Source organism: Mirounga leonina, unplaced genomic scaffold (assembly GCF_011800145.1).
Source record: "Mirounga leonina isolate KUSES-001 unplaced genomic scaffold, KU_Mleo_1.0 Mir_115, whole genome shotgun sequence".
NCBI lineage: Eukaryota > Metazoa > Chordata > Mammalia > Carnivora > Phocidae > Mirounga > Mirounga leonina.
This window is the reverse complement of record NW_023270268.1, coordinates 1,840,194-1,911,861: the sequence shown is the minus strand read 5'-3', so window position 1 is coordinate 1,911,861 and position 71,668 is coordinate 1,840,194. Positions and strand designations below refer to the sequence as shown.

The 71,668-nt window shown below is 43.1% G+C and overlaps 2 protein-coding genes across 11 annotated transcripts in view; one reads left to right on the top strand and one right to left on the bottom strand.

Moving 5' to 3' along the window:
• Nucleotides 1-10,522, top strand: part of FBXL2 (F-box and leucine rich repeat protein 2) — a 142,188-nt gene extending 131,666 nt beyond the window's left edge. For all 5 annotated transcript variants that reach the window (XM_034991547.1, XM_034991553.1, XM_034991565.1 and 2 more), the window contains 2 exons: nt 8,709-8,921; nt 9,781-10,522. In XM_034991547.1, coding sequence (XP_034847438.1) covers nt 8,709-8,921; nt 9,781-9,888 — 321 coding nt within the window. In that variant the 3' untranslated portion in view covers nt 9,889-10,522. The remainder of the gene's footprint in view (nt 1-8,708; nt 8,922-9,780) is intronic.
• Nucleotides 10,523-11,857: 1,335 nt separating this feature from the next.
• On the bottom strand, nt 11,858-66,186 carry UBP1 (upstream binding protein 1). Of its 6 annotated transcripts, none has more exons than XM_034991503.1 (16): nt 65,677-66,186; nt 50,166-50,317; nt 40,098-40,174; nt 34,799-34,904; nt 34,240-34,346; nt 32,336-32,488; nt 32,124-32,234; nt 31,582-31,689; nt 25,884-25,987; nt 23,750-23,804; nt 22,994-23,087; nt 20,052-20,142; nt 19,176-19,291; nt 16,911-17,053; nt 15,920-15,971; nt 11,858-13,874 (listed from the first exon to the last, which is right to left on the bottom strand). In XM_034991503.1, the coding sequence occupies exons 1-16, from the start codon at nt 65,787-65,789 to the stop codon at nt 13,804-13,806; spliced, it is 1,653 nt and encodes a 550-aa protein (XP_034847394.1). In that variant the 5' UTR covers nt 65,790-66,186; the 3' UTR covers nt 11,858-13,803. The 6 variants fall into 6 exon arrangements, with proteins under 6 accessions (XP_034847394.1, XP_034847404.1, XP_034847409.1 ...); XM_034991513.1 differs by having other exon boundaries at nt 11,858-13,830; nt 65,677-66,180; XM_034991518.1 differs by lacking the exon at nt 65,677-66,186 and adding an exon at nt 54,250-54,745.
• Nucleotides 66,187-71,668: the final 5,482 nt, after the last annotated feature.

The window sequence follows — 71,668 nt, the reverse complement described above, 5'->3', positions numbered from 1 at the left end:
AAATTAGGGAAGTTCTCTGCTATAATTTGCTCCAATATACTTTCTGCCCCTCTCTCTTTTTCTTCTTCTTCTGGGATCCCAATTATTCTAATGTTGTTTCGTCTTATGGTATCGTTTCTCTCTCGAATTCTGCCCTCGTGATCCAGTAGTTGTTTATCTCTCCTTTTCTCAGTTTATTTTCCATCATTTGGTCTTCTGTATTACTGATTCTCTCTTCTGCCTCATTTATCCTAGCAGTTTTGATTGCATATTTGATTGCACCTCATTAATAGCCTTTTTGATTTCGACTTGGTTAGATTTTAGTTCTTTTATTTCTCCAGAAAGGGTTTCTCTAATAACTTCCATGCTTTTTTCAAGCCCAGCTAGTATCTTTAAAGTGATGATTCTGAACTCTAGATCTGACATCGTACTAATGTCCGTATTGAGTAGGTCCCTGGCAGTCGGTACTACCTCTTGTTCTTTTTGTTGAGGTGATTTTTTCCGTCTTGTCATTTTGTGCAGAGGAGAAGAGATTAATGAGAGAACAAAATGCTACCAGGGTAATAACGTCCCCAGAAAATATACTCTAAACAAATCAGAAAAGACCTGAAGCCGGGGGAAAAGAAAGGGAAAGAGAGAAAAAAGAAAAGAAAAAGATAAAGATAAAAACAAACAAAAACAGAACGAAACAAAAAAACCCAGAATATGACCAAATATGATCAGGCTGGTGCATAAATCAGTGCCACACACTAGATTTTGGGTGTATTTTGGTCTGTTAGAAGAAAGTGCCTCCCAAAATTTTAAAGAAAGAAAAACGTATATATGTATAAAAATAAGAGTTGATATGATGAAGGGATGGAATATGAGTGTAAAGATGGAAATTATAAAAAATTTTATAAAAGGAATTGATAAGTTGTTTGAAAAAAGAAGAGGATTTAAAAAAAAAAAAAAAAAGGAGAGAATGTGATCCAGCAGGGGAGTAGGAAAAAACCATACACTAGAGATTTAGGGTATATTTTGATCTGTTAGAAGAAACTATCTCAAAATTTTAAAGAGAGAACAACTTATATATATATGCCAAAAATACGGGTAACTACTATGAAGGGATAGAATATGACTAAAAATGAAAAATAAAAATGTTTTTTAAAAAACGGATTGATAAGATGTTGGTTGAAAAAGGGAAAAAGAAAAATTAAAAAAAAAATTAACTTTGAAAGACTACAGAATCATGGTAAAAAAGCCATTAATTCTACGTGCATTAGTCCCCTAGCGCTGGAGTTCTGCCATTCTCATTGATCGGTAAACTTGGTCTTGGCTGGCAGTTCTTGCTGATCTTCTGGGGGAGGGGCCTGTTGCCGTGGTTTCCAAATGTCTTTGCCGGAGGCGGAATTGCCCCGCCCTTGCCTGGTCCGGGCTAAGTAATCTGCTCGGGTTGCTCTCTGGAGCTTTTGTTCCCTGTGAGCTTTCCGTACAGCTTTGGAGGCAGAGAGTGAAAATGGCGGCCTCCCAATCTCCGCCCCAGAGGAGCCGAGAACTCGGGGCCCTGCTCCTCAGTGAGCCCCCAGAGAAAAGCCGTCAGTCACTCCCGTCTCCTCGGTCTCTGGCCACACTCCGTGCTCACCCGTCCTGTGACCACACGTTTCTGTCTCTGGCACCCGACCCCACGTGGAGTCTCCAAACCCAGCAGATCCCTGCAGCGCGCTCCCGCGCCACTTCTCCCAGGGGAGGAAGGGGAATCTCCCCATTTCTGCCACTTATTGGGTCCCTGCTGGAGGAGCAGGGGTCCGACTGTGCCACGGATCACGGTTTATGGCAACCCCGAGCTGAGAGCCCGCTCCTCGGCTCTATCTCTGCAGCCGGCTTCCCCGCTCTGATACCTGGGAGCTCTGCCGCACTCAGGAACCCCCGGTCTTTCTGTGACCCTGAGGGTCCTGAGACCACACTGTCCCAGCGAGGGTTCCACCCCCCACTTAGCCACTGGAGTGACGTCCCTCAGCAGAGCCAACTTCTAAAAGTTCCGATTTTGTGCTCTGCAGCTCTATCACTTGCCAGAAGCGGCCGAGGGAGGCCCCCTCCCCCGCTGTCTATCCTCCCGAATATTGCTTCGGATTCACTTCTCTGCATGTCCTACCTTCCAGAAAGTGGTCGCTTTTCTCTTCAGAGAGTTGTTGCTATTCTTTTCTTCGATCTCCTATTGAGTTCGTAGGTGTTCAGAATGGTTTGATCCCATCCAGCTGAATTCCTGAGACCAGACGAAATCCAGGTCTCCTACTCCTCCGCCATCTTGCTCCGCCCCAATACTGTACTGTTTTGATTACTATAGCATTATTTGTAATATAGCTTGAAACCAGGGAGTGTGATGGCCTTCAGCTTTGTTCTTCTTTCTCAAGACTGCTTTGGCTAATAAGGGTCTTTTTTGGTTCCATACACATTTTAAGATGGTTCTATATTTCTTTTCCTTTCCTTTTTGTGTGTGTGTGTGGTTTTTTGTTTTGTTTTTGTTTTTGTTTTTGGTAGGCAGCAAAGCCAAGTTTATTGATCCATAGTTATTGTGCGATAGTACAAAGCTCCCCAAGAGGCAGGGGACCCAAGAGGGTTGCCCAGGATTTTTCTATATTTCTATGAAAAACGCAGCTGGAATTTTGATAAAGATTGCTTGAATCTGTAGATTGCTTTGAGTAGTATGGACATTCTAACAATTTGAAATTTTATGATCTCTGAACACAAAGTATCTTTCCATTTGTGTCATCTTAAATTTCTTTCATCAATGTCTTATATTTTTCAGAGTACAGGTCCTTTACACCTCCTTGGTTAAAGTTATATTAGGTTTTTTACTCTTTTTGATGCAATTGTAAGAGAGATTGTTTTCTTAATTTCTCTCTTTTTTTAGAGAGAGAGAGCAAATGTGAGTCGTGGGGCAGAGGGAGAGGGAGTGAGGGGATCTGAAGCAGACATGGGGTTCGATCAAATGACCATGACCTGAGCTGAAATCAAGAGTTGGATGCTTAACCAACTGAGCCACCCAGGTGGCCCTTAATTTGTCTTTCTGATAGCTCATTATTAATGTATAGCAATGAAACCAGTTTCTATATGTTAATTTTGTATCCTGAGACTTAACTGAATTTATTAGTTCTCTATTTTTGTGGAGTCTTTAGGGTTTTCTATATATAACATCGTGTCATCTGCAAATAGTAACAGTTTTTTACTTCTTTCCAATTTGGATGCCTTTCTTTTTCTTGCCTAATTCCTCTGGCTAGGATTTCATGTTGAATATCATGTTGAATAAACATGGCAAGAGTGGGCATCCTTATCTCGTTTCTCACCTTAAAGGAGAATCTTTCAACTTTTCACCATTGAGTATGATGTTAACTCTAAGCTTGTCGTATACCGTCATTATTATGTTGAGGTATGTCCCTTCTTTACCCACTGTTGAGGGTTTTTTTTTTTTTTTTTATCATCAATGGATGTTGAATTTTGTCAGATTCTATTACTGCATCTATTTAGATGATCATATGATTTCTATCCTTCATTTTGCTTATATGCTGTATCCTATTGATTGATTTGAAAATGTTGAAACATCTTCGCATCCCTGAAATAGAAATTCCACTTGATTGTGGTGTAATATTCTTTTAATGTACTGTTTGGTTTGGTAATATTTTGTTGAGGGTTATTGCATCTGTGTTTATCAGAGATGTTGGTCTGTAATTTTCATTTTTTGTAGTGTCTTTGTCTAGTTTTAGTATCAGGATAATGCTTGCCTTGCAAAATGAGTTTGGAAATGTTCCCTCCTCTTTTTTGGAAGAGTTTGAGAATGATTGGTATTAATTCTTTAAATATCTGGTAGAATTCACAAATGAAGCCATTTGGTCCTGGACTTTGTTGGGAGGTTGATTATTGATTCAATCTCCTTACTAGTAATCAGTATGTTCAGATTTTCTATTTCTTCATTATTGTTTTGGTTGGTCTTTGTTTTTAGAAACTTACCTGTTTCTTTTAGGTTGTCCAGTTTGTTGGCATATAATTTTTCTTAGGAGTCTCTTATGATCTATTGTATTTCTGTGGTATCAGTTGTAACATCTCTTCTTTTATTTCTGATTTTATTTATTTGAGCCCTCTCTTTTCTTGGTGAGTCTAAATAAAGATTTGTCAATTTTGCTTATCTTTACATAGAACCAGCTCTTAGTTTCATTGATCTTTTCTATTGTCTTTTTAGTCTCTTTCATTCATTCATGTCCTCTCTGATCTTTATTTACTTCCCTCTACTGATTTGGGGCTTTGTCATCTTTCCATAGTTTCTTAAGGTGTGAAGTTAGGTTGTTTGACTTTTTTCATTCCTTGAGGTAGGATTTTATTGCTATGAACTATTGCCTTAGAACTGCTTTTGCTGCATCCCATAAATTTTGGTTTTTGCATTTCTATTTTCATTTGTCTCAAGACATTTTTTAAATTTCTCTTTTGATTTCTTATTTGATCCATTCATTGGTGGTTCAGTAACATGTTAAATATCCACATATTTGTGAATTTTCCACATTTCTTCTTGTAATTATTTCTACTTTCATATTATTGTGCTTGGAAAAAATGCTTGATAATGATTTTTATCTTAAACTTACTACAATTTCTTATGTGTTCTAACATATGATCTGTTCTGGAGAACGTTCCATGTGCACTTGAGAAGAATGTGTATTCTGCTTTTGGATAGAATGTTCTGTATATATCTGTTAAGTCCATCTGTTCCAATATGTTGTGTACAGCTGATGTTTCCTTACTGATTTTGTCTGGATGATCTACCTGTTGATATAAGTGGGTATTAAAGCCCTCTACTATTACTGTTATTGCTATTACTTTAGGTCTGTTAATATATGCTTTATATATTTAGATGCTCCTATGTTCGGTGCATAAATATTTACCAATGTTTATGCTCTTGTTGGATTGACCCCTTGTATCATTATGTAATGTTCTTTGTTATAGTGTTTTAAAGTGTATTTTGTCTGATAAAAGTATGGCTACCTCCAGCTTTCTTTTGGTTTTTATTTGCATGGGCTATCTCTTTCCATCCCTTCACTTTCAGTCTGTGTGTGTCCTTGCACCTAAAGTGAGTCTCTTATAGGCAGCATATAAATCGGTCTTTTCTTTTTTTTTTAAATTCATTCAGGCACTCTATGTATTTTGTTTTTTGGGGTTCTTTTTTTAAGATTTTGTTTATTTGACGGGCGCCTGGGTGGCTCAGTCGTTAAGCATCTGCCTTCGGCTCGGGTCATGATCCCAGAGTCCTGGGATCGAGCCCCGCATCAGGCTCTCTGCTCGGTGGGAAGCCTGCTTCTCCCTCTCCCCCTCCCTCTGCTTGTGTTCCCTCTCTCGCTGTGTCTCTCTCTGTCAAATAAAATCTTTAAAAAAAAAAAAAAAGATTATTTATTTGAGAGAGAGCAGGAGAGATAGTGAAAGAGCACAAGTGGGGAGGAGAGGGAGAAGCAGGCTCCTGGCTGAGCAGAGAGCCTGATGCAGGGCACCATCCCAGGACTCTGGGATCATGACCTGGGGCTTAACCAACTGAGCCACCCAGGCGCCCCAACTCTATCTTTTGATTGGAGAATTTGGCCCATTTACATTTAAAGTAATTATTGATAGTTATGTACTTATTGCCATTATGTTAATTGTTTTCTGGCTGTTTTATAGTTCCTCTCTGTTCCTTTGTTCTCTTCCTTTATAGTTTAATGACTTTTGGTGGTACGCTTAGATTCTTTTATCTTTTGTGTATCTACCATAGATTTTTACTTTGTGGTTACCATGAGGCTTACATATAACAACTTATATTTGTAAGTCTATTTATGATAACAGCTTACATTCTTTTTTTTTTTTTTTTAAAGATTTTATTTATTTGACAGAGAGAGACACAGTGAGAGAGGAGCACAGGCAGGGGGAGTGGAGGGGGGAGAGGCAGGCTTCCCGCCGAGCGGGGAGCCCGATGCGGGGCTCGATCCCAGAATGCTGGGATCATGACCTGAGCCGAAGGCAGGCGCTTAACGACTGAGCCACCCAGGCGCCCCAGATAACAGCTTACATTCTAAAGTTCTACATTTACCCCTCCTCCCTCCTCCGTTTTGTTTTTGATGTTACATTTTACATCTTTTTATCTTGTGTATCACTTGTGTATCACTTGTTAGTACTTCGGGTTTTGTTGTTGTTTTTTTTTTGTCTTTTAGCCTTAGTAATAGCTCTATAGATGATTCATTCATTGCACCTTTACTATATATTTACCTTTACCAGTGAGATTTATACTTTCACATTTTATTAATTAGTGCCCTGTCTTTTCATCTCGACAAAGTCCCTTTAATATTTTTTGTAAAGCTGGGGTGCCTGGGTGGCTCAGTTGGCTAAGCGACTGCCTCCAGCTCAGGTCATGATCCTGGAGTCCCAGGATTGAGTCCCACATCGGGCTCCCCGCTCAGTGGGGAGTCTGCTTCTCCCTCTGACCCTCTCCCCTCTCATGCTCTCTCTCTCAAATAAATAAAATCTTTAAAAAAAAAAAAATAAACAGGGGCGCCTGGGTAGCTCAGTCGTTGGGCATCTGCCTTCGGCTCAGGACATGATCCCAGGTCCTGGGATCGAGCCCCGCATCGGGCTCCCTGCTCGGCGGGAAGCCTCCTTCTCCCTCTCCCACTCCCTCTGCTTGTGTTCCCTCTCTCGCTGTGTCTCTGTCAAATAAATAAATAAAATCTTTAAAAAAAAATCATATTTTTTGTAAAGCTGGTTTAGTAAGGTGATTAACTCCTTTAGCCTTAACTTGTCTGTAAGACTCTTTACTTCCAATTCTGAATAACTTTGCTAGTTAAGAGTATTCTTGGCTGGAGTATTTTTTTCTTTCAGTACTTTGAATGTTATCATGCCATTCCCTTCTGTCCTGCGGTTTCTGCAGAAAAATCTGACAGTCTTATGGGGGTTCCCTTGTACATAACAAGTTGTTTTTCTTTTGCTGATTTCAAGATTCTCTTTAACTTTTGACATTTTATTATAATCTGTCTTAGTGTGCATTTCTTGTGGTTCATATTTATAGAACTCTCTAGACTTCCTGGATCTGGATGTGTGTTTATTTCCCTAGGTTAGTTTTCAGCCATTATTTCTTGAAATAATTTTTCTGCTCCTTTCTCTCCTCCTTCCAAGAGCCCTATGATATGAATGTTAGTCCACTTGATGTTGTCCCATAAGTCCCTTATGCTACCTCCACTTTTTTTCATCTATTATAGCTGTAGAATCAGGGTGTTTATGGGAGGTGAGTTCAAAATCCTCTCAGAGCTAGGTGATCAAGGAGCATCCCTGAGTAGCATGTCCCAAAGACTGGGGCACCAGAAGTAAAACTGGGACACCAGATGCATATAAAAGCTCCCCTCCGAGAGATCCTGGTGCCCTCCAGAGGTCTCCAGTAGGTATAGTCAGCCCTTAGATGTGTTTAATTAGAAGCCTGCCCCTCAGGCTGCAGCTGTGATGATAAGCTGTTAGGCCTCTTTTAGACTGAACTCCTGGGCCTGTTGCCTCTTGCTGTGCCCTGGGGATACTGGCCATTTAAGAACTCTTTCTCTGTTGGTTACAGTCCTGTGAGGCCCACCAGCATAAACCCCACTGGCCCCCAGGGCCAGGAGATGTAGAAGTGCCCTCTAACAGCAGCTGCAAAAACCAAGGTACCAGATGTAAAACCAGGGCACTGGACACTTGTAAAAGTTCCTTCCTGAGAGATAATGGCATTCTGAAGCACAGTAGAGGGAGAGTGAGAAGTTGGCGCCCACTGGCTGGGGAGTGACAGAGGGAGAGCATAGAGATGGTGCCTACCAAGAAAGAAAAGTAGAAAAAGAAAAAAGCCTAAAAGGGTTTTTTGTTTTTTTTAAAGCATCCACCAGTTGGAGCAAGATAGAGGGAGTGCACAAAGATGGGTGCCCACCAGTCCCCACACAGAGTACCCCAGCATGCCCCCAAATGTGTCAAATCAGATGCCTGACCCTCAGGCCAGTGTTCCAAGACAAGTATTAACAAGCCTCTCCTGCACAAAGTCCAGGCACCCTTCAACGGGCCATGTCCATGCTGGGCCCTGAGGTGGGTGAGTCCAAGTGTGTGAGCCCTTTAAGAGCTGCTGGGATCACCAGTCTTGTGGGTCCTGTGGATATAATCCTGTGGGTTTTCAAAGCTAGGTATTTTAGGGGTTTATCTCTCAGGTACAGATCTTAAGAGCTGAGATGCCCAACGTGCGGTTCAACCCTTTGCTCCCCAGGCTGTTTTGTAGTTTTGAGTTCCCTCCCAGCTGTGAGTTGCTGCATTGGGGGTGGGACTTATGGCAAGATTGTGTCCCAGCTTCTCTGACCCCCTGTGACCTGGACCTTTTCTCATTCAATGTGTACGAGTCAGTCTTTAGAGTTTTTTTTCCAGAGTAGGCTGTCCTTTATGTAGCTGTGGAATCAGGGAATTTATGGGAGGTGAGTTCAGGATCCGCTCACATTGTCCTCTTCCAACTGTATCATCACCTACAATTTGATGTCCATCTTTACATAACTGGAAAGATGAGAAAGGCCACCAAGAGCTGCAGCGAACCCATGGCCACAGGACCCTAAGGTTTCGTGTTTAATCCTCCTGTGATAAGCGGTTACCGTAGGACTCTGCTCGGGCCAGCTTCTGTGCTTCTCACAGGCCTAGAGCCTTGGAAAGAGCAGGTCTCACAAACATCCGCGTGTGTCTTCTTGTTCCAGAGTCTGTCCCACTGTGAGCTCATCACAGATGACGGGATCCTGCACCTGAGCAACAGCACCTGCGGTCACGAGAGGCTGCGGGTTCTGGAATTGGACAACTGCCTCCTCATCACCGACGTGGCCCTGGAGCACCTGGAGAACTGCCGCGGCCTGGAGCGCCTCGAGCTGTACGACTGCCAGCAGGTTACCCGCGCGGGCATCAAGCGGATGCGGGTAAGGGCAGAGGCGGGGGGGGGGGTGCTGGCACACTTTCTAAGCAAACAATGAATATGTCAAGACTCCATCTTCTACATTTTATCCTAAGCTTATAGTGATGCAAACTGATGTATTCCTCAAGTGTCTTCTTATTCAAAATTTTATTAGATCTCACCCTGGCAGATTCAACTTCCAGAATGGGTGTGGGGCAGAGAGGTTCCAGAGTTCAGTGATCAGAACGTTTTAAGGAAAGAGACTTAAGGTCATTACCAGTGGGAAGGAGACCATGGTCTTGGTTAACTTCCAGAGAACAGGCTTAAGTAGAAAGTGGCTTTTCTCCCCCCAGGTAGTTCACCTAGTCTTTTTTTTTTTTTTTTTTAAGATTTTTATTTATTTGACAGAGAGAGACACAGCGACAGAGGGAACACAAGCAGGGGGAGTGGGAGAGGGAGAAGCAGGCTTCCCGCTGAGCAGGGAGCCCGATGCGGGGCTTGATCCCAGGACCCTGGGATCATGACCCGAGCCGAAGGCAGATGCTTAACAACTGAGCCACCCAGGCACCCCTCACCTAGTCTTCTTGAATAGGCTTTAAGTTGAGGCAGCTTTGCATTTACCTCCCAGAGCTGCCCCAGGTGCTGGAGCTGTGCGGACTCTGCTCGGTGTACATATAGGACTCGTGACCGCCCCGGGCAGATATTCGGGTCTCTTCGCTTCAGGTCCCCTGTAAACAGAAATAGCTCTAGCCTACACCAGAAATTCTGTTTCTGCTATTTGCCTGAGAATCAAGGAGAGCTGTGGGCTTGTCTAGGATTGTGCCTGTAGCCCTCCAAATATGCATGTAATGACTACTCCACGTCCGTCTGCTTTCTGCTTCCAGGCTCAACTCCCTCATGTCAAAGTCCATGCCTACTTTGCTCCTGTCACCCCCCCGACAGCAGTGGGAGGAAGTGGACAGCGACTGTGCAGGTGTTGTGTCATTCTCTGACGGCGGCTGCCTGAGCCCAAGGCACGATGAGGTGTCCCTTCCTCCAGAGAAGACCTGAGTCTTCCTGACCTGCTCCACCTTCACCCAAATCTCTTGGTTCTCCATCGGGAAAGACATTTACAGGTAAAAGAATGCAGTAGGGACTGCAGTAACTCTGGTGATAGTTTTCACCTTTAATCTGCTACGATGCAATTGAATCAAAGCCTTGTGTCTGCCAACACCCGGCAAGAGTGGTCTCAGCGCAGCCTGGACCATGCAGGAGACCTGGATCTCTTAAGAGGTGGGTGCCTTCTTAGGTACCAAAGTCCTGCTGTTGGCATTGTCAGCATTCCTCAAACAGCCCATCAGTGTTAGCACAAATCGAGCAGAAAGAGTAAGCTGTTGATTTTCTACCTGATTCTTAAGCCAGTGGCCTGCTTTAATTCACACTGATTTCATTTTGATTAGCAGGACTTTTCCACTTTGAAGATGAAATAGCAACTTTCTCAAAGTGACCTGTACTGCAAATTCGTGATGCCTGAGAGTTTTATACGTAGACACTTAGGTGGGAGGCAAGTTAGGTTTCCATGAGACACCAAAGAAATGAGGACTCTGAACTGGGTGGAGCAGGGTCTTCACCTTTCTGTTTCTGTCAACTTGTCATATACACTTCCGGGGACCAAAAGCTAAACAAACACAACTCAGAGTCTGTGTGGCCAGACTGCAAATAAGCTGTGGCAGGCGCTACAGCACAGAGTGCATTTTTGTTCTAGGAGAAAAGCTAATCATGTCATCTCTCACAAAATTTGGGGGACCTTAAACAGAATTAAGGCTTAAGTTATCTACAATATATATAATCAATTAAAAATAATGAATGGATGCATGTAGAATGGGTGTGATTTTTTCCAAGTTTATTTTAAAATCTTAGAAATCAAGTTACACCAGAACTATTCAAAAATTGTACACACTTAAAACTCAGATCAGTAAAGTGTTGGCACCTTTTAGACTCAATATAAAAATGAATAAACCATTGCAATGCTTAAGTCAGAGGGTTTTATTGCTATAACCTTAATGGCAGACAAATCTGAGCAAAACCATTGGATGGGAAACCATTTTCCAAATTCAGACCTTCCTCATATTATCTAAAATCAGATAAGCTCTAGTTTCCATCCTGTGCTGTCCACATGTGTGATATTTATGAAGATTAGGAACCCATCGCCACTCTCACATCGTCAGCTTCAGTGTTCATGGCAGCTGACCCTTCCTAGCAGCCATTCCCCACCACGAAGAGCACGGAGCTCACGGGAAGCTGGAGTGGAGCAGCAAGCCCTATACGGTGCTTTCCCACGACCAGCCGTGCTTGCATCAGACGGACCATTTAGGGGCACAGGGGAAGAGAAGGCAGGTGCATACATGATCCCTTAATTTAACAAGATCATCAGAATAAGCATTCAAGCCCTGAGGACCTCACCGCCTGACGAGATCCTCCAATATTCCCAGGTCTAGAATGTGTGTGTATATACCGCAGTGGTTATTTTCATACACATTTACACCACTACGTGTGGGGGCATGTCTGATGCAGGAAGCTATTTAAATAAAGAGCATAAGCTTCAGTAAATTATAGTCTCTGTTTTAAAATTTTCTATGACCAGGGCTTTCTATACTGTCTTCTTTGAGCCAGGACACAACCTATCAGTTACTGGACTCACTCCTCAATGACCTATGACCTCATTAGAAGACAGGAATAGCTCAGGTGAGGTTTCTCAGATGAGAAAATCAGGTTTGCTTCCTCTGTAGGAGTGGAACAGTGAATGGAATAATTTGTCCTCCGTTGCATCAGCTTTGAGAAAACTGAAAAGAACACAACACCTAGGCCTCACCTCTTACAATATGTGGGCTTAGGGGGGCTCAGAACACATGCACGGAACCCCCTCGATTCCAGGACTTGAGGGGATACTGTCAGGAACTGGTATTTTAAATGAGACACGCGTTTGCAAAACAATCGGAAAACATTTATTATACTGAAATGTATACATCCTACTATTAAAAAAACAAAGTAACAAATTTGCTGGTGCCATAATTTAACCTGCTTCACTGGGACAGACTAATGTTCAATGCTGCTTAGTATAATTTCAAGTTTGATGAGCTTTTAAGTGTTTTTAACCCCACTTCTAAAACCTGATGAGGAATTCAAAATAGCATACAGCCTTAAATGACATTTATTGTTCCATATACCTTGAGACTCAAAAAGGAATGCTAAACAGACAAGCAAAAATCTGAAACAAGAGATATGCTCACTTCTTTCCCAAGTGATTGGTAACAGAAAACGTGTTCATATGAAAGCAAAGGGAGATGACAGAAAGGAAATATTCCTCTGCTTTTAGGGCCTATAGGAGTTACAGATATTTTCAAACTGAAGATGAAAATATTTAGAGACTGGGCTTCTCTGTATCCAATAACCCTTTAAGAATAAAACACAGAAGGTCAAAGCTTTTACACACTGAACTAGTCTGTCTTCTGGGAGATTTCAAAGCCCAAATTACTCGTTCCTATTTCTGCCGGAACAAAGATAAGATTCAAATAACACATTCAGAACCAAGACAGCTGCGTAACTGGTCAGAGATGCTATAGTTAAAGGGGAACTGAAGTTTAAAGAACTGGTCTGCTACACCACAGGCCTCACAGATGCTTGCCGGTGCGTGTGGGGAAGGCTCTGGGCAGAGGGAATCGAAAAGACAGGAAAATTGCAAAAGCAGTGGACTCCCTCTGAGAAGTGTACTGGCAGACAAGCATTTGGTTTTGTGGAAGAGGCACCCTTTTTATAGAAGAAGCTATTATGTGGTGTTTAAGAAAGCCTCTCAATCACCAAAATATTTACCCATGATTATACTAAAGCTCCTTATATTTCAGAAGTGTGGAGAATTTTTACAGTACAATTTAGTGTTTCATTTATGACATCTCAATTGCCGTGAATAATTTCAACTTGTTGATAACAAAGACCCCTTAAAGCACATCAGAAATGACCCTACGTTTCCCCCTACCTAGGTCACCTGTTTCCATTGTCTGGGACAGGGCTTTAAAAATGTTTTAAGAATAGGATGGTGCTGGGTGGGGAGGGACAGAGAAAGGGAGGACCACCACATGAGTTTAAAAGGCAAGGGGGTTCAAAAATGAAAACCAGAAACAAAATGCTAAAAATGGAAGCAAAAGCAAAAGGTTTTTCAATAAATCTGGGACAAAGCAAAAACACAAAAGTCTTTGTACCTATTAGGATTTACACTGATCCTCTCACCAAGGTACTCTTGATAATGCAGTTTGTTTCAAGGCTGACTTCCTGGCTTGGGTCTTCCCCGATCTGGCACGAGCCCGTCACACATACCCTCAGACATGATTTCTTCCGAGAAGGCGCCAAGCCTCTTACCTGACCCACGATCACGGTCTCGGCACATCGCACCTGCAGACAGATTCCGTGCCGGCTCCACGACAGCACTGTCCCCCACCCCCGCTCTGGGGCAGCAGAAGGTTCAGGCCATAAAAGCCAAACTGGCACAGAAAGGTAAATGCCCACAGTATGTTTTACATTCATTTCCAAACCGCATACAGTGTAAAAAGACAGCAAAGGCTGCTTCTAGGAACTGTATCTACTGGCCTCTGCCAGAGAAGCAGGCAGCCCCGCCGGCACGTGGCCCCCAGAGCCGCACGCGCACTGTCCCGACGTGCTCACGCTCACGAGGATGCTTGGCTATGGCAGTGACAGTGAGGAGATTCACCTCTCATACAGCTCATTAGAAAGGTCATCTTGTGTTTTCAATATGAAACATTTCATACGCTAAAATCCAATCCCAGGACTTCTTGGATTCAGTCTTCACACACTTTTAAGCGTGACTTTATTTGGTACTGAATATAGTTCAGACTAAGTACGACGTCACTTCAAAACTATGTGGATACCATCACCGTTCTCAGCTGCAGGGAAAAAGAGATGTGACACACAGTTCTTTCAGGCAGGCCTAGGAAAACCAAGGCCGTTAAACTGAAAACTCCCAGAAAGCTGCAGTTTCCCATCCCACTTGCAGCTACCTTTAAATGATTCTAGAGAAAGAGCATGCACACAGTCCCTGGTGAGGTATTTCATGTTTTGATGTCGGGCCCATGCTGCCGGTCCGCTCTGGGGCATGCGGGGATGGAGACAAGCGGCCCAGGCGGCGTAAACAAAGGGGCACGGGAGCAGGTGTGGACGCCGCGGCAGGCCCCAGCACAGCCAACTCCCCACAACACACACACACACTGAGTGCATCCATCCAACCTTCCCTGGAAATCAGCTCTGAGCTCCTCAGAGGCAGATCTGAAACGTTTTGAAAATATCACTACTTTTGTCTGACGGCCTAGTGTTTCTCAGGAAATGGCTAGAAGCGGTACAGGCATCCACCAAGGAACAAAAGAAATATTTTCATGAGGACAGGACTCTGAAAGACAGCATCCTGAGATTGGAGGGGATGTCCTGTGGTGTCTGACGTTAGCAACGTCCCCTGCTGTCACGGAACACAACCATCCGATTACAGTATGAATTTCCTTTTTTAGACAATTTGAGTTTTGCAGAGTAAAAAGCTGTATTGCTTTGACAACAAAACGCTGAGCAGAAGAGCACTAAGCCAAAGGTGCTGTGACAGCGAACGAGGAAGTGAGCCAGCCCAGGTTGGAGCCACCACGCCGCCGACGGGGTGGCAAATGCAGGGCGCTGCTGTTCTGCACTCCGCCCTTCAAGAGCGCCTCCCGGGGAAGGGGGGTGCAGGACCTGCTCTTCGAGCTGCAGCTTTTGTGCTCGGACTGGATTTGGATCTTAACTCACTGGACTTTTAAGTCTCTTCTCCTCATCATAATTTTCATTTAAAAATCCCTCCATTAGCCCTCCAGTTGGAACTTCTCTGAGACCCATCTGGGCCCTCCTTCCATATATTCTTTCCCTAAATGACCACAGTGACTTCCACAGCTGAGGGTCACTGCTGATGTGCTAAAGGCTTCCCAGTTACATCTCAAGCCCAGGCCTTTCCTGCCAGCCCCAGACAGGGACAATTCACTGCCAACTTGACCTTTCCAAGCACATCTGAAATGGAACTCTTGCCGCCCCCCGCCCCCAACCGGTTCTGCCTCTCTACTAGGGACACTGTCTGCCCAGCTGCTCTTACAAGAGTCACCCGCCCTCCCCCGACCCCCGCTCAACTGTGGAGCACAGCAGGACCTGCCCATAAATGTGTCAGACCTAGGTGACCTCTCCTGCCTCCTGCCTCCAGCTTTCCCCCAATTCCCATCGGCCTCCACAGAGTTGCAAGAGTGGAAGAAAAACATAATCACATTCCTTCTTTGTTTAAACAATTTCACGGACTTCTCAACGCATTTCAAGTAAAATCTCAACTACCGTTATACCAGGTCCTGCACACCAGACTGCACCTCCCACCCTGACTCCATCTTGCTCCGTGTGCCCCTGACACAGCCTTCACTAGGCCCTGCACAGCAGCCCGGCTCTTTCCTTCGCACACAGCCTCATACCCCCTTGGGGTGTTCCTAGGGTGAGCAGCTCCCCTCACTCTTCAAGTCTCAGCATTATTGACACCTTCTCAGAGAGGCCTCGCTCATCTGCTCCATGTCCCCCTACCCGGCACCCCCTTAAACACAAGCACCCCCACTTTCCCACTCCTTCACAGCACTTAAAAGATTTTGTAATTGTATGCACTTGGTGGCTAATTCTGGTTTGCTTTCCCCGCTAGGAGTTCCACGGAATGTTCTGTTCAAGACCTTTCTAGCACCAAAAGCTGTCTGAAAGGTGTTCAGGAAAATGGTGGCTGAATTGAGTATTTTTTCCCAATAATCTAGGACTGACTCCTCTTATTTACTAGTTTATTAACCACTAGGAATATTCTCGATTCATTTTTCAAACTCTTAAAACTAGTAAAGCCAGCATTTTCAAAAGTAAACACACAAGATGACTACTGATTACAGGCACACATCATCTTTCATGATTTCAGCATTTCAAGACACATGCACTCATGCAAAGTACCTTTTACTGTGAAGAATAAAAAACAACTCTCATCTTGAAAGTTCTGAACCATCTAGAAGGATAAAGCAGATAACACAATTAAGATCCAACTGTTTTTTCTGAGCTGATCAGAAAAGAATAGAATTGGCAGCTCCAGGAAAATGTCATCATCTATATACTGTTGCACAAATACAGAACTCGGTGGTCGAAACGGTAACTGATGAAGGCAGCGTAAGGTAGTAAACGTTTCCACCTGCTGCACTGGCGGGGCCTCGTGCTGGCGAGGCCTGCCCGTGCCCGGTCCCTGAGACAGCCCTACAACCCACCTGACCCACTGGGAGCTTTCCCCGACAGGCCCTGTGAATAACAACTCTCAAAAGAGTCACGGTCTTAGCGGTCTTCTATTATTACCTGCTTGTCGCGGAACACTGGGGGAACAATAACCTTAATGTTTTTAAAAACCAGCCATCAGGAGCGCCTGCGTGGCTCAGTCGGTTAAGCGTCTGCCTTCGGCTCAGGTCATGATCCCAGGGTCTTGGGATTGAGTCCACATCAGGCTCCCTGCTCAGCGGGAAGCCCGCTTCTCCCTCTCCCTTTGCCCCCCCCACCCACCACTCGTGCTTTCTCTCTCTACTAAATAAAATCTTTAAAAACAAAAATTTTTTTAAATAAAGATCAGTCATCAAATAGGAAAGAAAACGAAAACACATCCAAAGACCCCCCTACATAAACCTGGCCAAAGCCCCACTAACCCCGGAGCCCCCAGTGAGTGTTTAAGGGAGGGTGGAGGGCAGAGGGGGCCAAGCCATAGGTCTGGGTTTATATCCCTTGTATCACCAGGATACCCGAAACTCCTGGTTTTAGATTCTTACAAATTTGACCCCAGCTCTTTAAAACTGATTCTCAGGAGTACTTGCACAAGAGATCACAGAATTTTTCCGGAGTTCTTCAGTGACAGAAAATAAAGGCCAGCGTGGAAGGGAGAAGCAATGGCACGGCCAGTTCACGTTACCTGATCACTAACAAGAATGTGAATACCAGTGGGCCCCTGTCTGTAGACCTGGTTAATCTGGTGGAAAGGAATATTAAACACCAATGCAAGTTTTCGAGCAACTTCTGAAGCAACCATTTCTTCCAAGTAGATTGCATGATACACTGAAATAAAAAATAAGAGTATTTTAGCAGTAATCTTTGATCTGTTTTCCATGTCATCTCTAAGAAGATCACCCCTTTCAAAGTACTAAAAAATATATAAAAATTAAAAATGGGAACTAGTTATTTCTTTCCTCCCTTACCACCTACTGAAATAATAATAAATTATACCACACGTACAATTTAATAAACATTAACACTAATATCTGTACAGAAGGATCTGAGGTTTTAATTTTTCTTAAAAAACAAACAGGAATTAACTGCAAATGGGCACAGGGGCCTTTCTGGAGTAATGGGACTACTAAAACCCGATGGTGGTAATGGCTGCAAAACTCTCAAGTGACTAAACTGTCTTGGAACTGGACACTTACAGTGGAAGGATTTTATGGTATATAAATTATAGCTGAAGAAAGCAGTTTTCAAACATCATGTGTTTCTAGTGATATATAAAAAGAACTCTGTTCTTGATTCAGTAATCCTACTATGGGGAATGTATCCCAAGGAATCCCCCCGAGAGTGAATGGAACACGGTGTAGAAGACACAGCATAAAAAGCTAAGGACGTGGACAGTGGCACCTACTGTTGCTTCCCACAAGCTGCAGTGCAGTCCAGCCAGGGGCCCGGGTTTCTGGAACCTTTAACTCTGCAGCAGCCGCCATCTGCTGCCAGTGCATCTGCAGCGAGCACGGCTCTTGTAGGTCCTGCTCAGTTACGGCCTAAGCCAGCCAGCCAGCGAGCAGAGCATCAGTGCTAGAACTTGGCTTCCCCAAACTGGGGTTTCTTGTGTGCTTACAATAACGGAAACCTCTGCTAATTACACATTATGGAAAGCTTCGGATGTGGAACTACAATTAAGGGGAGACACAGAGCTGATCTAGAGCGGAGTCCCCAAACTACAGCCTGTGTGAGCCCAGCCCTGCTCTCACTCGTTCTTTCCCAACAGAACTGTATCAGAACACAGCCGCACCCATCACTATATCTGGTCTGGGCTGGTTCTGGCGCCGCAATGGCAGGGCTGGTGGGAAAGAGCCCCCCGAGTCCACAAAGAGGCATTTCCTACTTGGCCTTTTAGGGAAGTTTGCCGAAACTTAGAAAACCCCTGATCTAGGGCTAAGTTGGCCAACATTTCCCACTCTCCTCCACAAACACGTTCCCCAGTCCAACAGGCCTGACCGCATAGATGGAAATGATATACAAGATCCTGGTGATACTGGAGAGCTCCTTTAGAATGTTACCGTTTCAAGCTAAGCCTCTGTATCTTTAGTCTTCAAATTCACAGCTTTTAAAGTCAAAATGACACCAAGTGGAAAGGCTCACAAGAGTGATGCTTTCTTTTGGATTTTTCGAACACCAAGTGATTCTCGGAGCTCTACCCAAAATTAGGGTAAATGATCGCCTCTGTGAATTCCATAACACACTTCTCTCTGGAAAATTCTGAGTGTGTTGCCCTTATTTTGTTTCAGAATATGGGAAGAGGGAAGAGGGAAGGTATTACCACGCACCCAACCTTACAAATAAGAAAACACATCCTTTAAAAGGTGTAATTGCTTTTGTTTTTAAGGGCCATATTCAGAGGAGAGAAGGGCCAGGGTCTGTTTCTGCCCTCAGCCAACGCTCTATTATACAAGTAAGGAGAATCCGTAGGCTGAGAAGGATGGCTACTGGCGTGGAGTGCTCAGCACACAGCTCACAGCACTGGCCGGCTGCACGTCAGACACAAGTCCGTGCACCTGGTGCTGGGACGCACATGAATCTCTCCACATGTGACAGTTTATGTTTCTCCCCCCAGTCAGTAAAATGGAAAGGAAAAAAAAAAAAAAAGAAAAACCCTCCTGCTTTCTTGCCATGCTACCAATGTTATACTCATCATTTCAGTAAATCTGAGGTTTGTGGGGGGGAATAGAAGCCAGCAAAACTCCAAAAAGCACTTGAGCTGGGCTTTTGCTTGTTAGCTCTTCTTTCCAGCAAGGAGACTTGGAGAGTGGCGGCGAGAACAGAGAAAGGCAGCTCGCTTCCTCTCTGGGGAGGCCTTGGCCCCAGGACCACTGCCCAACCCCATGCGGTCTGCACTCCCACCCAGCCTTCCTGTTTCTGCCTCGCTGTCCGAGGTGCGCTCTGGACCCACCGTAAGGCGTCCCACCGCCACTGTCGCCTCCGCCGCCGGCCGGCTGCTGGCCCTGCAGGGGTGGGCTGCTCGGCTGCTCCTGGCAGACGTAGATGGTTAAGCGGGGCCTAACTGACCTGCAATCAGAAGACGCCCCGTGTGAGCCGGCGGGAGAACGCCGCCCCGCAGCAGGTACAGATGCCAACTACAGGACTCTAGGTTCTATTTCCTTACGCAGACTTTACGGTATTAGTTCATTACACGAAATAAATGACTAGTAAAAATATAAAAACACACACCTCACACCAACTATCACAGGTGGTCTAATCTGATGATCCAGACTCTAAACCATTGAGATGGTCTGTCAGATGCTGGTAAATTTAAGTTTCAAGATTAAGTCAGCAATTTAAAGTTAATAAGATTCAATTTTAATGGAATTCTCACGCCACAAGTCTAGAAATAGCAACGATAGTAAATGCATCTTAAAAGCCCGAAGAGTTTACAATCCCATCATTTTCATTCACAATCAGAAGTTTACATTTTTAACAACTGTTTAGTATTAGTCATATGACCTTGAAAACCATAGATTCTGTATCGCTCACCTAAATGAGAAGTTTGTTTTCTTGGCAACAAACCCAGTCGTCTTCAAGAAATCAGTCCTGCCCATGTGCATTTCTACAGCCTTACAGTCTACCTCTGCCCTCATCAGTGCCTGCATCATACCTGGGCCCGCCCTGAGGGTGCACACAAAACAGTCTTCTTGTGAGCGCAATGCCGCCCACGCCCCACAGCGCGCACGTGCGCCAACCGCCAACCTAGCGCGGCCACGTTCTGCCCAAACTCCCCACGCAAAGGCACGTCCTCAGCTCAAGCAAACAGTTCCTATCAGTATTTTACCTGGACTTCAGGGAATTATAGAGCCGAATTCCATCGGCTGCACCACAAATTTGTACTAAATCCTCCTTTGTCAGTTTTAGTAAGTCGGCACCTGGAGAACAGCAAAAAGAGATTCTTTTCAAAGAGATGGAAAAAGAACAAGCAGGACTGGCTGCCTTACAGCGTCTGCCTTCACACAGTGAGCTGTCCCTCAAAACCACCATGGTCTCCTGCGTGCACACTCGACACAAACACGAGCGCGTGCACACACTCCCTGCCCCACGGAGAAAGCAAACAAGTAAATACAATGCTGGCACTTCCGTGCCCTGTACGAAGGAGGGGCTCAGAAGCGCAGAGGCAGGTCAATCAGACAGATGCGCGGGGCCCACAGGCCTGTCTGTTCCCCGCACACGACCTCACCGCCCACCTTGTTTTGGCTGGCTGGTGGTTTTGTGGATAAACAGGACTCTGACCCCAGATAATTAACCTTGAGATCACAATAATAATGTTTTATTTTACAAAAAGAGGAAGTGGAAGTCTAGCGTTTTGGGGACCCGCCCAAGCTGGTGGCTAAGTTAGGACTAGGCCTCTTTACACTTGCCAACATTCTGCAGCGTAACTGTCAGCAGCCAGTTCTAGTACGAAAGCGAAAATCCTACGAAAGGATTTTCCCCCACAGATCGCCAGCGTAAATGACACAGTATCTAGGATTTGCTTTAAAATAGAATAGAAAAGCGGGAGAGAGAAGAGAGCAAAACCGACCAAAGGCTGGGGGTGGTTACAGGGAAGTTCATACTCTCCTACTTTTTATGTTTGAATGTGTCCGTAATCTCTTTTTTCCCTCTATTAACACTCAAGATGTAGTTTATTGGTACAATTAAGATGACCTCTGGGATTAAGGCATGACTTTCATGTAATAAGTACCTGCTGCTTAGGTATGTAACAAGATAATGGGGTTGTCTTTCTATTTTTGAAGGCCTGAAGGGGAGAGCCTGGTTAACTTCTAGCTTGTAAAAGAAATAAAGACCAGAGAAGCCCACCCCCATGAGGCACGAACACTAAAGGAGTTGTTTTTCAGAGCCAGGGAAGCAAAGACTGGCTGGCCCCGGTCTCTCCTGGGGCCCACAGCTGTGGCCAGGAATGGGTGTGTGCATCCCCTCAACCTGCACAAAGAACTGGACAGACGCTCGTGCGCACAGCCTTTTCTGAAGGTGAGTGCCCAGAGGCTCCGAGCCAGCAGCCTCACCCTCTCCTTCCGGTTCTGCTGGGAAGCTCCTCGGTGAGGAAAATGCAGGAGGCCAACCCATGGGAGTGCTGCTCACAGTGAAAAGAGCTTAAACTTCTCCAGACAGAAACATGGATTCATCTAACAGGACCTCCCTCGGTTCCCACTGCCGGAGCTTTTTGTATGTGCTCTGCTCTTCATTCATGTGTCCTCCCTATGAAGGTTCAAGATGCATCTTCCCCACACAATGAAATTTTTAAATTTCCAATTTTTCACAGATAAAAATATAGTCATATAAAAATGTGGCTACAAGCCAGCAAGACTTTCATGCAGTACTTTAATTTTAAAGAGACAAAGAGCTACACAGGGAATGACTACTCACTGCACAACATCGCAATAAATGGCTGACGGAATAGGAAACCACGTTCTTTGTGCAATCAAGCTTTCCCCTAGGCCAGGCGTGTGCACGCAGTTCTGTCCTCTTCGAAGGCTTGCCAGTACTGCACTTCCCTGGCCCCACAGCATCATGGGCAAGGCAAGCTCACTACCAGTTTAGTGTGGCCCAGCAATTTCTCGGGAGGTGTTTAGCCAGGCTATGTTAGGGAAAGGGTCCCAGGGCCAAATACACTTGGGAAATGCTGCCCCCCGCCCCACGTGGTCTATCTATCACTGTCTCTCTAAACAGAGAGCACCACCTGGAGAAGCTCTGCTTGGTCCCTTTTAATATTCCATCAACAGCGGCGCCTGGGCAGCTCAGTTGGTTAAGTGTCCAACTCTTGGTTTTGATTCAGGTTCTGATCTCACGGGTCGTGAGATCAAGCCCCGCATCAGGCTCCACACCCAGAGGGAGTCTGCTAGGATATTCTCTGCCTCTGCCCCTTCCCCAACTTGTGCATGCATGCTCTCTCTCTCTTCCCCCCATATAAATAAATAGTATCTTAAAAAAAAAAAAAAACCAACATACTCCCTTAGCTAACTCTGTAAGAAAAACTTAAAAGTTTAAGTATACAAAAATCATACCTGAGTAGATTCATATCACATACTACTACACAACAATAAAGAGGAACTATTACTATATGTAATCACTTGGATAGACTCAAGGGCATTAGGCTGAGCAGAAAAAAAAGCCAATCTCAAAAGGTCACATACTATGTGATTCCAATTATATACAACATTCTCGAAATGATAAATCCAAGAGACAGAAAACAGATTAATGGTTGCCAGGGAACAGGTATGAATGGGGGAGGGGCAGGGAAGCATAAGGGAAATCCTTGTGGTGATGCTGTAATTCTGTATCTTAATTTCGGTAGTGGTTTCACGAATCCATACATGTGATAAAATGACACAGAACTATATACACACATTGCACCAATGTCTATTTCCTAGTTTTGAGATCATACTACGATTATATGAGAAACTGAGTGAAGGGTACATAGAACACCTCTGTATTAACTTTGCAAAAGATAGGCAAAAATTACTTCAAAATGAAGTTAATAAAATGAGAAAAATTGCACAGAACTCTATACACTTGTACAAAAATGAAGGCACATGAAACTGGTTTTGGGAGATTGTACTGATGTCAGTTTCCTGGTACAAGAGGTATGCAGGATGTCACTAGATGAAACTGGGTATGAATCCATCATTACTTCAAAAAAGTGTTTTAAATTAAGGTTAATAAAAGTACAGAAACAAGTACAAAAGACACATGTACACAAAGATGCACACACACAAAACATACCTGAAAAATTGGAAAACAGTCTTGTGTAGGAAGAGAATCTGTTTTTGAGCAGCCATTGTTGTGTTTCCTGGATCGTGGCTGAAGGCTGAAGTTGCTATTAACAAAGAAAATGAACACAAACAGAAGAAACTATTCAAACTTACCAAAAAACCCCCAAGTCACTGGCATGTTATAAAGAACAACACTTAAACAAAACACAGAACTCCTCCAAGGTTAAAGTAAAAAAAAAAAAAAAAAACACCCAAGAGGAGGACAGGTCTGACTACTCAAAGACCCAAATAATGCCTCAAGCCCCTCTAAGAGCCTTAAAACGCAGGCCCCTGGGCAGCTCAGTTGGTTGGGCGACTGCCCTCGGCTCAGGTCATGATCCCAGGGTCCTGGGATCGAGTCCCGCATCGGGCCCCCTGCTCAGCGGGGAGCCTGCTTCTCCCTCTGCCTGCCACTCCTCCTGCTTATGCCTCTCTTTGTCTGTCAAATAAATAAATAAAACCTTAAAAAAAAAAAAAAATTGCAGGGGCGCCTGGGTGGCTCCGTCAGTTAAGCAGCTGCCTTCAGCTCAGGTCATGATCCCAGGGTCCTGGGATCGAGCCCTGCATCGGGCTCCCTTCTCAGTGGAGAGCCTGCTTCTCCCTCTCCCTCTGCCTGCCTCTCTGCCTATTTGTGCTCTCTGTCAAATAAATAAAATCTTAAAAAAAAAAAACAAAAAAAACGCAGACCCCTTAGAGCACTGGACAGCTTCAGGATGAAAACACTTACTTCAATGGAGGCCTGTGAAACTCCATCTCCCTGATGGTTTGGGGAAGAAGAATTGCTGGGGAGAACGGAAGGAAAGAAAGGAGAATTATTACACACACACACACACACACTTAAATCAAGACATTAAAGGGTATTAAACTGGGTAAATTTAATCTAATATTGTAGAACAGAGCATGCAGATTTGCAATTAAGAATGTTGGCACCACTGGTCAGGGAGTATGATGAAACTGACAGGAGGCGGTTTAACTGGTGCCTCCTCCTCCAGCAGTTCTAGTAAGAACTTCAAGTTTTAGGAAACAAAAGGATTCCAATTATTTCCAGGGGTGCCAGGAAATTGAAGGATACTCACTCATTTTAGTAAGGAAAAAGATATGAGAAATTAAGATAAAGAGTTAAAAGTAACTGCAAAATACACACACATACACACACACTTTAATAAAATAAGGAGCTCCAAGAAATGGTCCTAAGTAAAAATGGAGAATGATACCCCTTTAATTAATATTTACCCATGAGTAAAGAGAGAGAAACTCAGGGAAGCAAAAGGAACAAAGGTGTGCCACTCTCTCTGAGTTTTTAAGGTCAAACGAAAATGAAGACAACTCCACAGGGAGTGTGGTGCCTTCCTGGTCCAGGGCTCAGACCCCTTCCTCAGCGCCTGTACTTCAATTACGTAAGTTCCAATGCTGACTGGTGACTGCCCCTCTGGGCCCATGCAGACAGGGAAGGTGTGCGTCACCTGCAGAGCAGAGAGCACAGGTCCTGGCCAGCGCAAGGTGCGCGGCTCCCGGGAACTGCGCGATCAGCCAGCAGTGTGGGAGCCCAGAGCCAGCCTCCGAAGTCATGACTGTGGCCCAAGATGACTCGGACTGGGCTGAGACTAAAACGGCCCCCACATGGGGACATGCCACTCCCTAGTCTCTCCGACGCACAGTCCAAGAGTGTGTTCCTCCTCGAAAAGCACAAAGATCTACAAGATGAGCTGCCTGCCAATCTACTCATCTCTGCAGGGAAAAGCATGTTTTTGTTTGTGTTCTTATCAGACCCTGTTACAGACTGGATATTTGTGTTCCTTCAAAATGCTTACATTGACCAAACTCACCCCCCCGGCATGACAGCGTGAGAAGGTGGGACCCCTGAGAGATGACCAGGAAGGCAAGATCACAAGGGCCTCTGCTCCACCACGGGAGGACCCGGGTGGCACCTGCAACCCAGAGGGCCCTCGCCGGAACCACCCGGACCTCACACTTCCAGTTCCACAACTGCAAGAAACAAGTTTCTGTTGTCTCTAAGGCCCTGGTCTGGTGTTCCGTCATAGCAGCCAGAGCTGACCGAGACAGACCTGCTGTCGGCGTGGGCCCGAGTGTAAGGAGGAGAACCTTTCCCTCAGCAGTCTTGTGTAACTTTCCTTCCCAGCGAGAAACTTCTGATCTGACCTGCTCGGAATCAACTCTTCAGCAGAGCCCCAGGAAGGCAAGGCCCCCCCCAACCCCGGGGTACCATGTGGCACCTGCAGGACCCCTGTGACACCGTCCCCTGCCCCCACCCAGAGCCTGCAGGGTTCACAGATGCCAATCACAGCCAGAGAATAAAATAGAACAAGTCCACCATCCCCATTTCTAAAACCACAGTAAAGTTTTAGAAATTAAAAGCCTTTCCTTTAAGTTTAAAAACTTACCATAATAAATAAATAAGTAAGTAAACAGTGTGTATACTGTGAGGCAGAAAAAACAGGGCAGGAAACAGCTCTTGTTTGATACGGTGCGCACTGAAGACAAACGTTCTTTATAATAAATGCAATCTGAACACATCCAAGTCAAGTTTCACCTTAATAACTCACAGTCCTTCTCTATCCATGAACTCCACTCATGTTCTTTTTCTCTCTCAAAGAATGCAGCTTGAAAACGCCCCCTTTTCTACAATTTCTACGGCTGTGAATGTGTGAGGCATGAAGGGCTAAGAGCAAAAAGGCTGGCAAGCAAAGAAAAGACAGTTCTCCTCTGAAACTGAGGCGGCTAGCTCCCATGACCATACACCTCAGATATATATACAAAAGAGGATGTTGGCAAGTGAGAGGGACGGCAATGAAGGAGCACGGCATGGCCAGCCCCGGGTGAGCGACGGCACGAAGCGGTACCTGTCGGGGACGCTGCAGGTGCCCTGCTGTGGGGACGTGAAGGCGGGCGCTGTGGAAGGGCTGCTATTCACGTAGGCTGTGGGGGTATCGGGCCATGGAGAACACTAAGGATAGAAACAAAAATAAATTAACGGGAGGCTTTTAGAAGTGTATGGAAGAAATATTTTTGTAAGTCACTCTCTAGTCTGGCCAAATGCGAAGTTATAAAACACAAGACACCTGACACTCATCAAGCAACCTCACAGAAACGTATCAAATTTACTTCTGTGTGGCTTTCCCTGCCACCTGCATCTATACACGGATTCATCTCAGGGAAGACCTGAGTGATGAGAGCAGCAAAATGTATGCAGGCATTTTTAACATATACTTCTCCAAGAACTTCCACTTCCCTGTTTATCAGCTCTGCAGCAGGTACCTATCAAGGTTTAGAACAGCAGAGGCAAGAATGGATTCACAAGCGACATCTGACACCTACAGTGACAGGGGCTCTGTCCCCCTAGCGCTCCTCTGCCCTCTTGCCCAAGGAGCAGCCTGGCCAGTACCCACTTGCTTCCTTGATTCCTCTAAAATTAATAATCCCCAAGCAAGGTGAAGCAGGCCTAGCATCAACACACATCAACAGGTACCGTGCTGCCCATGTCTCTCTACCATGTCTCTCTACCATGTCTCTCTACACATGTTTAGTATTTATAGTTTCTGGAAGGGGCATGGTGATCTAGGGCATTTTTCCAACCCGGGTCCCATTCTGACCAAAGATAGAGCAAAGATACAAAGAGATGCACTGACTATTACAATCAGGAGAGGTGAAAAAGCTGAAGTCAAAAGCATGCTGAGCAGGCTGAGCAGGCCAGGGCAGCCAAGTACAAGTCTTTAAACCTGAGCTACGTATGGAGCAAGTCCATCTCACTCCCTGATATTCCATCTAGAATGAGTCCATGTCAGGACGTCCTCGGTTCCAAGGCCCCCTTCAGAATCATTATTCTCCCATTTTACACAAAAAGTCATTATACCTCACCATGGACGGGGGATAGAAGACCCTCCCCCAAACCAAGCAAAAGACCATTCAAAGATATTAGGATAAATAAAAAAGTATATGACTCTTGGGGCCCCTGGGTGGCTCAGTCGTTAAGCGTCTGTCTTCGGCTCAGGTCATGATCCCAGGGTCCTGGGATCGAGCCCCGTGTCCAACTCTTGCTCAGCAGGGAGCCTGCTTCTCCCTCTGTCTGCCACTCCCCCTGCTTGTGCTCTCTCTCTCCTCTGACAAATAAATAAAATCTTAAAAAAAAAAAAAGTACATGACTCTAAAACAATTCTTCTGGTGGCACCTGGGTGGCTCAGTCAGTTAAGTGTCTACCTTTGGCTCAAGTGATGATCCCAGGAGCCTAGGATCGAGCCCCACATGGGGCTCTCTGCTCAGCGGGGGGCCCACTACTTCTCCCTCTCCCTGCCGCTCCCCCTGCTTGTGCGCACACTCTGTCAAACAAATAAATAAAATCTTTAATAATAAATTTAAAAATTTTTAAAAATAAAACAATTCTTCTGTATGTCAGGCAGTTTTCAATTCCTTGCCTTCAGAAACTTCAGGAGACCTGGTGTCAACTGACACGTACTGAAATAATCTACCTGTTCATACAAAAATAGGTCACTGGGCTTTTGTGCAGATAACTCAAAAGGAATTTCAAGACCTGAATGACACTGCTCAAAGAAAAATAAGCACATCTAAACGAAGTTTCTCTTATCTATAAAAAAAAATCTAGAATTTGGTTGCATTCTACCCTGTCTCATTCTTCATGATATATTTCCAATAACATTTCTATGTTTACAATTAACTATTCATCAAAATGTATATGATTTGTTGTTTTGATAAATTGGTACTAATCATTAAGTAGTTTTCAATTTCTCGGGGTGCCTGGCTGGCTCAGTCAGTAGAACATGTGACTCTTGATCTCGGGGTCATGAGTTCAAGCCCCACAACGGTCACAGAGTTCTCAACTGACTTACAAGCCTTATGGTCAGAGGAAATTTTAAATCTCAGTTTCTGTAAGTATGTCATAAAGAAGTAATTAGGGTGATCATTTAAAGATTTTCAGGCAGGGGCACCTAAGTGGTTCAGTCAGTTGTGCATCTGACTCCTGGTTTCAGCTCAGGTCATGATCTCAGTGTCGTGAGACTGAGCCCCATGTCAGGGTCTGAGCTCAGCGGGGAGTCTGCTTCTCTCCCTCTCCCTCTCTCTCCCTCTGCCCCCTTACCCTGCTCTCCCGTGTGTGCGCGCTCTCTCTCTCTCAAATAAATCAAAATTCAAAAAAAAGATTTTCAGGCATAAAAGTACGTCATACTGGGATTAAATTATTTATGGGGAGTGGAGGAGAAAACAGATCAAGAAGGAAGAGTGGGATAAAATTTCAGACTTAAGAGCTTCATCATGAACTTTTGAAATGAAAGATACTGGGTGTCAAATTGCTATGAATACACTTCCAAAAGTAGTGTAATAGCTTTCTCTTAAATTATAACACAAATATTTATGGTGCCAGAAAATTGTCTTCTTTGCAACTTATGATGAAAACTTTCCTGTTAACCTGAACATGTGCAAGGGAGTATATACTTTCTCAAAATTCTTTTGCATGATGATGATGAAATTTATAATGAAAACTTTCCTGTTAACCTGAAAACGTGCAAGGGAGTATATACTTTTTCAAAATTCTTTTGCATGTAGAAGGAGGTAAGAGACTGTGAAGCACTGAGGGCAGAAACTAGTCTCCCCAACGGTTATAGGTGCTTACAACATATCTGACACCCATCAGAAGTATGGACAGAAGGAAAATAAAATAGAAATCCCAGGCTCTTAACATTCTTTACAACCACTCATTATGTATCCCCTCAAAAACTGGAAAAGTGACTACTACAGACTTACTGTTTCAATTACTACCAAGTTTCAAAAAAGCAATCGAATCTAGCTGGACAGCACCGCTGAACTCACTGCATGCACACCAATTTCACTCTAAACACCCTTTTACACACAACAGTGCCCCCTCCTTTTAAACTAGGGCCTCGTTTCTCTCATCTTACAAAGTAGTACCTCTGCTGCTCGTGCAGTCTGAGGAACCCGACTGGCAGATCTAATAACTTCTGGCTGTCACATGCTCATGATCAGCTCCACTATGTGGAAGATGATTTTCCTGCTACACCATCCTCCCCAGATACAAAATACTACGATAGAGCCTAACATGCACATCTAAGTAAGGTGAACCTTTTAGTATCAAGCCTCCCCACACCTGCTGTTCATCACTGCCCACTGTCTGAGGACGTGAAGCCATCAACAGCTTCAAGTTAGCACAGTAAGATGGTGGGGACACCAAATGTGCAGAACCTCCATAAACACAACTATTTCATTTTTACATACCTCAATTCCTTTAACAGGAGAAAAGCAGGATTGCTAATTAATAGCTGACATCTAAAACTTGCCCAATAAATAGGAAGCCAGACTCACTGAACACCAGGAAACCAGTGTTTGGAGAAAACTGTCCTGTTGGGAGGCCTCGGCTTTTCGGGAATAATGGGTGGCAGGGTCTCAAATGGCCAGGCTGCTTGCCACACTGCAGCCCGCCTGCACATGTCTTACGGGCTCCTCTCCCAGTCTCAAGCTAGGAGGGCAAGGGCACACGGAGGAAGACTTGCACGATGTTTCTTCTACCTTGTCCTGCCTCCCTGTCTGGAAAGGTAAACAGTGCTGGACTGCCTCTGGTCCTGAGCAGAGTCTGTAATTCATGATGCCTCCAGCACTACCTGGCTTGGATTTGCGTGGGCACAGTTTTGGTGTACCGTGAACAAAGCCCCGCCCCCAGCAGCCTGGAAAATGCTGACCCACCTTAGACTGTAGATATTGGCAGTCCCGATGTGAGCCAGTAAAATACAGCTCAGAGACCAAGACCCCCAGATGCATTAAAGGGTTTGCTGGGTGGCAGCTCTTCAGAACCAACAGTAGGGCCTCTGTTCAGTGTGGGACCGGTTCACACAACACCTTTTAACAGGTGAGCCTGACCTCCCTTCCTAATGAAAGCCAACTGTCACTATCCAACAACTATGAGAAATGCTGGCCTTTCTTTGTAGGCACTTGCAGAAATATAGGAAATGCTGCGGACTTTTTTTAAGGGATTAATCTGTACCTTGCTTTTTTAAACAGGTTTCAAAGAGTAGCTCTAACCACCCCCTTGAAGTAGCTTAACCCAACCAAACACAGCCCAGGGCAGCAAGAAACACACTCTAGGAAGATGTGAAATCCCAGGCCAGTGAACTGCTGACGTTTTGCATACTTTAGACTTGAGTTAAGAATTATTAATAATTTACCAACAATTCTACCATCTCCAGATTAGCTCTGGGCTATAACAGATTTCTTTAATTTATGAATTATCAGAACTCATTCCTTTTAACTAAATAGTTTCCAACAAGAAGGGAAAAGTGACTTGAGTTACAGGATCTCCCCAGAAAAGTTTACGGAGAACTATTTGTGAGTCTTCAGCTGGGAAATGAGATAGAGGATTAAAAACATAAAACTGGAGGGGGGCATTCCAGGGAAGGAGCATACAGTTGTTCCATACAACCTCTGACCCAAATCCAAAAAGCCCAGTTAAAGAAAATGCATCATGTGTGCTCCCCATCCATCCAGACGACTACATTTTCAGGGTTATTGCATAAAGAAGCACTAAAATATCGTCACGCAATGCTTTAATTTGGAAATGAGGTTCTTGTGATAGTGCCTGTGACTTTCATAGCACAGAGAATTATATACATGTGTGAGCGTGAAAATCCCATGTTTGGCACCTTGACAGTACAAACACTGCAATGAGATGGAGAGAGTAGTGACTGATACATATGATGACAGTTACTTTTAAAAATTAGAGAATGCTCTGTGTTTACATTAATAACTGCGGGTACATGGTGATCTAAGTTTAAAGAACAGGATGAACCTTTGTGGACCGTTCGATAAAGAACTGGGTCATAAAATAAGGATCTGCTGCACTGAAGCTGACAAAGCCAAACCCCTTGACTGCATGTTGGGTCCGAGGGTAGCAAGGTGCGCTATTCTGGCCTGAAGCAGAAGATCACGATGCAGGAGCCAAGAGGAAACACCGATGCAAAGATTTCTTTTTACCAGTGCCGCCAAATGGGCTTTTAAAAGCACAGACGCACATTCTTATACTACATGCAGGGAAATGTGACACAAAGTATTGCATGTTAATGTCAAGCTTGCTGCCATCATTTCTCTAAAAATCCATGAAAGTTTCTTAACAGTTATAAAACATGAGAAAGCAAAACCTTTTTTAATTACACAAAAATGATAACTATTTTACTAAAGAAAGTATTTTCAATTAATTTCAGTGCTCTTGAAGGAAGTGTGTGTGCAGAGGAGAGAGAGGGAGGGAGGGAGGAGGGGGAGGAGACAGGGAGGGAACACATTTCTGAGTGTCGTTTTTCCCTCCAAAACCACCCAATATGGTTAACTTTGTTTTAAAGTGTTAGATTTAGGAAATTTTCCTCAGTGAGGAACAAACAGAAAGCAGGAAGTCTAAACAAAAGCAAATTAAATCAAGACAAGGACATCAAAAACAAATTTGGCTTTACTTTTCGGCGGAAGTTGATCCTATATCTAACACTGCACAAGGTTTCTTGCACAATGAAAAGAGAAGCAGAAGTCCCTTACACTGCCTCGCTTTGCCAGAGAATCACCGTAGTCTGCTGGCAAAGTCCGCTTGCTGGACTTTTTCTGCTCATGTTCAACTGCATCTTCAATTATAGGCTCAAGCCTCATCTGGACAAACACCAAAGATTGGGATCAATGTCTTTTCATTATACAAAGAAAGATCTAATACCCTGTTTTATGTCTCTGCAGTCCAATTAAACAAATGTATGACTAGCAGGATTCAAAGTTAAAGAAAATGCAAAACCCCAGCAGTGACAAAAATCAGACATTCTAGGCCCCGACTTAATTTCTTGACAACTTCAAGGTTTGTAAGGTCTGTTTCCGAGACCAGATTGGGATTTCAGCATCTTCATTCAAGACCCCACCCAGGAAACTAATCTATTAAAATCCCCAAATTTAAATAAAATCTATCCCCCGCAAATTTCACAAAGAATATTATGTCAATCTTCCCCAACCCCTTTGTAGCAAAACCCCTCCTAGAGAGAGTGCTAATACGCAAACAGCTGCTTCGCCTCAGAAACCGAAACGCTACTGTGCATTACCTCGGTGAGGATAGTGGTGTCGTAGGATGGCTGGTACTTTTCTTTCTCGTGAGCCGTTCTCTTCTCCATCTTCTCTCGGTCCGTTTTTTGTTTCCTGTCTGCACCTTTAGGCTTAAAAACAAAATAGATGATCTCATCCATCAGGTTGAAGATGGACAATTTACAAGCAAAACTGGGCCTTAGTTACTAAAAGCCTCGTTTCTATCGCTTACCTTAAACACTTTGATTTGGCAGCTAGCCGAGTGGAGATGATCCGTGTACTCTCCGTTCTCATTCTGCTTAAAGGTGTCAACCTGAATCCTAAAAGGCACCCCCTTCTCACCTCCATGCTTCCGGGGAGTAAACTCCGTGCTGATGCAGTGCACCTGGAAAAGAACTCAAGCTGAAAGGGACTCAAAGTACCGCCCACTGAGTCTCCTTCAATTTGGCTCCTTCTCAGGTGTTCTGCCACAGCCATAAATTCAGGATCCTTCCAAACGAACTCCTGCATATTAGCCAGACAGCTGTCATGAATTCCTCTGCGTGGCTTTCCTTTCATAAATCCAACTGGGCCTTTCTGAACTTTCTGGCAATGAGCTCTTCCCCAGTCCAATGCTTCTCCTCTCACACAGGACTTGTTCGGGTCACGTGGACGTCTCCTACCTCCACACTCTGGACCAAATGATGCTCTCAGCCCCAGCGTCCTTGGCCTTGCACGTGGCTCAGTGCACAGCAACCGACCCCTAACTGCCGAGAGCTTCTGTCGCCTGCCCTCTTCTGTCACCACCTGGACTCTAGCCAGCCCATCAGGCTCCTGCTGTGCCTACACACACTTATGAGACTACCTAGGGGCCTGGAGGCATGGCCACGACTCACCGTGCCCATATCAATCTGAACTCTGCTGTCAACCTTCAAAGTTCACCGAGGACAACGCTCATCTCCCACCACTTCCGCCCCTCTCCTGGCACCAGCACAACGTCAGCTAACATGAACCGTGTCCCTAGTGACTATTCGTTAGCAGGAGACAGTATTTGGTAAACCACAAAAAACACAAAATAGTAAAGATTCTTAAAAAATAAATACATAAGTAAACAAATATTCTTTACAGTTCATACAAATCAGAGACTACTTAGGTTGATCAGCAATTAAGCAATCTCCCTTTCCACATAAACATTACTTACTCAGTTTTAATTCCACCACTTACAAATATACATTAATATACTGAATATACATTAATACTTCTAAAAAAAACTCTTAGAGATACAAACTGAGGATTTATGGGTGAAGTGAGATGCCTGGGAGTTGCTTTAAAGTATTCCATCAATAACGAAAACAGAGGAAACTACTAAATAACTGTTGAAGCCAGGTGATGGGTACATGGAAGATTCATCATTATTATTCTCTTTCTTTTGTGGGGTTTGAAATTTTCAGTATTAGAAATGTCTTTAAATTATGCTAGAGAGAAAATCTTAAAACTGTACTTTTTTTCAATCCCACCCTTTTATTCTACTTTATTTTTTTAAGTAAACTCTACGCCCAATGTGGAGCTTGAACTTACGACCCCGAGACCAAGATTCATATGTTCTACTGACTAAGCCAGCCAGGCGCCCCAATCCTACCCTTTTAAACAGCTTTTATTCAAGAGAAATGCATCTTATGAAAAACAGAAGTTTTGATTACTGTCACTAACCATGTTAAAAGTTAACGTCTGTATAATGCTTTACATATCCGATTGTCTTTGTATATGTTAGCCTATAAATGACAGATTTAGTAAATTAACTCCAATTTAACAGTATATATGTAATTAAAATATATATAAAATAGAAGACATTACAAGATAGCTTACAAATAAGCATTTAAAGAAGGTATAACATCATGGGACGCCTGGGTGGCTCAGTCGGTTAAGCATCTGCCTTCAGCTCAGGTCATGATCCCGGGGTCCTGGGATCGAGTCCCGCATCGGGCTCCCTGCTCCACGGGGAGCCTGCTTCTCCCTCTGCCTCTCTCTCTCTCATGAATAAATAAATAAAATCTTTAGAAAAAAAAAAAAAGGTAACATCATGTGTCAAGAATTTAATCTCATCCATGGCCTTTTAAATGACTAGGCAAGTATACTAATAATGCAAAAACTCCAAACCTGAATGAAAGCAGATGTGCGCTTTGCAGGGTCCCACAGAAATTCAACCGCATTTAACTGGCTTGGATTTGTCCTTGTGTCAATTATTCCCACAGACATTGGAATATCTGTATTTTAAAAAGAGTTACATAGAAACTCATCCACTACAAATAATTAAAAAGCTTACAACTTACTATAATTATGTTCACATGCAATTATTTCACCTCCATGCAGAACCTTTTCCGTCAGCGTTTTCCCGGTCAGCGATGCTAACATCGAAACCCACCCAATGCGATCAGACTTTCTCCCACCATGGTTTCTATTTCATTTTATTCAACATACAATGGATGGTGCCAACTGAGAATTAAATAAATTATTTCAAAACTCCAAATTCCTGGCTCAGGTTCTTTTAGAGCTAAAAAACCACTTCATTTCTAAACTATAGAACAACTCAAGGCACACCGGATCTGCTAACACCAAAACTCTCTCCATACAATTATACACGGTGCCTTCCCTACCCACCACGCACAGCTAAACAACTGCCTGAATCTCTCCAGAGTCTTCTGACAGCCACTTGTACCTAAATCGAGAAGTCTGTCTCCTGGACGATTCCACTTCCAGCCTTCAAGTTGCTGATGCTCTGTATATTGTAGCCGTCTGTCATGGAATACAACTCTTATGATGCTCTACGGAACAAGTGGGGAAAATGAGTACTTTTAAACTGGTCCAGCTAAAATGCAGAAGCATTTTCACTTCTTACTCATTAATCCATAATAGAAGAGCATACCAAAAAAAATTCTGCTCTACACATTTTCTAAGTGAACTGCTTTGTTCTTGGAGTATCTGAATAACTCAAATAAAAGGCACAAATAAAATGATTACTTAGGTAAAATTTTTATTTACAATCTGATATTGCAATTCAAAATTAAGGTACACGCCCATAAAATCAGTGAGCAAGAATTCTATTTCTATGAAGAAAACATCGGATGCAGACAGGAATTACTAAAGTCAAAGAGTAGTATAAACAGAAACAGAGAAACCCAGGTACAATGGTAAAACTGTTCATTTAAAATAAGTTAATAAATGAACTTCTTTAAAGATCATCAAGGATGAATACTAATATACAGAAATGCTGAATCATTATATTGTATACCTGAAACTAATATAACACTGCATGTTAATTATACTTCAATGAAATTAAAAAATAAAGAGATAGTCAAGGAATAGGTGGGGGGATCTGCAAAATAAGATCCAGCAAAAACAAAAACAAAAACAAAAAAAACCACCACATATGCAAAAGTAATTCTCTACTATTTCATTTGTAAGAGGTTATCTGAGGTAAGCAAGGGGGGGAAAAAAAAAAACACCAACCCACAGGTAAACTTGATCCAAACACTATGGTTCCTAGGTAAGACTTTACTCCACAAACTCTGGGCCAGTTCTCTGCTCTCCACCCATCCCTCCTTTGCCTCCCACAGGTTTGGAGTGCCAAGTATTGTTTCATTCCAAGAACAGGAAAACAGGTCATCCAAATGCCTTCAGATACCACATTTGCACGAATTCGTGTTTGTGACACATTTTTGATAACTTTCCCATAATGCAATAAGATATTCATATTTCCAGTAGATGCTCTGGTATAAATAGGAAATAATTTGTTACCAATACATATGAATATTACTTTAGTGCCCCTGTCTTCCCTACCCACCAGGTACTGCCCATAGCAGATAAATTTTGAAGCAAACTATTTAAAAGTAGCCATATTTATTTTTTAAAGATTTTATTTATTTATTTGAGAGAGAGAGAGCGAGAGAGAGCAGAGCAGGGAGAAGCAGGCTCCCTGCAAGCAGGGAGCCCAATGTGGGGCTCGATCCCTGGACCCCGGAATTATGACCTGAGCTGAAGGCAGATGCCCAACCGATTGAGCCACCCAGGCGCCCCAAAGTAGCCATATTTTAATTTGAAACACAGCTGACCCTTGACAACATGGGGCTTAGTGGCGTTGAACCCCCCCAAAACTTAAGTACTTAATAGCCTACTGTTGACTAGACACTTTACAGATAACAACAGCCGAGGAACATATATTTTATATGTTATATATATTATATACTGCTTTCTTAAAGTAAGCTAGAGAAAAGGAAACAGTTACAAAGAAAATCGTAAGAGAAAATACATTTAGAGTACTGTACTGTATTTACTGAAAAAAATCTGCCTGTAAATGGACCCACATCGTTCTGTGTTGTTCAAGGGTCAACTGTCATTTACAAAGAGGCCAAGTCAGTCGTCAGGACCAAAGTAGAAATCTACAAAGGCATGGTCGCTGCTCTGATTCAAGCCCATCTGCCTTCCCCACCTGCACCCGCATGCACAGGGCCTGCCCAGGCGGTCCACTACACCCACTTCACGCCACCGCCTGCAGGCAGCAAAGCCTCACAGTGAAGGTACACGGGCTGGGGGCAGCCCCTGGGTCACTCACCAACACGCTGAACTCAGAATAAAGTGCAGCAGAGAAATGACATGATTTTGATTCTTCCGTATTTAACTGAATCCACAAATTCAGATGAAAATAGCATGAGAATGTAAGTACCAGATTTGAGAGCTTTACTAAACGCCATTCTAGGAGGTCAGACTAAGATAGTTCAGTAAGGAATATGAAAGGAGAACCATAGTTAAGAAGTGGCAATATATAAAAGAAAACTTAAATGAAATTGGAAGGGAAAAAGTCATGAACTCAGACACCCAGCAACAGATAAAGGGGCCCTGACAATACGACAAATAGAACAAGCACCTCATTGAGTACAGGAAGCACTTTCACCAAGTTCCAAAGCACCCCTGCCACCCCACCCTTTGTCCCCCAAGACTCCCCCACAGTAGCAGAGTCAAAGATCGTGGAGCCAGGTTTCAGACTTGGGGAGCTTCTAGGTAAGAAAGGACGTGATTTGGGGGAAATGCACTGTGTAGCCTGTGGCGGTGGCCGACTGTGGCTCTGCATCCAGGGCAGACTCTCGGGATCTAACCAGACATTTTCTGGCACAGCCACCACATATGAGACAAGTGGCTTATCAAGGGGAAATGAAACCGACTTAAGACCTTTTAAAAATTAACCTTTCCAATCCGGAAGCTAACTGTTTAGGGAAACTGATGCTTTCAAATTAAGTACCCTTGTCGAGGCAGAATATGCTGATTTAATGTCAACAAAACCTCTACTTTGCGCTTGTAGGGGGATGGTTTCTTTACTGTCAACAGTTCCCTATCTCATGATAAAGAGTTGTTTTTTGCCTTCATTTCTTAACTTCCGCTAATTGTGTATATTAAATGTTCTTACGTATTTTAATTTGGAACTAAATTCCAGTAAGCTGAATTTAAAACAGTCATGTAACAACATAACTAATCCTGCCATTCCAACTTAATCTGACAGATATTTTTAACTAGCTTACCAAAAGTATTTTAAACATTAAGTCTCCTCTATCAGACTGGTCCTTTCTAAATCTTACCACCTATTCACAGTCAATCTCCCTAGAAAGCCATTTATCTTCACTGATAAATAACAAACGGCTTCAAAAGTGACTTTCTCCAGTGCTTTGATGGAAACTTAATTTTGGCATTGGATCCACATGCCAAAGTGTGTTTTATTTTCCTCAGGATGCTGAATAGCTATGAATGACGAGCTTAGTTAAAATTACTGTTTAAAAGAGGAATTAAAATTATGAGTTAGTAAATTCTGTAGTCCAGCCAAAAAAAAATGGAAAAGGAAAAAGGAAAAAAAAAAACAAGCACAAGGGGGGAACAAATAAAACAAGACTGGCAAACTGCTGACAGTTGTGGCCACTGGTGGGAGAACTTATCCTGGGCACCCATGACACACATGTGAAATTCATCAGAAACCACCACATGATAAACACATGTGGATGCACCATACCATTCTACCTCTGGGTATGTTTGAATTTTACCAGATAAGTAGTTTTTTAGAGTATTCTAATATTTTTGGATCCAGTTTTAAGGCTCTCAATACAGGGCACATAATAATGCCTTACTCCATTTTACAGGCAAATCTACAATTTAAACAATTTTTCTACACTTCTACACTGATTTAAAAAAAAAAAAAAAAACAGCATCTCACAGCCACCAAATGTATATGTAACTTTCATAGGGACAAAAGAGTTCACCCACATCTTCCCTTAAAATACGTATCACTGGTTAGATTTTAACTGGGTGTGAGACAATTGGTAGATCTGCTGAAGGTGAGCCGGGGTGCCCAATGGCCTGACAATAAGCCAGCTTGGGACCAGGGCATTCTGAGAGAATCTTGGACATTCCTAAGCTTCCTACACACTGGAAAATGAGAGCTGTTAAGTCTGGCTCCTCCATTTGTCACTATTTGTCATAAAAGCCCAGCAGAGAACAGCCAATCCAAGTAAAGCTTGCTCACTCTGAACGCTGATGGCTTTTTTAAATGGTGAGCCCAATCAGTATGCGCTATGGTCAGAATGCCAAAAGGAGGGAATGAAAAAAATAAGACCATCTGACTTACCCTCCAGGGAAATGACCAAATCCACTAATAGGGCATAGACACGATAGACTCAGTACAAATGGCAAAAATAACCTCTCCCTCTGTTCCAGGTAAGATAGGAGCCCCGGGGGGCACCTGGGTGGCTCAGTTAGTTAAGCGTCTGCCTTCAGCTCAGGTCATGATCCCAGGGTCATGGGATCGAGCCCCACATCGGCCTCCCTGCTCCATGGGAAGCCTGCTTCTCCCTCTCCCACTCCCCCTGCTTGTGTTCCCTCTCTCGCTGTGTCTCTCTGTCAAATAAATAAAATCTTAAAACAAAAAAAAAGGAGCCCCAGGAGTCAGAAGTCTGGGAGTTCACTCCAAGTTGGCAAGACACTGATCGGCAGGGCGCAGACTCCCAACTTTCTCTCAACCTCCCAAAGGACTGGGGACTTCCTGCCCCCAAGAATGGGAGGAACATTAAAACATCCCAAAGACTCTCAAGGCCTCTGTGTGCTGGGCAACTGGCTTTCCCAGAGAAGCCAAATTTGTTAGCCTTAATATTAGTATCCATTCCCCCTGTGAAGGCTGTCTTTCCCCACACTCGCCCTCTAAAAAGGCAGATCCACAGAGGGGAGTCTTTCCAATGGAATGCCTCTCCATACTGAGGGCCCAGCAGTGCCCAGGCCCCTATATGCCTCTCTGTGGGAAGATGGAAGCATCAAGAGAACTCATGCCTGCTTCTCTCTTGCTAACAGTTAGATGAAGTTCTCCCTTCCTCCAATTAAGCTTCTTCCAGAAGTCTTGCCCTGTAATACTGTGGATTTATAATACACCGTGGTGTGTGACAGGTAGAGGCTAGAGGACCCACCCTGCATGACACTGGAGGGGACAGAGATGGTTCTGAAGATATATCCTAAGAGGGATGAGCTACACTTGGAATGACTGCCTTCATTCAGATACATCAACAGAGTGAACAGAGAGTTCAAATTTTACTTAGACAAATTTAAGAGGTGAAATAAAAGGGTTTTAAAGAGTTTCATATTAACACTTACATTTCCCCCCATATTATCTTTAACTTTTAAAGAAAAACTTAAAAGTCTTCATTGTGGTGGTAAATTTTTTCCCCATAGCCACAACTATGGTACCTTACTTTCCAAAGGGCTTTCACATTTATTTCACCCAATAACTGCTATCATTTCTGTTTTACAGATAAGTAAATAAAGTATAGCTCAAAAAGTTAGGAGTTTCAATATAGCCATTACTTCTTAAAGTGAAATCAAATGATTTTTAAATAACTCTTATGCAAAAAACCCCAAAACTTTTATAGCAAAACTGCTACTTTTTTCAATCATTGTAATATCTGTTAGCAAATAAGATGGCTCATCCTTACCTTTACCAATTTTCCAGTGATCTCAGGCATATCTCCCATTTTCCGGTTATCCAGCATCCGAATTTCGTAAGACTGACCTATTTTAAAGAAATTACTGAATGTAAAGAAACTGTGTATCACCAACAATCCATATAAAAAACATGACTCTGTTTAACATAAAAATTCAATGGTCTCTCAGGGCGCCTGGGTGGCTCGGTAGGTTGAGCAAAGGACTCTTGATCTCGGCTCAGGTCATGATCTTGGGGTCGTGGGATGGAGCCCTGCATCGGGCTCTATGCTCAGTGCTGGGTCTGCTTGGGATTCTCTTTCCTTCCTCCTGTACTCCTCCCCCTCTCAACTTGTGTGTGGGTGTGTGTGTACGCGCAGGAGCACATACGAGTTTGCTCTCTCTCTCTCTAGTAAGTAAATAAAATCTTTAAAAGAAAAAATTCAACTGTCTCTCAACTGGAGAAGCAAATTCAGGTTGATCTTTCTCTTCCCTGCAAACACCATCCTCTCCTTCTTGCACAATTACAGAAGACTGAAGAGTTTCTCTCCCAATTTATTTTCATTTGCTATAGTCCCACATACTAAATTTTTATTATGCATGTATGCATAATCCAAGACCAAATTTTTATCAGTTTTATTGAGATATAACTTACATACCATAAAATTCACCCTTTTATTTTTTTTTAAAGATTTTATTTATTGGGGTGCCTGGGTGGCTCAGGCTGTTAAGCGTCTGCCTTCAGCTCAGGTCATGATCCCAGCGTCCTGGGATCGAGCCCCACATCGGGCTCCCTGCTCAGCTGGAAGCCTGCTTCTCCCTCTCCTACTCCCCCTGCTTGTGTTCCCTCTCTCTCTGTCTCTATGTCAAATAAATAAAATTTAAGAAAAAAATCTTAAAAAAAAAAAGATTTTATTTACTTACTTGACAAGAGAGAGAGAGACAGCGAGAAAGGGAACAGAAGCAGGGGGAGTGGGAGAGGGAGAAGCAGGCCTCCCACCGAGCAGGGAGCCTGATGTGGGGCTTGATCCCAGGACCCTGGGATCATGACCCCAGCTGAAGGCAGTTGCTTAACCAACTGAACCACCCAGACGCCCCCACCCTTTTAAAAAAAAAAAAATGTACAATTAACTGGTTTTTAGTACATTCAGAATTGTGTAACCATCACACTACCAATTTTAGAGCATTTTCATCACCCACAAAAGAAAATCCTACTCCTCAGCAGTCACTTTCCATCCTCGCCCACCCCAGCCCCTAGAAACCCCTCATCAATCTACTTTCTGTCTCTAGGGATTTACCTACTTAACACATTTGATACAAATGGAATCACACAGTATGTGATTAACTGACTTCTTTTACTAAGCATATTTTCAAGTTTCTCACATGTTGTAGCAGGGCAGATCTCCCTTTTGTTGTGCTCTGCTTTATCACACTTTGCAGAAATTATGGTTTTTTATAATTGAAGGTTTGTGACAACCCTGAATCAAACAAGTCTATCAGGGCACCCTTCTTCCAACAGCATCTGCTCACTTTGTGTCTCTGCATCACATTTTGTGATTCTCACAACATTTTGAACGTTTTCATTATTATATTTGTTATGGTGAACTGTGATCAGTCATTATAGCTCACTTTTTAAGCAATAAAATATTTTTTAATTAAAAATGTTGGGGCATCTGGGTGGCTCAGTTGGTCAAGCATCTACCTTCGGCTCAGGTCGTGATCCCAGGGTCCTGGGATTGAGCCCCATGTTGGGCTCCCTGCTCAGCGGGGAGCATGCTCCTCCCTCTCCCACTCCCCGATTGTGCTCTTTCTGTCAAATAAATAAAATCTTAAAAAAAAAAGGTATATATATGTTTTCTTAGACATTAATGCTACCCCACACTTAACACACTCAGGATGGTGTCAAGATAACTTTTATATGCACTGAGAACCCAGAAAACCCATTTGACTCACTTTCGGGCTACATTTACTTTATTGTGAAGGTCTGGAACAGAACCTGCAGTATGTCCGAGGTGTGCCTGGACTGCACTCCTTTCTATTGCAATTATTTCACTGCACAAACATACCACATTTTGTTCATCCATTCATCAACTGATGGACATCTGGGTTGTTTCTCCTTCATGGCTATTATGAGTAATGATACTATGAACATTTGTGTACTGCATTTTGTGTGAGCCCAGACCAAATTTTAATGCTAGAGCCTTCTTCCTTGTGACCAATGAACCCAACTCACATTCTCTCACTGCTCAGTTAGTGTCCATAAGAAAACACAAACAGATATTCACACACCAACACACCAGGAAAATAAGCTGCTGCCAAAAGTTAAGAATGTACTCCAAAGCCACAAAAATGATTTCTGGATTATCTGTCATTAAGTAATAAAGACAGTATACTTTGATATGGAGAAAATCAACAGTAATTAAGGAGTTCTTCTAGTACTATATGAAGTTGGGGATCTTTATGGTCTAGTCCACACTCCAATGGGGCTTACCCTGTATAGAAATATACTAAGGGTACTAGATCATACGGTCACATAACACAACCAAATCACTCCAAAGCTGGTGAAAGAAAACCATTATATAGAGTATGTTACTAAGGAAGAGTCCTTAAGTCATTCAATGAATTGAGAGAGATACCACTAATACTATGGCAAAAGACATTTTTAAAAAGTTAAATTTGCAACATACTTAACAAAGGATCTAAGCTCAGAAAATAAGACATTTCAAAATAAAGCACATAAAATAGGCATTTTTTAAAACTATACCATCATACACTTAAAATTACACTCAACCTCACAAAAATTTAGGCAATAAAAATTAAAATGTCTGTGGCTAACTATCAGATCAACAAAAAATGTTTAATTAAAAACCACATGGATGAGGAGAGGGGAGAAATAAGCACATAAAATGTGGGAGGAATATGAACTGATAAAAGTCTTTCTGAAAACCAACCTGGCTACCCCTGTTAAGTTAAACACTATATTCTTTGACTCAGGGATTCTGACTAATCATTACAAACAGGAAAAATGCAAGAGAAGCAATATCTGCAACTCACATTAGACACAAAGGGTTATGCTCCCTAATACAAACAACTTTACAAAATCACAAATGCCCAACATCCCTATAAGAAAAAAATGAGCAAATGACATGAACAAGTGGTTCACAAAAAAAGGAAATGCCAACAGTTCTTAAATATATTAAAAGACATCCAATCTCCACCAGAGATATGCAAATTAAAATCACACTGAAATCAATTTTCACTTATCGGGTTAGCATAAATCCCTCAGTCTGAAACAGTCGCTCAAATACTGACAGCAGGAGTGGAGATGGTAAGAAACTGCCACTCCAGAGATTATTTTGAAGGGAGAGCCTACGCATTTGCTGGTGTATTAGATGTACAGTGTAAGAGAAAAAAAAAAAAAAAGAGTTGAGGATGATTCCAAATTTTTGGAAGGTCCTGAACATGAGGAAGACTACCAGGAGTAGATTTGGGGGAGAAAATCAAAAGTGCAATTGAACACATTAAGTCTGAGATAACTACTGGCCATCCAAATTGATAATCAGGTTGATTTACAAATCTGGACCTAAGAGGAAGAAATCCTGACTGGAGATATTAACAGAGGACTTTTCAGGGTTACAGCTGTTAGGTAAAACCACTTAAATACAAGATCATCTGAGGAGTGAGTGTAGAAAAAGAGCAGAGGGTCAAGACACTTCCCTGGGATAGATAGTAACCCAAAGAAAAGCAGCCAGTGAGATGGAAAGTGAAAGAGGTGCATAGCAACCTGCCCAGAACAGAGAGAAAACTTGTCCCACCAAGATTATCTTATGATCCTCAAAATCTCAAAATTCTCAGGATTAAAAAAATCAAATAAAGGACAAAACCTCCATGTTCCTGTCTTCCTTTGTATCATTTTTCCTAGTCAACCTAACAAGGATACTTCTGTGCTCAATATAAAGTTCAGTCTGTTTCCACAAATACATCTCAGGATCTGTTGCTCCTATATTAAAGCACTGCAGACTTTTATTCTTCTAAAATCAATCTTTTTTTTAAAGGCTCCATAATACTTGTTATTCTTCAAATGGTTTCTCTAGGGGCACCTGGCTGGCTCAATCAGTGGACCATGCGACTCTTGATCTTGCAGTTTTGAGTTCAAGCCCCATGCTGGGTATAAAGATTGCTTAAAAATAAAATCTTTAGGGGCACCTGGGTGGCTCAGTTAGTTGAGCATCTGACTTCGGCTCAGGTCGTGATCTCAGGGTCCTCGGATCGAGCCCCATCTTGGACGCCCTGCTCATCGAGGAGTCAGTCTGCTTCTCCCTCTCCCTCTGTCAACTACCTTATGTGGAGAGTATTAAATTAAGGAACTTGCCTAGGCTAGCAAGTGATGGAATGGGATCCACACACAGGCAGCCCTGTTCCAGAGACTGCAGACTCACCATGGCCCTTCTCCACCTCCCATCTCACCACATGCAGAAAAAGACCCAAGATACTTTTAAATCACTGCTCACTGTAACTAGGTGAAACATTTAAAAGAAACCAAAAGGTATGTGAAGAATGTGCTTAAGGACATCTAACATGCAATGGAAGTGTTTATATCCTAGCAGTGCTGTTTCATGGGCAACCATGTATGACAGCATCTACCAGGCCTTACTACAGAGATGCTAGGTTTAAGTTCTTTTTTACATTTCATCCTTTAGTGACAAGACCTCAGATTCACCACAACCACGCTTAAGCACACAACTCACCCATCACATGAACAAGTAAGTTTACTGGAATAAATTCAATAAAATATTAATGGTATAAATTTTTGTCATACAAAGACTGTCCTAAAACACAATTAGAATCTTCTTAGGTATTTTAAAATGGTTCTAATTCAGTGGCTGCCTGAGGCAAGCAGAACTCAATAACTGGGAGATAGGGAAAGAAGACTTTTTATTGTATACCCTTTCATACCTTGCGAATTTTGTAGTATGTATATAAATCATCTACTTAAACTGTTAAATTTAAAATGTTGCCAATTAACTAAAAACTTAGAAAACACTGGAACTATTCCAGTAAAGAGACTTGGTAGTTAAGAAAACTAGATTTGGAATCAGAAAACTCTTAAATCTTTATCTGTAAAAAGTATGGCATGGTCCATAATCCAAATAGATAACTGTAGGAGTAATTACTCCCTCCGAAGTTTTCATAAAATCATAACATGGAGAGAACTGTGCTTTCATTAATCATCACCATTATTTCCAATTTTCCTCTCGTGTACTAGAATGAATGCAGATAAATTCACATGTGAGTTAAAAAAGAATAAACTTGTGCTAACAATCACACCTTCAAGTACCCTGTCTAATTCCTTCTTACAGAATTTTTACGTCCTTTTTTGATAATGCAACATTGCCATGTTAAGTCATTTTCCTTGGTGGAACTGAAGAATTCATCTGAAAGCAAGAAAATGGATTCATGAGCCTTAAAAGTGAGTGCCAATCTGATTCCTAAAAACATAAGCAGTAAATTATGTCAATACTTAGTCAAACCATCAATACTAAAATGGTGTCACCAAGGCAGACTTCACAAGAACTTCCATGACAATGTCACTCCCGCTGAAAAAATATTCACGGGGTTTTACTGGATTCCAGATAAAATTAATCGAGTCTCATTATTATTTTCCATACCTAACCCTGATTCTCTTTATACTATATATTGCAGGAAAAGTTTCTATAAAAAAGTATCAACACTGCACATGCACTACTGAGAACATTTCCTTTGAAAAGAGAGCCCCATCATCTAAAGGTACTTTGCTGAGCCTAGACCTCTATTTGCTTCCGCAGCTTAAGAGATGGGGTGAAAGACACAGCCACACCTCTCCCCAAGCCAAACCTTGCCTGGCTCTGGGAAGAGCTATGGATCCTCTCCTTAGAAACATACACATTTATAAAAAATTGAAAACAATCTTAGGGGATTCATGAAAAACCATGGGCCCAGAACCTTTTGTCAAAGTGATAAATGCTAGGAGACAAGTCTGTAAAAGAACTATACACATTGTAATATGTATATTTGATACTTATATATTAAAGGTTTTACAATTCTTTTAAAAGATATGTAAAATAGGGGCGCCTGGGTGGCTCAGTTGGTTAAGCAACTGCCTTCGGCTCAGGTCATGATCCTGGAGTCCCGGGATCGAGTCCCGCATCGGTCTCCCTGCTCAGCAGGGAGTCTGCTTCTCCCTCTGACCCTCCCCCCTCTCATGCTCTCTCTATCTCATTCTCTCTCTCAAATAAATAAATAAATAAATAAATAAAATCTTTAAAAAAAAAAAGATATGTAAAATAATCCCTTTATGATTACTCTAATGTGTTTCTTAATGGTTATTCAAATGGTATTTTTTAAAGATATATTTATTTTAGAGAGAGAGAAAGAGAGCGCGCTCATGCATGTGCTCAAGCAAGGGAAGGGGGAGAGGGACAGGGAGAGAAGCAGACTCCTCCCTGAGTGGGGAGCCCAACACATGGCCTGATCTCACAACCCTGAGACTATGACCAGAGCCAGAATGAAGAGTTGAACACTTAACCAACTGAGCCACCCACACACTCCATTATTCGTGTTTTTTTTTTAAAGATTTATTTATTTGAGAGACAGCGCACGCACACACGTGCGAGAGAGAACACAAGCAGGGAGGAGGGGCAGAAGGAGAGGGAGAAGCAGACTTCCTGCTGAGTAGGGAGCCCGATATGAGACTCAATCCCAGGACCCTGGGATCATGACTTGAGCCGAAGTCAGATGCTTAACCAGACACCCCATTCATATGTTTTTAAAAAATATTTCTACATATGCAGTTCACTTTTCCACTTTTTTCTTAAAAGATGAAGAAATTAAAAGATATATTCTACAGCCACGAAAAGATTCATCATTAATACTGCAGTGAGGGCGCCTGGGTGGTCAGTTGGTTAAGCGACTGCCTTCGGCTCAGGTCATGATCCCAGAGTCCTGGGACTGAGTCCCGCAGCAGGCTCCCGGTTCGGGGGGGGGGGGGCCTACTTCTCCCTCTGACCCCATCCCCTCTCATGCTGTTTCTCTCTCTCTCTCTCTCAAATAAATAAATAAATAAAATCTTTAAAAAAAAAAAAAATACTGCAGTGAGCAAGAGCCCCTGGGTGGCTCAGTTCATTGGGTGTCTCCCTTCGGCTCAGGTCATGTTCCTGGGGTCCTGGGATCAAGCCCTACCTCGGGCTCCCAGCTTGGTGGGGAGTCTACTTGTCCCTTTCCCTTTGCCCCCCTACCATGCTCGCGCTCTCTGTGAAATAAATAAATAAAATCTTAAAAAAAAAATACTGCAGTGAGCAGAGTCAAGTGCAATAAATCACCTGCACTTATACTAGTTATAGTCAAGCTGGAGTAAAATCTGGGAGGGGAATACAAGGGAGCCTGCTGGGGTGCTGGAAATACTGGACATAGTAGTTTCAAGGGAATAATATATATAAAAATTCACTGAGTTATACACTTAAGATTTCCTTTTTCTCAAATCTAAGCTTGGCCAAATTCACACTGAGCAAGTTAATCAACTGCTCTCAGCTTGTTTTATAAATCTGAAAATGGATCTTTTTTAAATAAGCTTGCACTCATGACCCTGAGATGAAGAGTCACATGTTTGACCTCAGGGGCGCCTGGGTAGCTCAGTCGTTAAGAGTCTAACTCTTGATTTTGGCTCAGGTCATAATCTCAGGGTCATGAGATTGCGCCCCACATAGGGCTCTGTGCTGGACATGGAGCCTGCTTAGGATTCTTTTTCTCCCTCTTCTCCCACTTCATGCTCTATCTCTGAAAAAGATAAAAGAAAAAAAAAGTCGCATATTCTACCAATTGAGCTAGCCAGGTACCCCTAAAATGGATTAATAAAACTTCTCCTAGAGTTATTGTGGGAACTATATAACACACGTATAGTACTTAGTACAAGGCTTCATACATAGTAAGCACTCAGTGAATGTCAATCTAATATATCATTACTACAGATGGTGGATTGCAACTTTTATCAACATGAGATATCTTTTTCCAGTTTAATAATAACAGTGATAAATTACGGCTATTTCCCCATGCCAACAGATAGACACATCCAATGCATTCCCTTAAACAGGGGTGTGTGTGTACACTCATTCATCCCATGGTATGCAAATAACAGAACTTACTCAACTATTCCCCAAGTAAGAGAAATACAGGTCATTTCCTTGTCGTTAGAAATAAAGCTACAGTGAGTATCCAAGCCCCTACATGGTTACTTCTGATATTTTTACATCTAAAACAAATCTTGCCATATGAACTCAAGGTACTTTCTTTTTTTTTTTTTTAAGATCTTCTTTATTTATTTGAGAGAGAGCATAAGCGGGATAAGGAGCAGAGGGAGAAGTAGACTCTCTGCTGAGCAGGGAGCCTGACTTGGGGATCAATCCTGGGACCCTGAGATCATGACCTGAGCCAAAGGCAGACGCTTAACTGACTGATCCACCCAGGCGCCCCTTTAAAGTACTTTCAAATAGGACACTTAAGGGATGCCTGGGTGGCTCAGTTGGTTAAGCGTCTGCCATCGGCTCAGGTCAGGATCCCAGGGTCCTGGGATGGAGTCCTTCACTGGGCTCCCTGCTCAACAGGGAGACTGCTTCTCCCTCTCCCTCTGCCCCTCCCCCCTCCACTCATGTTCTCTCTAGCTTGCTCTCTTTCTCTCAAAAAAAGGACACTTAAGTCTCAAACGACAGAATGCCTACCCAAGGGGCGCCTGGGTGGCTCAGTCGTTAAGCATCTGCCTTCGGCTCAGGTCATGATCCCAGGGTCGTGGGATCAAGCCCCGCATCGGGCTCTCTGCTCGGCAAGAAGCCTGCTTCTCCCTCTCCCACTCCCCCTGCTTGTGTTCCTTCTCTTGCTGCGTCTCTCTCTGTCAAAAAAATAAATAAAATCTTTAAAAAAAAAAAGAAAGAAAGAAAGAAAAAAGAATGCCTACCCAAACAATGTTAACGACAGAGTTAGGGTATTGTACAGGTGCTATGGTAGAATAAACTGGGGTAAAACCTCACAGATCCTACATTTATATCAAATGAAAAGCTACAGTAAGTTATTCTTCCGCATTTCAGAATACTAATCGTAATAGTCTAAAATCCATAGCTGTTACAAACGTTCAAAGAAATAAAGATTTTATTTAATGACAGAAAAATAATTACAATATGCTCTTAAATGAACAAATATTAATTCTAATTTTGTTAAAATAAAGTAGATAGACACACAAGAAAATATACCTAAAACATAAACTAGTTATCTTGGTGAAATGCAACCACAGTCAATTTCCAGCTTTACCTCTTATTTCTCAATCTTTCTACAGTGAGAGGATGTACTATTTTTGTAAGAATAAAGTTCCGATTTTGTTTAAAAATAAGAGTGCAACATGCTTTCGGTATATGTATCCAACAAATTCATAGCTGTGTAACAAAGTACTTCTGTTTAATTTGGTTAGTCACACTGGCCTATGCCCAAACTGCTAAGAGAACCTCAAAAAAATCCCTTATAATTTCCAACAGTAAATTCTACCCCCACATCTCTATCTTCCACTCTGCCTGCTCTCACTTTCATATCACCAAAACAGCATATTCTCATAAAATGCGGACAAGATACGAGTAGACAAAATCTGACACGATCTATTTTAGCCACAGACTCCATCTTGGTGCAGCTTGTCTATTTTCAGCACAAACCTGCTTCAGGCCTGAGACCCAGGTTCCTTGATTCAGTCTCAAGTTCCATATTGAAACCAGTGTTCCTAAAAATAACTGACATCCTTTCCTACTTGCTCCTCCTTTGGATTTTGTCTGAAAAACCCTGTAATAAATCTTATTGCAGGGGCCCTCTTTATGCAAATCAGTTTTCACAATTTTCACAAACTATTACTTTGTTGGCTAACAGTAAATGCCTACGATTTTTGTTAACTAAAGTTGTCAAATTTAAGAAAAATAATCTAATTTTAAATTATTACCCATAAAGTAGGCTGTAATGCCAAAACGCTTTAGCTATGTGTCAACTCTTACATCAAAGCATGACATAGCCATACTCACCTTGGTTCAAGTAAGTGAGAGTCTCATCGTGCAGTTTCACTGCTGGCGAGGTGGCAGCGCACATCACATATTGAAAGGGTGGGTGTTTAGTCTCACCGTCCAATGGAAGGCTGGAATCTTCCTGCTTAAAAATGGGCAATGCCAAGACATCGCTGAAAGGCAAAAGAATCAACACTGACCTTGAGTTTAAAATATTTAAAAGCATATAAAAACATGTAAAGGCAGTTTTAAAATTTAAGCTCGGGGTGCCTGGCTAGCTCAGTTGGTGGAGTGTGCAACTCTTGATCTCAGGGTTGTGAGTTTGAGCCCCATGCTGGGTGTAACAATTACTTAAATATGAAATTTTTATTAAAAAATAAATAAAAATAAAATTTAAGCTCAAAAATGTCATGTAGAATAAAAACTATCAATGTTAATTTGGCTCCCCAAAAGATAGTATTAATAACCCGTATCTCTAGTTGTGGGTATGGGGAGAAGGGGGGGAGCAGCTATGATGAGGCAGATAAAGTAAAAAGTATTTCATAGTTAATAAAGTCCATGCTACTGATTAAGCAAGAGATCTAATATACATGTTACTTCTTTAAACTCCATATTATTTCTATTTTAAAAAGAGCAAGTTGGGCACCTGGGTGGCTCAGTCGGTTAGGCGTCTGCCTTTGGCTCAGGTCATGATCCCAGGGTCCTGGGATGGAGTTCCCCACTGGGTTCCCTGTGGAAGAAGCGGGAAATCTGCTTCTTCCTCTGACCCTCCCCCCTGCCATGCTTGCTTGCTCTCTCTCTCACTCTCTGAAATTTTTTTTTTAAATCTTAAAAAAAAGAGCAAGTCAAGAGTGCATAGCTACCTGTTCTGAAAGGTCGGTCCACAGGTACCATAAAATCACAGAGCAGCATTTGATTAAAATGGTACGCTACAAAATGTGCCCTGCAAGGCCTGGCAAACGCTGAGAGCATAAAGCTTCATGCTTAGTCTAAAACAACGGCTTCTTCTGAGAAGCGAACAGTAGCAGTAGAAACAGCTGCTGTTTTTTCCCCCCAAGAATAACTTGGGGCATTGACTGGAAGGGAGGAGGGTGGGGGGAGGCCTTCTGGGGTACGGTCTATATTCTCGGTTAACCCAAACACACACAGATGTGTTATTTTGTTTTGTTACAAGAACAGCTGAGAATATAATTTACATTCCATAAAAATTCACCCTTTTAAAGTGTGTAATTCAATGGGTTTTGGTATTATTAACAGAGTTGTGCAGTTATCACAACTCTCTAATCCCAGAACATTTTCATCACCTCAAAAGGAAATCTCACACCAGTTAGCAGTCATTCCCCAGCCCTATCCCCTGACCCTACCCCTAGTCTTGGCAGTGATCTACTTTGTCTCCATGCATTTACCTATTCTGAACATTTAATGCAAAAGAATCACATGGCCTTCTTTTACTTAATATGTTTTCAAGGTCCACCCCTGCTGAGCATGTATCAGCACTTCATCACTCCTTTTTGGGGATGAATGATATTCCCTTATGTATGGACAGACCACACTGTTGTTTATCCACTCTGGGACATCTGGGTTGTTTCCATTTTTTAGCTATTATGAATAATACTGCTATGAACAGTTGCTTGTTTTTCATGTAGACATATGTTTAATTCCCTTGGATATAAACCTAAGAGTAGAACTGCTAGGTTATATGGTTACTCTGTTTAACTTTTTGAGGAATTGCCAAATGGCTTTCCAAAGCAGCTGCACCATTTTACATTCCCACCATTAATGTATGAGTTACAGGCATTTGTTTTTTTAGATTTTTATTTATTTATTTGACAGAGAGAGAGATAGCGAGAGCAGGAACACAAGCAGGGGGAGTGGGAGAGGGAGAAGCAGGCTTCCTGCCGAGCAGGGAGCCCGATGTGGGACTCGATCCCAGGACCCTGGGATCATGACCTGAGCTGAAGGCAGACGCTTAACGACTGAGCCACCCAGGTGCCCCCAGGCATTTGTTTTTGAGATAAATCACTGACTTGTACATTTGTACCTTGATAATGTTTCTATGTTCATTCCTCAGGAAAAAGTAAAATAATAACAAAATATCCAAATAAGGGGTGCCTGGGTGGCTCAGTTGGTTAAGCTATGGACTCTTGATTTCGGCTCAGGTGATGATCTCAGGTTGTGAGATAGAGCCCTACTCAGCAGGGAGTCTGCTCCAGATCCTCTCTCTCCCTCTGCTCCCCCCCCCCCCCCCCCCCGTGCTTGCTCACTCGCTCGCTCTCTCTAAAATAAATACATCTTTTAAAAATATATATCCAGGGGCGCTTGGGTAGCTCAGTCCTTAAGCATCTGCCTTCGGCTCAGGTCGTGATCCCAAGGTCCTGGGATCGAGCCCCACATCAGGCTCCCTGCTCCACAGGAAGCCTGCTTCTCCCTCTTCTCCCCACTCCCCCTACTTGTGTTCCTCCTCTCGCTTTGTCTGTCAAATAAATTAAAAAAAAAAAAAAACTTTATTAAAAAACAAATCTTAAAAAAAAAAAATTAAAAATATATCCAAAGAATAACTACTATATCAACACCAATAGCAAGGGTTTGTCTGAATTGCTTACTTTCCTTTTTTATTTCTACAAGCATTAACTAAGAATTTGGCTAGCCCATTTCAATTAAATTCAATTTAAAACAAAATGTTGAAATAAATGAGATGGGAGAGAAAGCCTGCATTGCATTCCCTCCTCCCTGCATATACTCCCTGCATATACTCTATTAAAGCATCAGACTGATCATTCAGAAACTAATTACCCACTAGTTCTGCTCTTTATACCTGGAAATCATCAAAACGCTTCTCAGCATACAAGTATAACTGAGAAACACACAGTCAGTGGCGGTCCCTAGCCCTCCTCTAGAGCTCTTCTCAGCACTGCAGCCCAGGGGACACCTAAGTGGCACAGACATAAAACCTTGTGGCAACTATAGAAACTTTTCAGGTGACCACCAAATTTGAATTCCAGGGGATATTCTGGGCATTATACTGGAGTTTGGGGGAAGAAAAGTGCTATAAAATGAGATTCTAAGGCATGGCCTAAAATAATACTAAAACCACTGGTTGAAAATTAAAACATTTTAAAGTTTATAATAAAAAGATACACTGGTATAAAAAAAGTGGTACTTTTAAGACTTAGAACAACTCTCTTCATGAAAAAACAACTATCAGTCAAAATGGTTCCACGGTAGACGAAAATATATATATTCTTATGTCCTATATATGTAAGCATTTAAAGGATAAGAAAAAGAGGCGCCTGGCTGGCTCAGTCAGTAGAGCATGCAACTCTTGATCTCTGGGTTCTAAGTTTGAGCTCCAAGTTGGGTGTAGAGATTACTTGAAAATAAAATCTTAAAAAAAAAAATCATTTGCTATTGAAATCCCAATTAATTTTTTACTTCATTAGAAAATGCATTCCAGGGGCACCTGGGTGGCTCAGTTGGTTAAGCGACTGCCTTCGGCTCAGATCATGATCCTGGAGTCCCGGGATCGAGTCCTGCATCAGGCTCCCTGCTCAGCAGGGAGACTGCTTCTCCCTCTGACCCTCCCCCCTCTCATGCTCTATCTCATTCTCTCTCAAATAAATAAATAAAATCTTAAAAAAAAAAAAAAAAGAAAGAAAGAAAATGCATTCCAATCAACACAGCAGTCAGCGATCCTCCTGAACAGAAGCCAGATCATTTCACTCCTTTGAAATTGCTCCCTCAGCTCACTTTCAACTAGGGTCCCTTCAAGGCCTCACTCACTCTGCTCCTTTCCCCTCTTCTACTTGCCCTCACTCCCCCTGCCCCCCACACCAGCCTCCCACCCTGCCTTTTTCAAGGCATCTGCACTGGCACTGGGTTTGGCTCCACTCTTCTGCCAAAGTCCGTCTAGTTCACTTCATTTAAATGTCACCTTCGCAGTGACAGCCGGACAACTGCAGTCCTCTCATCCATGTTCCCAACTTCCCTTGTCCTGCTCTATCTACCCACAAAGCTCATCACATTCCCACAGTACACCGGACTTAAGTCTGTATCACCCAGAAGTACACAACCATCTCCCCAAATTTGTTTCACTTCACTGACTCACCCCAGCATTTAGCATAAAGAAGGGTCTATTTAAGATCATCATTTCTACTAGGCCAAACCTGAAGAAAGTTCTAGTATTCAGTTGTTTTTGTAATCCCATATCCCCGACAGGTAGAGCTCCCAGGGATCTGACAAGCAAATGAAGTTTCTCAAGGCTTCAAATCATTACAAGTAATTTTGAAATGCCAGTACCCAAAAATAACCAGGCACACAAAGACAAACAAGACTCTGGGAGCAAGAACCAACAGCAAAAACAACAGATGGCATACACCCAGTTCCAGATCGGTCTGTTGGTATTCAGCTCTTTTCCGCCTCTGTTGCAGAGGGTTCGAGGTCTGAAACTACACACACAAGACGTGTTGCCAGCTGGAGTCTTGCTAAGTTGTAAAAGGGAAGCACTGGTGGGGAATTAAAAGGGAGTGGGAAAAGACAGAGAGGCAGGAAACCGCACAGATTGCAGCTACAGGAAATTTCCGGGCTCCAGCAGCCATGCCTCCAGCAGCTAGCCTGGGAGCAACCAGGTAACAAGTGCCCCCCCCCCCCCCCCAACCCTTCCAGCACCTTTGCAAATACTTTATTACATCTTTCTCTAATTTAAACATCTAAATGGTTTCTATTTTCCTAATTGGACACAGATGGATATCCCCAAAGAATTCAGATGCTAGAATTAATGGACTCACGCTATAAAATTATGCTTACTCTGTTTAAAGAAATAAAAGACAAGCCCAGGGTGCCTGGGTGGCTCAGTTGGTTAAGCGACTGCCTTCGGCTCAGGTCATGATCCTGGAGTCCCTGGATCGAGTCCCGCATCGGGCTCCCTGCTCGGCAGGGAGTCTGCTTCTCCCTCTGACCCTCCCCCCTCTCATGTGCTCTCATTCTCTCTCTCTCAAATAAATAAATAAAATCTTTAAAAAAAAAAAAAAAAGACAAGCCCAAAGAGATCGCAAGGAAGAGGAAATTTTAAGGGACAGCAAAACTGAAAAGGAACAAACAGGACTTCTTTTTTTAAAAAAAATTTTTTTAAAGATTCCATTTATTTATTTGACACAGAGAGAGAGAGAGAGAACAAGCACAAGCAGGGAGAGCAGCAGAGGGAGAAGGAGAAGCAGGGTCTCTGCTGAGCAGGGAGCCCAATATGGGGCTCAATCCCAGGACCCTGGGATCATGACCTGAGCCAATGGCAGACACTTACCTGACTGAGCCACCCACGCGTCCCCAAACTTCTAGAACTGGAAAATAAAACTGCTAGAATTAAGAACTTAGCTTTAACAGCTCAGACAGAAATGTAGAGTAGAATAAATAAGGAAATTGAAATATAGGCAAAAATAAGTTATTCAGAAGGAAGCAAAGAGTGAAATGATGGAAAATGCAAAAAAGAAAGGACGGACAAAGTGAGATTTTACACTGAAGTTCCAGAAGAGGGAAAAATATTGTGGAGGCAATATCTGAGATAAAGGCTAAGCAAGTTCCAGAACTGATGAAATATACCAATGCACTGATTGAAGAAGCCCAAATAACCATAGCAGGATAAATAGAAGAAATCCCCACCTAAATACATCAAGAAAAACATCTAAGCCAGTATAGTCTGTGGAAGGAAGTACCAAGTAAGGGATTCAATCAGTGGAAAGCGGGAATGGGGAGGAAGTGGTGGAAGGGTCCGAGGAGTCCTGGAGTCATCAAGTGCTGGGGGTGGGGAGCAGTGGATGAGGCCACTATGAGAACAACACAGGGGCAATGGCAAAAGGATGCACTGGAACTGAGGCTGTAAACTTCAACTGAGACCCATTCAATGTTTTTCCAGACCACATTCAGCTGCTTAGATGACTTAAAGTGAAAAATCACATTTAATCAGGGTTACAGTTTTGCTAAAATAAAAAAGATGGGAGGGGAATAAAGCAAGAGAAGGCAAGAGAAACAAGGGTATATGCAAGAAACTAATACAACGACTGACCATGAAAATTAAAACTGGCTGAAGAAAAAAAAAGGTGTTCAAGTGGGTGATGGGGCGCCTGGGTGGCTCAGTCGGTTCAGCTTCTGACTCCATTTCAGCTCAGGTCATGATCTCAAGGTTGTGAGATCAAGCCGCACTCAGCAGGGAGTCTGCTTCTCTCCCTCTCCCCCTTCCCCTGCTTGTGCTCTCTAAAATAAGTAAATAAATAAATCTGAAAAAAAAAAGGGGGCAAACAGAGTCGGATCAAGGACTGTAGTTGGGCCAAATGACAGCAAGAGGAAGGTACTGAGGGAATGAGCTGAAAGGGTAGAAGGTGGTAGTTAACACTGAACCCTGAATTTGAGATTATACGTGGGTTACATGATTGGAAATGTCAAGGTCTAACATATGATCACAGGATTGAGAAGCTGAAGATAATACCACTGTAAGAAAGATACAAGGAACAGAAACGTTAGGCTACTGGCAGGTATCTTCGGAAATCACCAAGAATTTAGTAGTGTCAGAGAGTGATACTGAACCAGGACCTAAAATTTTAAAAACGAGGACTGACCCAGAAATCACTGAGATAACTGCAATAATTGGGTGACCGAGTGGTTGATATTTGGTTAACATGAAATTCAAAGTTGGGGGAGTCTTAAATGGAAGGAGAAAGGGAGAGGGAGCATAGCTTAAAAGTAGCAGTGAGAAGTAAGGAGGATCCTTCCCTCACCTTCTGGGCAGTGGGAAGCCTGTGGAAATAAACTACCACCACTTGCTGGGGCTTCAGAGGAAAAGTATATACTGAGAGGACTGCCAGCAGTCCAAAAGAACAGGAAGGTGAAAATATCATTATGAGACAAAGTTGCCTGTGTTAGTTTCCTCAGGCTGTCCTAACAAAGTACCAAAAACTTAAAGCAACAGAAATTTACATCTCTCAGCTCTATAAGTCTGAAATAAGCATGCTGGGGAGTTGGTCTGGGCCTCTACTTCAGCTTCTGGTGTTTGGTGAAGTCCTCTGCACTCCCTGGCTTATGGATGCATCCCTCCAATCACATGGCCAGCTTCCCCTTGTAAGTCTTCACTTAGTCTTCTCTCTGTGCCCAAATGTCCTCTTTTTATAAAGATACCAGTGCCTATCCTCATTATATCATTTTAACTTGATTACCCCTATAAAGACCTTATTCAAAAAAGGTCGCATTCTGAGGTCCTGAGGGTTAGGACTTCCAATACCCTTTTGGGGGGACACAATTCAATCCATGTGATGGCAGACTGAGGATTCCAGAGGACAAGGTGGAAGGATGTTCAGAACCGGTAAGAAAAGGGAGATGGCTAAGAACTAAGGAGGTGCAGGGGCACCTGGGCGGCTCAGTTGGTTAAGCGTCTGCCTTCAGCTCAGGTCTTGATCCCAGGGTCCTGGGATTCAGCCCCGCATTGGGCTCCCTGCTCTGAGGGGAGTCTGCTCCTCCCTCTCCCCCACTCGTGCTCACACATACACACGCACGCTAAGTAAAATCTTAAAAAAAAAAAAAAAAAAAGAACTGAAGGGGTGCAGCGCCACAGTGCTGACCAAAATGCAGGAGAAAAGCAGTGTCCTGAAATTGGAGTTTCTTGTAGTCTTTTGTTTTTTTTAAAGATTTTATTTATTTGACAGAGAGAGACATAGTGAGAGAGGGAACATAAGCAGAGGGAGTGAGGGAGAGAGAAGCAGGCTTCTAAAAAAAAAAACCTAAAAAGCAGGCTTCTAAAAAAACCTAAAAAGATGAAAATATCACTACCAACTTTATGCCAATACATTTGAAACTATGGATAAGATGAACAATTTCCTAGAAAGATAACTTATCAAAACTTTCTTCAATGGCTGGCTCAGCTGGTGGAGGATTGACTCTTGATCTTGGGGCTGTATATTCAAGCCCTGTGTTGGGTGTAGAGATTACTTAAAAAAATAAAATCTTAAAAAAACTTTCTTCAAGACATAAAAATCTTTTAAAAATAATCCTACAGAGACTGATATTGTGGTTAAAATTTTTCCCCCAAAGAAAATCCCTGCCCTAGAATGGTTTTATAGGCAAGTTCAGTAAAACTTTCAAAGATAGTTCTTGCAGAAAGTCTTCAACAGAACAGAAAGAGAAGAAAAGACTTTGACTCATTTTATGAGCCTAATTTTGAAGTCAAAACTAGCCACAAACAGAACTAAAAAAGAAAATGAAAAGCTCGTTTCAGCCATAAATATAGAGGCAAAAGTCCCAAATTAAGAATTAACAAACCAAATCCAAGAGTATAATGACAAAGCATGATCTAGTCGAGTATTCCCCAGGAACACAAGGACAGAATACAGAATCTGGAAACAGAACACCACACTTCTGGACAGTTGATTTAGAACAGAATGGCATTGTGAAGAGGTTCGAGAAAAGGTCTTTTCAAGCAGGGCAAAGTGAAATTGGCCTACTTCATACCATACCAAAAGAAAAAAAATTATTCCAGACAGACTGTATACTTAGGTATGATATATAAAGTAATAAATCTTTAGAAAAGACTATAAGAATATCTTATACCCTCTAAGTCACAGTAAGTAAGGACCAACTATAAGTGAAAAGATTAGTCAATGTGACCATATCAAAATCTAGAACATTCAAAAGCCACCAAAAAGAGAATGGAAAGGCAAGTCACGGAGGTGAGGTATTTATGACATATATGCATGATCAAAGGCTAGCGTCCAGGATATATGAAGAACTACAACAAGAAAGAAAATAGGGGCTCCTGGGTGGCTCAGTCGTTAAGCGTCTGCCTTCGGCTCAGGTCATGCTCCCAGGGGTCCTGGGATCGAGCCCCGCATTGGGCTCCCTGCCCCGCGGGAAGCCTGCTTCTCCCTCTCCCACTCCCCCTGCTTGTGTTCCCTCTCTCGCTGTGTCTCTCTGTCAAATAAATAAATAAAATCAAAAAAAAGAAAGAAAATAAAAAAGAAAACAACAGAACTGAATGAAGAAAAAGGTGTTGCCCTCAAATCCCGCGATAGACTTAGCTGAATATATAGCTTTAAATGCATCTATTAGAAAACAAACACCAAAAACTAAGGAGGAAAACGCATCCAACCAATGAAGTTGGAAAATAACAAGAGCAAGCAAGAAAATGAGAAAAAAATGACCACAAAAGTAGAATAGAAAATCCAACAGAAAAGAAAAAGAAAGCCAAAATTTGGCTTCTTAAGAAGCACTGAAGATACAGACAAACCTCTGAAATAGGTCACAAAAGAAGGAAAAGACAATAATAGTAGCACATAAAGTAAAAGGGAATAATCGCAAATATTGTAGAGATCTTCTTTAAAAAAATCTGAAAACTTAAGAGCAATTTTCTATGAAATTTAAAACTACCACCACTGGCTAACATGCATAAATTCTGAATATTCCTATGTCTGTTAAATCGATTACAGGTACAAACACCTACTTGTGCATAAAAAGTTAAAATCACCAAATACAGGCTGTATTCCAGGTGAGCTTTACAAAATCTTGAACAAACAGTTAAGTCTCATTTCATAAAAAACTGTTTAGGGACACCTGGCTGGCTCAGTCCACAGAATATGCAGCTCTTGATCGCAAAGTTGTGACTTCAAGCCCCATGTTAGGCGTAGAGCCTATATGTACGTATATATACCGATATCGGTATATATACGTACATATAGGTATGTATTTATATATGTATATATAGGTATATAGGTATTTACATGTATATATGTACGTATATATACACCTATATACACACAAATACATAAATAAAACTTTTAGCCCATAAAAAGAGCAAGCTATCCAACTCACTTGACACTGATACAGCCTTGATGTTTAAAAAAAATAAAAAACAGGAATGGAAGAAAAAAAATTGAGGACCAATCTCATTTAGGAATAAAGATAACCTATTTATGAAACTTTGGGAACATTCTCTAAAATCAGTAAGAAGACTAAAAACTCAAGTTTCTAGTGGTTCTAAATAACACTGCAGTGAAGCCCTACCCAACACACTAAAGCAAGAAAATGAAATGTAAAGATCATATAGGAAGAAATAAATCTACCATTATTTAAAGATATTGTCTAACTAGAAAGTCTAAGATCCTACAAATTATTAGAACTATTAAGTTCAGGGGTGCCTGGGTGAATCAGTCGGTTAAGCATCTGCTTTCAGCTTGGGTCATGATCTCAGGGTCCTGGAATCAAGCCCTGCATTTGGCTCCCTACTCAGCAGGGAACCTACTTCTCCCTCTCCCACTCCCCATGTTTGTGCTCTCTCTCTGTCAAATAAATAAATAAAATCTTTAAAAAGGGAAGAACTATTAAATTCAGCAAGGTCCTGGAGGGGAAAAAAAAAAGCAAGATACAATAGACAAAGAAAAAATAAATATAGCCTTCCTGGCTGGTTTTCCTCCTATCCAGAAAGATCATGCTCTACTACCTTGAGAAGACCTCTCTATTAATTGGTAGGCAGCCAAAGGGTGCAATGGAAAGAAGTAGAAGCCATACCCTAGCTCTGGAGCTTCAAATTCTAGCTCCACCATTTGTTAAATGACATTGTGGCAGGCTACTTAACTTCTCTGAGCTTTAATAATGGGTTTACTTTAATTTAGAAGAAAACATTTTAAGTATCTAAACTGTACACACACATTAAACCAGAGATTCTCAAAAGTGTAATTTGTGGTATGCTGAGGAAACAGATTCTTTCAGGGGGTTAGGAAGGTCAAACCTATTTTCAGAATAATACTAAAACATGATTTGCCTTTTTCACTTTGATGACATTTGCACTCAACCAATGGTGATTAGAACTGCTGGGGCCTTGGCATGAATCAAGGCAGTGACACCAAACTGTACCCAAATCAAGGCAGTGGTGGTCACTGCATAAAAATTATTAATTTTAGTATATATTGGTTCTTGGGTAGGCATATTTCTGCTGCACACCGAAGTGCAATGGTTGTCTCAAGGAAAGCTTTTATGCCACCATGTTGATCTGCAGGCTGACCGAGCAGTTTCTCTCATGGAGTATCACTTTAACTTGAAAGAAAAACTAACAAACTATGATTATTCAGATCTGGGTATGTGACAGAAACTTCCTCAAAAATGAACAAAGTGAGCTGATCATTTCCCAGAAAACAACTACGATGGTTTCAGAGTAGGCAGTTAGTTAGGTTCTAATAGGATGCCTGCAGGCCAGCATACAGGAAGTCATTGCCAACTATGAGGAAGTCAGAGGCCTGTCCTAGCAGCACTCAAAAACAAAACCACAAGAAACTGGACCAAACCAGAGAGGTCCAAGGTGGCTGACAAAGTAGGCCAAGGTTCACATTATTCCTTTATTATACTACATTACCATACCTAAAATCTCCTCCCTATAGGTGCCATGACAGGAAACCCCTGACCAAATAAGGAAGAAAAAGCTGCGCTTCCAAGAAATCCCTTTCTCAAGTAGTGAAGATTCCACCCCCTTGTTAACAACTGTTAAGATAGAAACCCAGGGGCACCTGGGTGGCTCAACTGGTTAAGCATCCAACTCTTTTTTTTTTTTTTTTTTTTAAAGCATCCAACTCTTGATCTCAGCTCAGGTCTTGATCTCAGGGTCTTGATCTTAGGGTTGTGAGTTCAAGTCCCGCGTTGGACTCCACAATGGGCGTGGATAAAAATCCAAACCCTAGTGGACACCACTCTCCCATGCTCCCTGGAGCCCACTAGCATTCACATTTTGAGAGCATACTTTTGCTTTAATAAACTTTCCTGCTTGTACTGCTGTGTTGTGTCTGGCCTTGAAGGCTTTCTCCTGATGAGATCAAGAGCCTCTGGTGAAATCTTTTGGACAAGATGGGTCAAGAGCCTCACAACCCGAGGTCTCCCCAGTCTATGCGGCAACAAGACCAATGCCTTCTGTAAAGTAATAATTTAATATTTTGTGTGTAATCTAAAGAGGTCACAGTACTTCCTAAGTCCTAAAAATTAAGTTGTTACAGATTATAAATTTCATGTAAACAGTAAGATGGAAAGAAAATTACCAGGTGGCCCAAAAGACCCTCTTAAGAACGTTTTAATGAGCTACTTTCTAAAGGTCATTTAGTTATCTGTCCCTTACTTCAGAAAACATGAATGACCCAGATTTCAAGTTACAATGGGTTTCAGCCTTCCTTCAGTGAGGGGAAGGTTAGCCTTCATTTGGAATGGTAGTGCCACTAACAGGTCACCTGGACCAACACTGTTAACATCTATGGGCTTCAGTTCAAAATAAAAGGATTGGTTTAGAAGTTTCTAAGGTCTCTTCATCCATCTCTAAAATCTTGATATTATAACTAAGATTCTAAAAAACATTTATGACCTGCCTCATTTCAAACAGAATCTGCAGTAGCTCATACCTCACATACAAATGTGGTATACCAGTACACACAGAGAGGGGAGGGAGAAGGCAGGGGCGGGAGGGGGGAGGGGAGATAGAGACAGAGAGAAAACTAAAGAGTCAAGAGGAAAAAAAGGAGGGGAAGAAGCAAAGGCAGTATCAGAAATTTGCCATGACATACCCAATACTATCAACCTGCATTGTTTAACACAAATAGTTTTGTTTTTTGTTGTTTTTTTTTTAGAGTAGGCTCCATGCCTAACATGGGGCTTGAACTCACCACCCTGAGATCAAGAGCCACATGCTCTACCGAGCCAGCCAGGTGCCCTAATGCAAACACATTTTTAAGTTAAGTCAGACTACTGAGAAAAACCATCTTTCTTACAAGGCATTTTCCCCCATTTTCTTAAAAAGTCTTTAAAAATGGATAGTTTAAGGGGCTCCTGAGTGGCTCAGTCGGTTAAGTGTCTGCCTTCAGCTCAAATCATGACCCCAGGTCTTGGGATGGAGCCCCACATAGGGCTCCCTGCTCAATGGAGAGCCGGCTTCTCCCTCTCCCTCTGCGGCTCCCCCTGCTTGTGCTCTCTATCAGATAAAGATATAAAATCTTTAGGGGCGCCTGGGTGGCTCAGTCAGTTAAGTGTCTGCCTTCGGCTCAGGTCATGATCCCAGGGTCCTGGGATCGAGCCCCGCATCGGGCTCCCTGCTCCGCGGGGAGCCTGCTTCTCCCTCTCCCACTCCCCCTGCTTGTGTTCCCTCTCTCGCTGTGTCTCTCTCTATCAAATAAATAAAATCTTAAAAAAAAAAAAAAGAAATAAAATCTTTAAAAAAAAATAAAAATAAAAATGGATGGTTTAAGCCATCCAAAGAGCAAATATAATAAGCACACTTCACTTTACTTTGGAATTCAAAAAAATTTACTTTGTAGGCAGCCTTTCATTTCATTAAGAAGTCACTTTTCCAATAATTTCAAATATAGCACCTTGAGTTTACTTCTTGAACTTAAGAAAGAAATCAAAGAGAAAGATAAGCATCAATAGCCTTACGTCCCATTTGATGCCAGATGAAAAGAGACTGCCTGCCCATACAGAAGACAGATACCAGGCTCCTAAGATCCAGCCTTCTTAGGACTCCAGGTCCAAGCTGGGAAGTGCAATCAAAGGAAGCCTCCAATAGCCTAAAGCCTTCTTCAGACTTAGTCCATATCAAGTCCATTTTGGAACTGCCCAAGTTTAAATTTCAAATAAAGGGCCTTGAATTTGCAAGAGGCAAGCAAGTATTCTCATCAGCTCCTCAGTTTTGAGGACCCAATTAAATATGGGAAAAAAAAAAAAAACCTAAGTAAACTCCTTAAAAACTGGTATTTGCCTTCAAAAATATCTGAAATTTTGTATAAAATGACACACCATGTAAGCAAAGAACCAAAAACATTTAATGCAAAGTTTCCCCATGGCAAGTGTTGTAAAAGACCCGTAATCATAAAGATGTCAGATATTATTTTAAGAACAAGGTCAGGGAAAGGTTAAAATCATGATATTCTTTCCTTTTCACAGAATAAACCATAGACAAAAGTTCATTAGCTGGCTGAGTCACTAAAACAAATAAAACTCTAGGAAAAAAGTAAAACCTCAAAATAACCCTAATAAGCAAAGTTCTTGGCAGCAAACTTTCATTTTACCATAACTGAGAAGTGAGAAGCAACTTTTCAGTTGAAAATACTAAATTCCCTTCATGTACCTTAACGGGTCTCAAGGAGCAGCATGGCACTTGAGGCCTGTGTTTTAACTAGGAAATCACCGTCTCTAGTACTGTGTGGGATGACCCCATGTCTTTCAATAGATCAATTTCTTCAACTGAGACAGTTGTTCTAGAAAATAAGTCACTTTATCCAGAGCCCTCAAGTTGCACAACTGCGGAGAGCAAGTGCCAAGTTCAGGGAGAGGAGCACATACCCAATCAGCGTCAGAGTAGGGTTTCCTCCACACACTTCCACACTCTTTTAAGAAACATCTCCTCCTCTCTGAGAGTTCTTTATTGCCCAGAGTTTCCCCTTTAAGATACAAAAGCTGAATTTCTTCAGGGAGCAGCCCCCACCATTCCAGGCCTGCTCTGACCCCTAAGTCTCTCTTCAGGACATTTATGCTCTCTGTCCTCCCCGAGAGCAGCAGTGAGATGTATGAAAGCTACTGGGAGACTGGACAGCACTTCAAAGACATCAGGCATTAAAGAACGCATTTAGAAAAATCTCAATTCGCCTTAACAAAAAGCTGCCAAAGCACGGAATTGTACACTTTAATCAGGTGAACTTAATAGTGCATACACCATATTTCAATATACTGCTAAAAATAAAAATAAAGAACCACCAAACTGAAAAGTTAAAAGCAAAACAAAACAAAAAACCCCAACACAGCATTCTTCAGGATAAAGACCAGAGACTAAGCTCTGATGTGTTTCCACCTTCAATATTAAACAAAATGAATGGCTGCTGGTACAGGCAGCAGAGACTGAACAAACTATTGGCTTGTTGTGCAATCACTGCATCTTAAAGCCTTCTCCAAAATAAAAGAGCCTAAGAGGGTGGTCCCCAAAACGAAAAATTTCACTTAGAAGTAATCAAAAAACATCACTAAGGTGCTTTTTTCCCCCTGCGTCTACTTTCACTTACGATATAATTACTATTGTAACAGCAAGTGATTAAAATTTGCAACCAGGAAAGACTACAATGTAAAACAGAATAGGAACTGATAACCAAACCTTGGACAGTATTTTCCCAATACAAGTTCTACCGTTTCGTACACTATATTCCAGCTCCAAGGGGCTTGTAAATCACTTGCAAGGAAAGGAAGCCCCTTCCCCCACCAACCCAAGCCATCCTAACAGCCGGCCAGTTTTACAGCAAAAATGAAGCCTTCAGAGGCAGTTCCCGGGGCGTCTTGCAGGGCCAACCTCCCACGCCCGCCACACGGGTGGACAGACGCCCGCGGGGCTCCCTGGGCCCGACGGCCACGCGGCAGGGCCCGGACCCCGCGGCCGGGAGGCCCGGGCACCGCCGGGCGCAGCCGCGCCTGGCAGAGGCTCTGGGTCGTGCAGGCCTTCCCCAAGGAAACCAAAGCTTCCGCCCGCCCGGCCCGGGGCGCCCGGTACCTCATGCTGTAGGCGCCGGCACCCAGCTCCTGCCCGATGCCCGAGAGGCTGGCGTCGAAGTCGTGCACCAGCCCGGACTCGATCACCTCGTCCATCTTGAGCACCCAGGCCATCTTCCGGCCTCGCCGCCGCCCGGCGCGGCCTCCGCGAGCAGGCGATGGGGCCGGAGCTCCGCGGGCGCGCCCTGGGGGAGGGCGCGGGTGAAGCCTCGGGCGGCGCGGCGGATGGTCACCACAGGCGGCCCGGGCGGCGGCCGGGACGAGAGCGTCCGGGGCCCCGCAAACAGGGCACGGCGAGCCCGGCGAGCAGCTGCAGCGGGAGCGGCCGGGCCGCCGGCAGCGCCTCCCTCCCGCGGGCGCCGGCCCCGCGCCTCATGCCGCCGCCGCCGCCCACCCCCTGCGCCGCTAGCGCTGCAGCCGCCGCCGCCCGCCCCGCCCCGGAGCCCCCGGCCTCATCCTCCCCGGCACTGCGCGGGGGCGGGAGCTCAGCCCGCCAGTCACCCGATCCCCGGTCTCGACCCCGGCCCTCAGCCCACCCGCCCAGATACTAGGGTCCCGCCACCCCGGCCAACCCCGCCGCCGCCGCTCCGCCGGCCCGGACGCAGGCTCCTATATGGCTGCGGCCTGAGCTCTCTCGCCGCTTCCGCCTCCTCCGGCCCCGCCCCGGCCCCGCCCCCACCCGGGCTTTAGCCCCTCGCCCGGGCCCGCCCCGCACGGCCCGGCGCTTCGGGAAACTCCCGACGCTTCACGACCGAGAAACTGTTCAGGCCGGGTAGCGCTGCCCCGCCCACGCGGCCGATTCGCAGCCCCTGCGGCCCATCGCCTCCCCGCACGCCAGCCCAGGAAGAGGTGGTGCCCGCTGGGCAGCCAGTTCCCGCCCCTCCAGAAAGGCGAGCTGATTGACAGGCGAACTGGACAATAATGGCAAGTGCTTCCTCGAGGCTCCCGTGAGTCTCTGTGCCCCTCTACTAAACAACCAATCAAAACGTTCTTCCTCTTGGGCGGTCTCGAGGCCGGAATTGGCTGCCAAAAGAAAGAGTTCATTGGACCGCACCGGAGGCAGCCGCCCTAAACGCCGCTCCTGGATGGGCTTTGCTCCCTTGTGGTCTTTCCAGATAGTCTCTGGGTTTTGCCGAAACTACAGATGGAAAGATCGGTTGGGGCGGGGCGGGGGGGGGGGGGGGGGGGGGGGGGGGGTGCCTGGTGGCTGAAAAGCCTATTAGGCAGAAAATCTTGATTGACGTGGGTGTAGGCCAATCAACGCTCCTGTAAAGGGCTCCGGCTGTCTCCCAATTGCACATTGCAGTGAGCATAATGGCGAGCCTGGGTTAAGCTGGGGTTTCAGTCGCAGTAACATCCCGCAATCATGTTATTGTCATCGCTCATGGTTCTGGAGGTTCACTGGGCTTAGCTAGATGGTTCTCGTTCAGGGTCTCTCCTGTGGGTGGAGTGGCATGGCTGGGGCTAAAGTCATCTCAAGGGCTTCCCCACTCAGCGTGTTTTATTGCTTCATGTTGGCTATCCACTGGAACCTCAATTGGGGTTGCTGGAATGCCTACACAGTGGCCTCTCCGTGTCGTCTTGACTTCCTCTCAGCGGGGCAGCTGGGTTCCTAAAGCAAGTGTCTCAAACAACAGGAAGTGGAAATTGCTGGTTTCTTAATGACAAAGATTCTTTGTTTGACCAAACTTAAGTCAGACTCCAAATCTTCTCCTAGACCCATCTGTGCACTTTCTTGTAAAATTCAGTTTTAGCAAGAACCCTCTACCTCCTTATCTGCTCAGGTCCCTTAGCCTCAGCCATCCCCCAGGTGATGTCTGATCACCCTGGCGGGCCTTCAAAAGAATCCTGTTAGGTACCGGCCACAACAACCCCGCCTTACCTCCTAGTAATTTCTTCATAGTAACTTTACATTCACTCACCCCCAACTTGCTCCTTGGCTCCAGATTCCCACTTAGCCATGCTGTATTTGGAGTTGAGCCTAATCTCCACTGCAAAATTGTGTTGGTGTGGTCGTTAATACCTATTGTAATGGTCCTGTGTAAAGTCTGTCTTGCCATTTTTAACAAGTGACACTGAATATTTTTTTCTTTAACACTGAAGGCCTGGAACCAGAAACTGACACAGACTCTTTATTCTGTACTGTATTTGTGAAGCAGCCATAGAATAAGATTGATGGGAGGAAAGTTAAATAGTTTGGGGGGGCCGTGTTTTAAAACTTCCAAAATCCACCATCTGGCCACAAATGTTGTATACTCTTTCCACATGCAGTAAACACTCACCTCCTGCCCAGACCCCTGCAAAGTTCTCATCCCATTACAACATTAAGGTTCGAGATTTTGTGAGGTCCTGGAACAGATGAGGCTCTTTGGCTGCAGTTCCTCAGGTGTGCATTAAGTGGGTCTTTCAAGTGGCTCCTCTGGATGAAGATCTGTGAGTTAAAAAGACAAATGATCTGCCCCAGCCACTGCCACACGCCTCACAGGCAGTAATGTGAGAGGCACAGGAAACTTACCTCTATTGACATTTTTCTTCAAAGAGGGGAATAGAAGGCACACTAGATCATAGACATTCTAAAATCCAGTTGGGTAAATGTTGCCAGTTCCTTGCTTAGGACTTCATCATACTTCCTGGGAATACTCAGTGGCTCTTATCTCCATCCGCTGGACTCTTGATTCCGCCCTCTGACTTATCCTTCCAGTTCCTTAAAAAGTAGCCCATGTTTACAACAAGTAGTTTTCTCAGCTGTTTTCCATCCGTAGTTGTGCAGGAGTCTGAAGTACTCTTTTCACGTGGTACTCTCGTTGTCCTTTTTAGGCCAAACTGATACAATTCATTTTTAAGCTTTGTGGGTTTTTGGGAATCAATTTATAATCTACTCCAATAAATAAAATCTTTACCAACACGTATCTGAGGGGCAAGCTTTGCGGCATTGTTCTGGCTCAGGTTTCTCTTAAGGTTACAGTCAGGATATCAGCTGGAGCTACAGTTATCTGAGCGCTTACCTGGGGCAGGAGGATCCATTTTCAAGCTTACTTGCATGACTGTTGGCCAGAAACCTCAGTGCCTCATTTGGGACCACAGGGCTGCCTGAGTGTCTTCAAAACATGGCATCTGGCACCGCACCGCGCCCCTCTCCCCAGAGTAAGTAAACCAAGACAGAGAAAGGAGGCTGCACTGCCTTTTATGACCTGGTCTCCAAAGTCACACATTATCCCTTCTACTTTATTGCTGCTCCATACAAGCAAGTCACTCCATCTAGCCTCCACTCAAGAAGAGAATTTGTTGGGGCGCCTGGGTGGCTCAGTCGGTTAAGCATCTGCCTTCAGCTCGCGGGTCATGATCCCACGCTCTGGGATAGAGCCCCACGTTGGGCTCCCTACTCAGTGGGGAGCCTGCTTCTCCCTCTCCCTCAGCAGCTCCCCCTGCTTGTGCTCTCTCTCGCTCTCTGTCAAATAACTAAATAAAATCTTTAAAACAAAGAGAGAGAGAGGATTTGTCTCCATCTTTTGAAGGATAAATGTCAAAGAACTTGACATATTTTTAACCAGAACAGCAATGTTCATTATTATCACTTAATAGGTTTTTGAAAGCACTAAAAAACACAATTAAATCAGAAAAAGAAACTAGAGATATAAAAGTAGAAAAAGGAGGTTAAAGTTATCACTATTTATAGATTATATGTTCATATATCTGAAAATCTCATGGGGAAACAAGTAAAAATTTAATAACATAGTGGCATACAACATGAATATTCATAAATCAATAGTTTCATACAAAGAGCATTGACACCATAATGAAAGAAAAGGATCAATTTATAACAGGATTTAAAAAGATAAAATATCCTGGGGTGCCTGGGTGGCTCAGTCGTTAAGCGCCTGCCTTTGGCTCGGGTCATGATCCCAGGGTCCTGGGACGGAGCCTGGGCTTGAGCCCCGCATTGGGCTCCCTGCTCAGCGGGAAGCCTGCTTCTCCCTCTCCTACTCCCCTGCTTGTGTTCCTGCTCTCGCTATCTCTCTCTCTGTCAAATAAATAAAATCTTAAAAAAAAAAAAAGATAAAATATCTTGGAACTAACCTAACAGGAAGTGTAAAGAACTATGTGAGCAAAATTTTTAAATTCTCAAAATAAACACAAAAGTACACTGAACATAAAATACTACATCCAGTATTATAATGGTAGTTCTGCTTAAGCTAACCAGTAAATTTAATGTGCTTCCAATAAAAACACTGACAGAATTTTTTAATTGGACAAAATGATTCTAAGATTAAAATGGAAAAGTAAATGAGCAGAAATATTCAAAAAAATTTTAAGTTTAGATATTAAAACATTATAAAACCTAAATATTTTAAAACAGTATTCATTGATGAATGGATGAGCAAAGGAAGAGAATGAAAAAATCCAGGAACAGATCAATATGCATACGGAAATTTATTATGCAATAAAGCCGGCATCTCAAATCAGTGAAAGAAAATGGACCATTCAATAGCTGGTTTGGGGATCAACTTTAAGCACCTGAAAAAGCTTATACCAGAATACATTCCAAATGGCTCAAATTTCTTTTTCTTTAAAAAGGCTTAAAAGGATAAAAAGCAAAATTATAAAGCACTAGAAGAAAACGTGGGAGAACAATTTTAGAAACTTGGGAAAAGGCTTTTGTAACTATGACACAAAATCTAGCAATCTTAAAGGATTGATGCACCTGACAACATAAAACTATTACCTTTTTATAGTAAACACCACCATAAGTAAAATTAAAAAAAAAACAACTATTTAGAACTTAGATCATGAATAAAAGTTGTGTTTCCCTAACATATTAAGAGATCCCACAAATAGGGGTGCCTGGGTGGCTCAGTCGTTAAGTGTCTGCCTTTGGCTCAGGTCATGATCCCAGGGTCCTAGGATCGAGGCCCGCATCAAGCTCCCTGCTCCGCGGGAAGCCTGCTTCTCCCTCTCCCACTCCCCTTGCTTGTGTTCCCTCTCTTGCTGTGTCTCTCTCTGTCAGATAAATAAAATCTTAAAAAAAAAAAAGATCCCACAAATAGATTAAGCAACGTATGGTGAAAATGGCATTTGTATTCCAAAGAATACGCAAGTTGGAGTACATCCATTTGAGATACATGCACATAGAAATTTTCATTGAAGAGAGCAACTAAGTTGAAGGGCTGCTTCCTGCAACATAATCTAAAACCTGGTCACTAGAGTTTTATATTGCCAGTAATGGGTGAAGATGAGCAGCATCTGAAGAACACTCTGGTCTTGCTGTTTTGCAAAATTGTGAAAGCAGCTGATACAGCTCTCAACAGAAAGGCTGCTATAGCCATGGTCAATGATCCCATACCTACCATTTTCTCCCAATTAAATGTGACCCTGGGGATCAGCTAAAGGAACAACTGCTCTCCTTATACAATCTTTATCCAGTCAGTACTTAGTAACAGCTACTGAACAGGAAGATACAGCTGGTAAACAGGAAGAACAAGCTCTTGATGGAGAAAATCGGGTCTTAGAAATGTTCACATTTGACTGCTGGGATTAAAAAGACCTACCTGCTTGGACTTCTGCACAGCAATTAATTCTTCCCCAGGAAAAATTAGTGATAGATGATATAATTTTCAAATGCTAACAAGTAGCAAACACCCTTTCTGTGGGATGGCTCTTGGGCTGCTTAACCATTGCAAAAGGTGTATCCTTTCAGATTCGGTCTTTGTTAAGATGTTCATGGGTGCTAGCATCTGAATGCTTGCATCTCTTCAAAATTCAGATGTTGAAATCTACCCCTCACCAAGGTGATAGTATTAAGTGAGGCCTTTGGGAGGGGCTATGTCCTCAAGAATGGGACTAGTGCTCTTATAAAGAGAGACCCACAGAGCTCTCCCCCTCCCCTTCTGCCATGTGAGGATACAGTAAAAAGTCTGCACCCCAGAAGATGCCCCTACCTGACTACGCTGGCACCCTGATCTCAGACTTCCAGCCTCCAGAACTGTGAGAAGTAA

Coding starts and splice junctions, on each gene's coding strand:
- UBP1 (XM_034991503.1), bottom strand. CDS start 65,789: ATGGCCTGGGTGCTCAAGATGGACGAGGTGATCGAGTCCGGGCTGGTG. Junction 32,489..34,239: donor GCACATCTGCTTTCATTCAG/GTTTGGAGTTTT, acceptor GTTCTTTTCCAG/GTGCACTGCATCAGCACGGA. Junction 19,292..20,051: donor TATAATTCCCTGAAGTCCAG/GTAAAATACTGA, acceptor TTCTGATTGCAG/GTCAGTTAGGCCCCGCTTAA.